General features: G+C 50.6%; 3 protein-coding genes and 1 long non-coding RNA gene across 8 annotated transcripts in view; 2 read left to right on the plus strand and 2 right to left on the minus strand.

Moving 5' to 3' along the window:
- Positions 1 to 5,382: 5,382 nt before the first annotated feature.
- Positions 5,383 to 19,329, plus strand: ITM2C (integral membrane protein 2C). Of its 4 annotated transcripts, none has more exons than XM_081585592.1 (6): positions 5,383 to 5,602; positions 13,623 to 13,763; positions 15,589 to 15,777; positions 16,461 to 16,571; positions 17,405 to 17,555; positions 18,063 to 19,329. In XM_081585592.1, the coding sequence occupies exons 1-6, from the start codon at positions 5,477 to 5,479 to the stop codon at positions 18,152 to 18,154; spliced, it is 810 nt and encodes a 269-aa protein (XP_081441718.1). In that variant the 5' UTR covers positions 5,383 to 5,476; the 3' UTR covers positions 18,155 to 19,329. The 4 variants fall into 4 exon arrangements, with proteins under 4 accessions (XP_081441718.1, XP_081441719.1, XP_081441721.1 ...); XM_081585593.1 differs by having other exon boundaries at positions 5,383 to 5,542; XM_081585595.1 differs by lacking the exon at positions 16,461 to 16,571.
- LOC145540503 (uncharacterized) lies at positions 18,273 to 19,329 on the plus strand (the record flags this gene model as incomplete). Its single annotated transcript, XM_081574993.1, is given in 3 exon segments — positions 18,273 to 18,520; positions 18,658 to 18,718; positions 18,720 to 19,329. Coding segments are annotated over 3 exon segments (537 nt in total), but the record flags the coding sequence as incomplete, so codon positions are not given.
- Positions 19,330 to 43,635: 24,306 nt separating this feature from the next.
- LOC145543581 (uncharacterized) overlaps positions 43,636 to 56,771 on the minus strand; it is a 22,964-nt gene continuing 9,828 nt past the window's right edge. Inside the window, exons 2-3 of the long non-coding RNA XR_014080880.1 lie at positions 45,649 to 45,878; positions 43,636 to 45,016 (exon numbers count right to left, since the gene is read on the minus strand). This is a non-coding gene — a long non-coding RNA (uncharacterized LOC145543581). The remainder of the gene's footprint in view (positions 45,017 to 45,648; positions 45,879 to 56,771) is intronic.
- GPR55 (G protein-coupled receptor 55) overlaps positions 47,386 to 56,771 on the minus strand; it is a 63,527-nt gene continuing 54,141 nt past the window's right edge. For both annotated transcript variants that reach the window (XM_081585597.1, XM_081585598.1), the window contains exon 2: positions 47,386 to 52,299. In XM_081585597.1, the coding sequence (XP_081441723.1) occupies positions 51,245 to 52,291 (1,047 nt within the window). In that variant the 5' untranslated portion in view covers positions 52,292 to 52,299 and the 3' untranslated portion in view covers positions 47,386 to 51,244. The remainder of the gene's footprint in view (positions 52,300 to 56,771) is intronic.

The raw sequence follows: 56,771 nt of genomic DNA on the forward strand, positions 1-56,771 counted from the left end.
AGGATTTGAAATAGCTCAAATGAAATTCCATCACCTCCACTAGCTTTGTTCATAGTGATACTTCCTAAGGCCCACTTGACTTCACATTCCAGTTAAGCCTAATATTATTACTTAACCATTATTAACTATGAGATGGGTAATAATTACCCCAGTTGGGAGACAGAAACAGAGTAAACATGAGAATAAATGCTTTATCTTCACAATTAAAAATAAAAGGAAAAGAAAAACAGAACAAATCTGAAGAAAAAAGATATTACTTTTTTAAAAGGCAGAAATAATGTAACTAGAAAACAGAATTAATAAATCTAAGAGGAAGTTCTTTTAAAAATACATAATTGGCAAATATCTGGCACTTTAAATTTCTTGAATAAAAAGTTGAAAAATATCATAATAGTGATTAGAGCTACTACATGATCCAGCAACCCCATTCCTGAATGTATATCCAGGAAAGAAAAACCTCTAATTCAGAAAGATACATGTATCCCAATGTTCACAGAAGCATCGTTTATAATAGTCAAAACATGGAAACAACCCAAGTGCCCGTCAACTGATGACTGGCGTAAGAAGATGTGGTGTATATACAATGGGGTATTATAATAGTCAGCCATTAAAAAGAATGATATATTGCATTTACAGCAACAAGGATGGACCTAGAGAATATGTTTAGTGAAGTAAGTCAGATAGAGAAAGACAAATGTTATATGATATCACTTACAGGCATGGAATCTAAAAAATAATACATATGAATCTATATGCAAAACTGAAACAGACTCATAGACATAGAAAACACACTTATGGTTACCAGAGTTGTGGGGGGGGGACAAATTAGGAGTATGGAATTAACAAACTACTAGATATAAAATAAACAACAAAGATTTACTTACTGTATAGCACAGGAAAATATATTCACTATCTTATAATAACCTATAATGGAATATAGTCACAAAAAATAACTGAATCACAATTACTTCGATTACTCTGCTATACACCTAAAATTAACACAATACTGCAAAACAACTATGATTCAATTTTTAAAATTATGTTATTGAGGTATATGTTTTTTCTTATCAAATTAAAGGACACATTGTAAATGACTTCACCAAAGGTGGTATAGCCATTTCTCACAAGCATGACTGAGGATCAACTGAATAAAAATTTCTGGAGAGGACCATGGCAATGTTTGAAAAACAGCCTGAAGATTTACAAATGAGAAAAACAAATATCACATAGTAACTGATGAACTATACGTTGAACGTATCTGATGGACGTATTTGATACGTTCAGTATCAGATACTGATGAACGTATCTGCAGGGCAGGAACTGAGACACAGACATAAAGAACAGACTTGTGGACAAGGGGAGGGGAAGGAGAGGGTAGGATGAATTGAGAGAGTAGCATTGAAACACATATATTACCATATGTGAAGTTAGACAGCCAGTGGAAATTTGTTGTATGATGCAGTGCTCCATGACAACCTAGAGGGGTGGGATGAGGTGGGAGGGAGGTTCGATACGGAGGGGACCTACATGTACCTATGGCTGATTCATGTTGGTACCTGGCGGAAACCCACAGAATATTGTAAAGCAATTATCTTCGATTAAAAATAAATAAATTTAAATAAAAAGACACATTTAAAAAGAAGATTTACACACCAAGAGATTCATGAATATGAGACAGTTTTTAATCAAGTCAGACGTATTTGTTTTATATGGCTGCTTTGGTGCTATACAGCCTGCTCAGCTCAGAGTTCTGTAGGTCAACAGTAGAGATGGCTCCACTGTTTTCTCTGCATTTGGTCTCACAAGGTCAAAAGCAAGGCGCCAGCCAGCTTGGGCTCCTTATCTGAGGCTTTGGACAGGGATGTCCTTCCAGGCTCACTCAGGTTGTGGGAAGAATCTGTGTGGATGTAGGACAGAGGTCTCCATCTTCTTGCTCTCAGCTGGAAGCCCCCTCCTCTATTTAAGGGCACCTGCTTACCTGACAACAACCTCTCTCTTCCCCCCATCCCCCAACCCGCCCCACCCACCTCATCTTCAAACTAGCAACACCACATCCAGTCAGAGTTCAAATCTCTCTCCATTCTCCTTCTGCTACATCCTTCTCACTCTAGCCAGAGAAAGCTCTCTGCTTTTAAGAACCTGTGTGATTAGCTTGGGCTCACACAGATAATCCATGATCATCTCCCTATTTTAAGGCTTATAACCTTAATTGGGTGGGGGTGGGGGACTTGTGGTAAAGAACCTGCCTGCAAATGCAGGAGACATAAGAGACACAGGTTCCATCCTTGAGTCGGGAAGATCCCCTGGAGAAGGGCATGGCAACCCACTCCAGTATTCTTGCCTGGAGAATCACATGGACAAAGGAGACTGGCAGGCTATAGTCCACGGGGTCGCAGAGAGTCAGACACAACTGAAGTGACTTAACACATACGCAACCTTAATTACGTCTGCAAAGTCACCATGCAAGGTAACAAATTCACAGGGTCCAGAAACTAGGACATAGGCAGCAGGGACAAGGGAGGGGGAGATTTCTGCCTATCACGTGAGAAAGCATGGAAGTTATCTTAAGAAAAAAGACAGGATAGTAATCAGAGTTTCTCATAGGCAGCAGGGACAAGGGAGGGGGAGATTTCTGCCTGTCACGTGAGAAAGCATGGAAGTTATCTTAAGAAAAAAGACAGGATAGTAATCAGGGTTTCTCAACCTTGGCACTATTGATATTTTACACAGAATAATTCTTTGTCTTGTGCATTAAAACATGTTCAGCTGCATCTCTGGTCTCTATACCCACTAGAGGCCAGTATCACCTACACTGCCCCCCTCCCCTTCTGCATTGTGACAACCGAAAATGTCACCAAACATTACTAAGTGTTCCCTGAGTGTCAAAATTACCCTCGGTTGAGAACACAAACACAGACACAATATGTGGTTCCAGTTTTGTAACACACACACACAGAGTAAAAAATATTGGAGAGAAAATAACAGCACATTAACAGTGGTTATTGTGGGTTTTGTCATAATACTTGCTTTGTTTTCTTTATGCTTTTCTCTGCTTTTCAAGTTTGAATAACTATTACTCTTAAGCATTATTTACAAAGCCATGTCTCCCCAAATAGATTTTCAAACACAAAATCTGTGTCTTTATTCTTAGGAGTCTACTTGAGGGCACTTCACTTTTCTTATAATTACTGTTGAATTTTTGTATCTCTATTCATAACTAAAATTGTTTTTCTCTTTTATTTGTCAAATTTTTCTATCAGAATATATCATCTGTGCCTAAAACTCATCAGAGCATCAGTGGAATTAACTGTTACTTTAGCTGGAAAGAATTATTGTCCAGTTAATTGGTCTGGCTGCTCAGAACCATTTTTTGAGATAATTGTTTGAGAACTTTTTCCAGTAGTTCCCTTGATTATAGGGCATTAGGATTTTCTACTACTTCTTGACTCCATTTTGGCCAAAAAATACTTTTCTATAAAATCATCTCTTCAGGATATTTATATTTATTAGATATGATTATATATAAAATACATTATAATTTGTAATATCCACCTTATCTATAGTTATGTCTTCTTTCTATAGGATATAGAAATGTATTGATATTTTCGCTTTTATTTATTAATTAGATTTCCCAGAGATTTGTATCCTTCTACTGATTTTTTTCAGCAGAACTCTCTCCTCAATATACTTAATATACTTGGCAGGTATAGCCATTATGGAAAACTGTATGGAGGTGCCTCAAAAAATTTAAAATAGAACTGCCATGTGATCTGGCAATTCCACTACTGGGTATACAGCCAAAGGAAATGAAATCAGTATCTTGAAAAGATATCTGCACTCTCACGTTCACTGCGGCATTAGTCACAATAGCCAAGACATGGATACAACCTAAATGTCCACTGATGGATGAATGGATAAAAAGAAATGTGATGTATCTATAAAATGGAATATTATTCAGCCATAAAAATCAAGAAAATCCTGCCACTTGTGACAACATGGATGACCCTGGAGGATGTTATGCATAAGTGAAATAAACCAGACAGAGAAAGACAAACACTACCTGTGATCTTATTTATATATGGAACCTGAAATAGTTTAGCTCATGGAACCAGAGACAGCATGGTGGTTACCACAGGCTGGGGATGGGAGAAATAGGGAGAGGGTGGTCAAAAGGTACAAACTTTCAGTGATAAAATGGATAAGCTCTGGGGAGCTGATAGAGAACTCTGAGGGTGGTGGTAGACACTTTTCTGAGACCAGTGCATTTCAGCAGTGATCCACTGAACTACTAGGGCTTAATTATGATGGTAAGCCATAAATGGCCAGTGCTTTACATTGTAATAAACCAGATGTCTTTTAAGAACAGCACACAACGATTCAATTTGGAGAAAGAAGTAAAACACAGGTAAAAATTCACATTTGGGATTTTAGTTGCTAAATGAACTGTTGCAGGGGGTGATTCCAGGACACCTTTCCCTGGGGCCAATCCTGGCCGCCCCACACAAGAGAGTGGGAGGAGTCACGGGGGAGGGCGTGGCGAGCATCCCAAAGCCATCCCAAGATGAGGAATGAGCCTCTAGATACCCTGTCCTGCGGATCTTTCCATCACACTTGCCAGAATCCCCCTGGGTGGTTAAGAAATGGCCCACAGGACCCTTACTGCAGGTAACCAAGAGAGTCAAAGAACAGGGGCTGTCTTCATTTCTCTACTCGCTTGGTGCTCCACATTCACCCCCAGAGGCCGTCAGGAAGGTTCTGCAGGGACTAAGGATGAGGGGGAAAGGCTGATGGAGAATGAAGGAGGTGTAGATGCGTGCAACAGGCAGGACGAAGGCAGTTAGGCACCTGGCCCTGAAGCCTCCTCGCAGGGCCCAGGACACGTCGGAAGAGGAAGCGGGAGGAGGGAGCGGTGGGACCAGGTACACCGGGGACTCCAGCATTTCCGAAGGGGATAGGAAGTGGGGTAAAGGGAATGGAGAATTTGTCTAGAAGATGCCTTTTGCCCGGCAAACACGGTTTCAACAAAGACTGTGTATTCTGAGGATGCTGGTCTTGGAGAAGCAGCTGGAAGGGATAAGGCGGCGGCGGAGGGGGACAGAGTTCGTGCCTGATTGGACGTACGGATGGATGCATGCATGGATGGATGGATGGATGGACGGACTGAGTGAGTGAGTGAGCGGTTGCGGGAACCTCAGATGTTCCCAGGTTGGAGCAGCGCGCCCGGCAGGGGTCACTGCGAGCCCCGACCGCGGGAAGGGGGCGCAGGCGCGGCTGGCGCCAAGGCCCTCCCTTGGGGTGGAGGGGAGCGGGCGGGGGGCGGAGAGGGCTGGGGGTGGGGTTAGAGAAAAGGACCCGAAAGAGATCCAAACTTCCGGTGCCTGCGGAGAGCCGAGCGGCGGTGCTACCGAGAGAGGCTGCACCGAGTGGCTTTTGCTAGGGCGGAGGCTGCAGGGCGGACGCTCGGGCCGGCGCAGCCATGGTAAAGATCAGCTTCCAGCCGGCGGTGGCCGGCATCAAGGGCGACAAGGCCGACAAGGCTTCGGCCTCGGCCTCGGCCCCAGCGCCCGCCCCGGCCGCTGAGATCCTGCTGACGCCGGCTCGGGTGAGAAGGGCCGGGGATCTCGGGCGGCGGGAGGTGCAGGGGACCGAAGCTCGCCCGGCCGCCTCCGGCGACTGCCCGAGGCGCATCGGGACACCGGCGTCTGGAGCCGAGGGGCGGGGGCTGGGAGTCCGGGATGGGTCTTCCCATCCCGAAGTGGGGAGGGGGCTTGGGTCTCGGCATTCAGCGGCAGCCGAAAGCATTAAGTCTGAAGAATGGGAGGGGGTCCGGTAGCTGTCCCAGGTGGGGAAGAGCTCCAGATCTCTTCCAAAAGTGGAGGGGGTCCCTAGGCGCCTGGTCCCCAAAGCGGGGAGGGGGCTGGTCCGAAGAAGTTCGAGGAATGTTGGTGGGGGGTATAGGCTTCTGGTTCCAATCAGGGAGGAGGGGCCGCGGGTCGAGTCCCCAGGTGGGGGATGGGAGGAGAGTTGGACATTGTTTTCCCCAAAGTAGGGTGGTGGGTTGTGATTGGTGGGGAATAAAGGAGATGGGGGTGTCTGGTGCCAACGAAGGGGGAGGGACTGTGGATTTCGTCCCAAACGGGAGACTGCTGGGGTGAGGGGTGGGGGAGGCGAGGGATGTGCTGTTAGTCCGCACCTGAATTAGTGGACCAGAAAGTGTTGAGACATGAAATGAAAATAAACCAGAACTCGCCTGGCCGCACGTCCGGGATTCGAGATTCGGGGTTTCGAGGTTGGGTGCCCTGATCCCACCCCACCGCGGGCCGCCTGGGCCTCCCTGCGCTCCTCTTCCTTCCTCTCCCGGCTCCCTGGAGCTCTGGGCTACCCCGTCCAGCCTGCGGTGCCCGGTGCCCTCCATCCCGGAGGCTGCGCTTTGTGGGGGCGGACCTCGGTGCACCCCGCCCCCGCCAGCTCCCCTCCTCCTCTTTCCCTCGGGCCTGGGGTAGAGGAGGCATTTCCGCCCGTGGAAAACTGTCTGAGCTGCGAGGAGTCCGACCCGGGGAGGGCCCAGGGGGGGCCGGACGCGTGGCGGGCTAGGAGGGGAGGGAGAGTTTGGTTCAGTCTGGCTCTGGAGTGGCCCCGGCAAAGGTGTCTACGCCGCCTGTCCCGTTGCTGGCTACTGGGATGTCTTCCTCAGCGCCAAGGCCCCTCCCCAAATTGATGGCTCCAACTAAACCTTGCTGGGGTATGGCAGGCCGGGTGCTGCAGAATAACCTGTGCCCTGGAAGAAGGGGACACAGGAGAGGGTGATCAGAGGTGGGTCACACACCAGAGCAAAGATTCCCTGAGTGCCGAATTCCAGGAAGAGCCCTGGCGAGCTCCCCTGCCCTGGCGTGGTCACTGCGACATCAGTAACCACCCGGGCTGGGTTGGGGGGTTTGCTCTGCAGCCTGGATCAGAGCAGCTCCATCTTCTTCTGATGCTTGGATGGGAAGGGGACATTTCCTATTTGAAGGTCTGGCCTGCAGCTTTTAAAGTTTGCAAGAGGCTCTTTAAACCTCCTTCCTCCCTCTCTGCCCTCAGAGAGTGCAGGACGCTCACCCCTTTCTTCTCCCAGCTGCTTCTCCCAGGGCCAGGCACCCATTTGAGCCCTGAAAAACTGGACCCTGACGCCCAGAGCTACAGGATTCAGGCAAGAGGGAGGACCAGCCAGACAGTGGGAGGATGCAATTCAAACTCCATCAGAAGGTCTGCCGGATTTCGCAGGAGCCGCACATTCTCCAGTGCAGCCTGCTCGTGGTGTTGGGCGGGATGGCGGATGCCAGCATCACCTTGGCAGTATCTGACATCCAGCTTCTGGCTCCCAAGTCCAGCGTTCTCTCTTCCCCCTCACCCAGCATGAAATGGAAATATCAACATCTTCTTCCCTGGGGGTTGTTTGCAGTGGCCTTGAGCCTGCTGAGTGTGCTTCCCGCCCCCCTCCCTCCCCCCAGCAAACCTTGTTAGTTAGGCAGGGTCCCCTCACTGTTAACTGGCAAGGAGGAGCCATGGGGCCCCAGGAGGAGGATTAATACTCCAACACCTTTACATCAGATCTGTTTATTAATAAACTTTCACAGCTCCCCAGCCCTGCGGGATCAGGGGAGGTTTTCGGGGGTTGGCTCTGCCAGTCCCCTGATGGAATTGGGCCTTGGGAAGAGAGTTCACTTCTTTTAACTTCTTGTGGCCTTGACCGGCCAGTGGGCACATTGCCCCCACATCCAGTGCCTGATATAGAGCAAGCTACCCCCACCATGGCGACCTGCCTCACCAGTAATTATGTTCAGGAGGTGCCTAGAATTTACAGTAGCCCAGGACAGCATGAGCAGGGGCTGCTTCACCAAGACAGGGCGTTTGGGTTGGTCCCGTGCTGATGGGTTGTCAGAATGTGGAAGTGTTAGTTGCTCAGTCTATTAGAGCGAGTGTTCTTCGTTCAGTCTGACTCTTTGCAACCCTGTGGGCTCTAGCCCGCCAGGCTCCTCTGTCCATGGGATTTCCCAGGCAAGAATACTGGAGTTGGTTGCCATTCCCTTCTCCATGGGATCTTCCTGACCCAGGGATCGAACCCAGGTGTCCCGCATTGCAGGCAGATCCTTTACCGTCTGAACTAGATGGGCTGTCAGAGGAAAGCTTATTAGAAAGTCTCTTCCAGCTGGGGGTGACCCTGGAACCATCCCTGAGCACTGAACTGAATCAAAAATAAGACTTAAAGCCTTGGAAGGACCAACTGATGAACAGAGGCGTTCCTGAGTGCCTCTCCCCCATAAAGCCACCCTCTAAGCTATCACAGTAAAATGTCAACCTGAGTGCAGGCTCCCGGGACCAGGCTAGGGGTAGTAGCATCCTCGCTGTGGGCCTCCCTCTGCTTCTCTGCAGAAAAGTGAAACAAGGAGGATTTTGTCCCCAGACCTGCTGCTGGAAGGAAGTGCCTTGGTGGGGGCCGGGAAGGGATGGGGGTGGAGGCCCATCTGGGCCTCCAGCTACTCACCCTCCCCACATGGTGCTTGCCTCTGAGATAATGAGTTGCCTGCACTGATGGGCAGCTGGCCGGAAGCCAGCTCGGAAAGTGGGCTGGACGGGAAGCGCCCCTCTTAGCACCCTCTGGCCAGCCCTAGGCCTCTCAGCCCAGTTCCCCTCTCCCCACCATCTGCCTGTGTCTTTGCTCACCCGTGTGTTACACACACACACGCATGCATTCACAGAGCCAGGTGTGGGCATGTACAGACTCGAACGATTGGGCTGGGGGCCCACAAGAGGAGAGAAGCGAGGTCAATACAGCCATCTTCCCAGTGCTGTAATTTTCTCCTTGGCTTTGGCCTTTGATTAATGTCACCCCCTCCCCCAGCCCACATACCTGGGGATCAGATTTCACTTTCCACCTCCCAGCCTCAGGTCCTTGGCAGGAGGGAGCTGGGTCTCCCGGAGTGGTTGAGGGGGTCCCCTAACCAGCCCAGAGGGTGGAGCAGGGCTGTGTCCTTGGTCCCGGGGCCCCCTCCCCTCCCCTCCCACCGGCCCCGCGGGCTGGGCTAAGAGGACCTCCGTGGCTGGGTGCTCCTGCTCCTCCTGCCCGCCCGCCCTGGGCCTTCCCTGAGGGGCTCTGGCATCTGGACTTGGGCCATGGTGACTTTTTTCTGCTTTCTCTCTTCTTTCCCTCTCTGCTTCGTGCTCCCCTCAGCCCTTCCAGGCTGTCAGCAGATTGCCGCGGACGATGAGTTTCTCTTACCAGAAAAAAAATGTTTCTGGTGAGACCAGGGGAGCACAGCCAGCGCCTGGTGAACCGTGTCCCCCAGGAGCGCCCTGTGGCTCTGCGTCTGTCTTCCCCAGCCTTTGTTCTCTGGGGTCTCCCCTTGACTGTCAGGAGCAGAGCAGAGGGTTGTGGGGGGAGCTGTTCTCCAGCCCCTTCCTGGGGCAGCAGTGGGTCCCTGGGCCACCCTGGGTTTCACTGATGGAGGGTTCACGACTCAGCATTCACCCCGCTGATGTCTGCACTTCCCAGCACTTCCGAGCACAGCTCTGTGAGGAGGCCCAGCCCCCTTACCCCTGCGAGGCTTCTGTTTCTCTCTCTCTCTCTCACCCACACACACAGCGTCTCTCTCACTGGTGGCCTCATCTCTGTGGTCTGCAGCCTGGGAAAGAAAGATGCTCAGGAAGAAGGAATGGTGCTAGGGAGATGAGGGTGGGGACCCCGGCCATGGCCGTTGGTCTGGGCCCACAGTGGGTGCATTTCTGGCTCCCCTGCCACCCTCCTCCGAGCAGCCTGCAACTGGAGTTTCCGCTTGCAGCTATTCTGGACATTATTACTAAGGGAAAGTCGCTGGGAGCTCTCTCCACGAGCCCTGGGGCAGGGGGTTGGGGGGAGGGGTCTTCTGAGTTAATGCTTCAGTTGGCTGACTGTTGAGGCCCTGGCTTTGCCAAAGCATTTAGTGAACACCACCGCGAGCTCTGTGAGACAGGCCATCCGAGGCCTGGGCCCCTCCCGGGTCCCAGACACGTGGCCCACATCCTCCACACAAGCACACAGCGAGGCCTGTTGCCCGGGACGCCCAGCTGCTGTGGAAACTGTCTTTTCCTGCTTTCTGGAAGCCCCCAAAAGCCTGGCTGGGGGGTAACTGCTCCATATGAGGGCAGGTATTCTCCTGGGGCTCCAGCAAGACAGGTGAAGCAGCTGGGGGGGCGACTTCGGGAAGGAGCCCCCTCGGCCGACATCCTGGGTGCGCTGAGCAGTTAGGATCCTAAGGGTGAGGCCCTGGTTCCGGCCCAGGTTCCCCAGAGGCCTCGGAGGGCAGCCCACCCCTGTGGGGCTTTACCTCCCGGTACCTCTGTCTGGAAGCTGGGACACCAGCGGCCTGTGGGTCTGCTTTCCCCAATCGCCACTGCTCAGCCATGATGCTCCTGGGGAGTTGGCCCGCGGAATGCCAGGGCGGAGGGGTGTCGGGTAGGGAGGGGAGCAGGGTGTGAGCCATGGGTGTGCACTCAGGACCGTTAGTAGGGGCAGGATGTGTATGTGTGCTCAGCTGTGTCCAGTTCTTTGCTACCCCATGGACTTCAGCCCGCCAGGCTCCTCTGTCCATGGGATCCTCCAGCCAAGAATGCTAGAGTGGGTTGCCATTGCCTGCTCCAGGGAATCTTCCCGACACAGGGATCCAACCCGCATCACTTGTATCTCCTACATTGGCAGGCAGGTTCTTTACCACTGTACCACGTGGGAAGCAGGATCGGAAACCACTGTCCACTTCACGTCTAGGAAAGGTTGTGGGGGTGTCCCAAGCCTTCACAGGGACCCCCACAGAGACATATGAGGACATGGGGGTAGGGCATCAAGGGGTTCTGGCTGGAGACTGTCCTTCTTGGCCACACTAGCCTGGCTTCACTTTCCTCTGGGGCCCCTCCTCCCTTGCCATCCTTAATGACCTCTCTCCCCACCTCGGTGCCCTGCCCAGCCCCTCCTCCTGGCACCTGCCCCAGCCAGGAGCTGAAAGGCAGCTGTAAAACTGGTAGGCCTCACCTTGTCCCTGAACTTCAATTGTGGACAGGCCCCTGGGCTCTTGCTTTATAACCACTGACTCTTTTTTTGTTGGGTTGTTTTCTGTTTGTTTTTTTTTTTAAGAGCAATTCTCACAGGCTTGCTTTTGCTTCTCTGGAGCAAAGCATGGCCACAGTACAGCCTTGACAGCTGGCTGCGGTGGTGGCCCTAAAAAGGAAGGGTTTAGCTGATAAAGACCTGCTATTTTTATCTAACACTTGATCCTTTACGAAGGGCTTTCAGGGCCTGTGTCTACTTTAATCCCGACAAAACGCTGTCAGAAAGAGTCTGTTCACGTTTCACAGGAGGACCATTGGAGGGTCAGAGGCTCCCTACACGTGCCCTGCTGGGGGCACCTCTGGCTTCTGCAGCCCCACCCGTCTCACTGAATACAAACGTTGTATCCCCAGGGCAGGATTCGCAGGGGGTGTGGCGCCTGGCCTATCTTTTGGGTCACCCACCTTTCCTGGGGACCTGCTTAGGATGGCTGGAGCCCCTTGGGTGGCTTGTTCCTTTGAGTCACTGGCCATGCTCAGCTGTCGGTCACCCTATCCCGGGCTGATCCTGGGAGCCCATTGGAGAGTCAAAGCCCTTGCAGCCCCCCACCCACTGCTGGCAGCTGTCCTGTGGGCAGTGGCCACATGCACTAGTGACCTTGGTCAGCGCTGCCAGGGAGCCCCGGGGTGCTGGGGAGATGCCAGCTAGGCGGGTGGTCTCACCAGGTGCTTCTTCAGATCACAGGGGCCCCGCAGCAGGGCCAGGGTGGGGAGAGGCCCCAGGCTGCAGATAGCCCAGCCTGTGAGGGGGGACGGGATGGACAGGGGTACCTCTCCATCCTCTGTCTCCATCCCAGGGTACTGAAGGCAGAGGGGGTAGGGTGGGGTCACTGGCCTGGTGATACGTGTGCCTAGAGATGGGGGCACGTCTTTCAGGCATTTGGTATGCCTGCAGTGCAGGAGACCTGGGTTCAGTCCCTGGGTCAGGAAGATCCCCTGGAAAAGGAAATGGCAGCCCACTCCAGAACTCTTGCCTGGAAAATTCCATGGACTGAGGAGCCTGGTAGGCTACAGTCCATGGGGTCGCAAAGAGTTGGACACGACTGAGCGACTTCACTTTCACTTTCCTGCAGGAAGAGTGTGGGGAGAGGAGAGAGCCCCAGGCAGGAGGCTTCACCCGGCCCCACAGGGGACGCCCTTCTGCTCCCTGAGGCCCCGGTCCCACCCTCCCATGTGCCCGAAGCACAGCAGGCCTGCACCCCACCCCTTCCAGGCTGGGCCCCCTCTGTGCACTGAAGTAAGGGCCTGTCCTGGGCAACTTGGACCTGAACTGTGTCTACACTCCCGGCCACCCGGCTGCAGGGTGAAGAGTGGAAACACACAGAGAGCTAAGCAGACAGTTCGTGAGGAGGTCCAGGCTCTGGCCTCCCCTCTGCACCCCCCAACTCTGCCTCAGCTCCCTGAGGTTGGGGGTAGAGCGGGGTACTGGCCCCTATCCTCACCCAGCTGCATCCAGACACCATAGAGGCGGGGTTGAATGGTAGACTCTGGAGGCAGAGCCAGGCCTGGGCCTTCGCAAGGTCTCCAGGGTGAATGAGGCCTGGGGTAGGACAGGGGTGACAGGCATAAAGATGAGCGATGGCCAAGGCCACACAGCTGGGTAAGAGCCCCAAGTCCCTAGACTCTCAGTCCAGTGCTCTGGGGAGAGCAGGGTTGTTGAGTTACACACCCACCTCCGGCCGCTGGCCCAGACGGGTGTGGACCAGAGTTGGGTCGGGATGGTTTACCTCTCCTTGGCAACCCTATAACTACTTGTCCTGAACCGGGGCCTGGCTCCCCAGAGAGGGTGTTTCCAGGAACCTCCTGCCCTGGCCGCCACAGCGACGTTTCTGTCCCGGCAGAGGGGCCCTGGCTTCCAGAAGCCTCTAGACTCTACCCCCCGGGCTCTGCTCCTGACAGCCTGCTCCACACCAGTGCCCGGTGATTCCATCGCTGCCCAGCAGACTGCTCTCTGCCCAAGGTGGCCGAAGGGGACAAGCACGCGTGCCCAGACCCTGTGGGCCTCCCAGAGCCCTGTTCCCACCAGTGAGCTGCTGGGAACCTCCTTGGTCTGACGCAGCAGCTCCCAACCTGCCCGGTGCACCCTGGTTCCTACAGGTTCCGAGGCCTGGCGTGGTCATCAAGGTCACATCTGTGCTTTCCCACCATCACCATCCCCAGTTTGAGAGAATCTACTGTGGTCACAGCTGGTATAATGAAGGGGACTAATGGCATAGGGTCTTCAGAATACTCTTGCTGAGTCCCTGTGGGTCATTTTATGTGGCTTCCAGGTGGGGCTCAGTTTCTCTTTAGAGGGAAGAGCTGGGGGCCTGGAGATGCTTCCTCTCTTTTCAGATGATGCTCTGTGTGTCCCGAGCATTGCCCTCCCCTGCCTCTGCCCCCCAGGCTCCTTGCCAGCCAGCAGGATGAGGCCTCACTTTGGGAAAGGGGGGGCAGGAGGGATCCCCAGCGGACACAGGACCGCTGACCTCAGGGTCATGAGGCTGACCCCGCACTGCTGTCCGCAGGAGGAGCGGCCCCCCTACCACCGCTACAAGAAGGGAAGCTCCGTGGGTGGCGTGTGCTACCTGTCGATGGGCATGGTCGTGCTGCTCATGGGCCTGGTGTTCGCCTCCGTCTACATCTACAGATACTTCTTCCTGGCTCAGGTGAGGTGGGTAGAGGGAGGTGGGGAGAAACAGTGGCCTTTAGAGAAGGAAGTGAACACCCCACCCCTCAGGTGGGAGGCATGCCCCACAAGCCTAGAAGATGCACAGCCTCCTCCTCCTCCCTGGTCTTGGTCCAGGAGACAGGACTTGGGTCCCATCCTCTGACTGCCGTGGAGTCTGGAGGAGTGGCCTTACCTGTCTCTTTGGACACATCTGAAGCTGACAGCTCTCCCGGGAGTACAGTCCGTGATGGGGGAGCCGGGAGTAGCATCTGGGCTGTGAAGCCGGCAGCCCCTCCCCACCGTGACCCCAGAGCATCAGCACCAGAAACTCGGGGTGCAGCAGAAACTAAAACTCTGCAGGTCCTTCAGAGCCCGGCCCCCTGTGCCCTGCAGGTTGTGCTTCAAGGAATTCCCGTTCTGGGCTACAACCCATGAAAGGCGGAGGGTGGCTTACAGTCACCTCCACCTCCCGTAAGGGTGGCCCCCACCCACAATCACACCCGGTCATCTGCTCGCCCAGGCCATCTGGGCACAAAGCTGGGCCGGAGACCTGGCCGTGGTCACAGCAGCCTTGTCATCTGCCCAGGCCTGAGAAGGGAGGCAGGGCCCCCAAGTTCTCAGAAGAGAAGGTAGTTCAATGAAAGTTTGCTTAATGACCATAAACATAACAACGTGGGGAATCTCAGTGACCAAAAGGCTGGGAATTGCCAGCCCTGGGCCTTGACTTCCTCATCACCCAGTTTCTCTAGGGTGGAATTCACTGAAGAGCTTGCAGTCCGGGTGACTTTCCCCTTGAAACCTCAGCTCCCTCACACCCACCCACTTCCCCTTTTGTTTGGCATCCTCCCCTCCCCCATGACTTGCTTTCCCCCTGGTTCCTGGTTTTCGCTTTCTGGGGCCTTTTCCAGTTGCAGCTGTGCCCCTGTCCTGGACTTCCCCTCTGATCGCAGCCCCAACTCATGCCTGGTTCTCAGGGCATGGGAACCTCAGAGCAGCCTCACGCCTGCGCCCTGGGATCCCTGGGACAGTATGATTCACGGGTGATGATTCACCCTCCCGGGAGAGCGCAGCTGAAACAGAAAGGAGCATCTGCCTGTCACAACCTGGAGGAGCCAGAGGGGGGCCCCCCCGCGGCCACCAGTCAGTCACGTGGCCTTGGTTGCGCCCGGCCACTTCCCTTCCCTTGTTGATGGAGTGATAAGTGGGCCCCTCAAATGGGGGACACTGTGTTTGTCAAGGTTTCTCAGGAGGCCCAGGTCCGGGGAGGTGGTGGGGCTTGTGTGAGGTTGAACACAGCTTGGGGAGGGGGGGAGGGGGGCGGGGTTTGCCACCAGCATCTGATAACAAGGCTGCCTCTCTGTCCCTCCCCCTTCCTCCTGGCCCTCCAAGGTCTCCAGGGCCCCCTGCAGAGGCAGCAGGAAGGGTGGGCGGGCATCCCCTGGTGGCAGTGGAGGGTGGCACCCCACTCCCACCCCAGGCTCTTTCTCAGGTATCTGTCCTCCCACTGGTCCATCCCCTTTCACCACCATAGACTCATGGACTCGAGGGGCAGAAGGGGTCTAAGGGGTCACTTTGTTTTACAGATGAGGAAACTGAGCCTCAGCGAAATCAGCCTCCTAGGAACTGGCACACCCGGCTCACCCTCCCTGACTCCCGTGTTCCTCAGTTTCTCCATCTGTGAAATGGGCATCCCAGCCCCACCCTCCCCTCTTCCTCAGGCCTTCGGAGCCAGGAGTGGTTGGGCAGGCAGCAGGGGCCTCGCGGAGGGCACTGTGTGACCAGGTTGTCTCTCTCTCTCTCGCCCCACTCCCTGCCTTGCTCAGCTGGCCCAAGACAACTTCTTCCACTGCGGCGTCCTCTACGAGGACTCCCTGTCCTCCCAGGTCCACAGTCGCATGGAGCTGGAGGAGGACGTGAAGATCTACCTCGAGGAGAACTACGAGCGCATCAATGTGCCCGTGCCCCAGTTTGGGGGCGGCGACCCTGCAGACATCATCCACGACTTTCAGCGGGTGAGGCTGGCCAGGGCCCGGGGCGGGGGTGGCAAGCGGGCACCAGGAGGAGCAACAGACGTGAACGGAGAATGCCCACACCCTTTGTACAAACTTGGAGTATATACCGTGTAGTACAAACCGTGGCGCAGACGTCTATGGTTTAACTCCATCAGGGGTTTAGAGACCCCACTTTTATCATGTAGTTCTTGCAGTTTTCACTGACTGAACTCATCATGGTTGATTTTCTCCTGGGCCGCCTGACACCTGCAGACGCTGGCTCTCACGGGCGAGGCCAGTGTTCCTTTTAATAAGCTCTTTCCACGTTGACATCTTATCAAGATGCAGCACTCGGGGGTGGAGAGGAGCATCTCACTGAGGGTCCCAGCGGCCCACAGGGGTGGCCAGACCTCCCAGGTTTGATAAGATACATAGTCGGGACGTTACCCTGATTCTCAGACCTCAGCTGTGTAACCTCCCGAGAAGAATCCTTCTCATAACTGAAGCATTTGATAGTGTTTTCATCTAGTGAGTGGAATCTACTACAGACACAGCCTAGGAAAGGAGAGCGGGAGAAGGGAGCCCCACCCAGATATTGAGGAATCCGGGGTACATCACTGGGAGCACTGTGGATTCATACCTCGTACAGCCCGCCAAGGCCAAGCCCTCACCTGCAGACACTGATGTGGCCCCTTTCTGCTCAGGGTCTCACCGCTTATCATGACATCTCCCTGGACAAGTGCTACGTCATCGAGCTCAACACCACCATCGTACTGCCCCCCCGCAACTTCTGGGAGCTCCTCATGAATGTGAAGGTGAGCGGGACCCCGGCAGCGTCTCGTCCCTCCCTTGTCCCCCCACCACCATGAGACAAGGGAGATTTCTAGGGCCAGCAGGGATGGGGGGGTGCCTGGGCATTGCTGTCAGCTGGTCCCAGCACCCTTAGTCGGTCCCTCTGCCTCCAGCTCCCTTCTCCCTCACGCAGAGTCAATGCCTCTCCTTTCTGCCCCCCAGCCCCCCACTTCTGCCTCCCTCACTTAAGAACCCCGAGACCAGCTTCCTTAGCATTCATGGCTGTGCCCCATGTTGCCCTATTGTCAGCAGTGCAGGGAGGAGACCGGGGCCCCGCCTCAGAGGAGCACTTCCCCTAGGGTGGGGAGGCAGACTCATGCGTGTGCGAGCACGCACACACACACTCACACACACACGTCCACACACACACGCCCACACACGTGCCCACACACACAGGCCCACACATGTCCACACGCACACATGCCCACACACACACATGTCCACACACACACGTCCACACACACACGCCCACACACACGTCCACACACACACAGGCCCACACACACAGGCCCACACACACACGTCCACGCCCACACACGCACACGCCCACACACGCACACGCCCACACACACATGACACTGGCAGTGCAGGTGCAGGAAGTACCCGGGGAAGTCAGAAGGGTGAGCCATGTGGTCTCTGGATAAAGGGGTGGGCATGTTGGACGGGCATTTCAGGTGCTGAGGGGACTCGATGAGTGAGCAGAAGGATGTCGGTGTGGGGAAGTCTGTGGGCAGTTGGGGACCCCGAGGGTTGGGCCCAGGTACTGACCTGGTGCTGGGCCACTCTCCCTTTGCAGAGGGGGACCTACCTCCCACAGACGTACATCATCCAGGAGGAGATGGTGGTCACGGAGCATGTCAGCGACAAGGAGGCCCTGGGCTCCTTCATCTACCACCTGTGCAGCGGGAAGGACACCTACCGCCTGCGGCGCCGGGCCACCCGGAGGCGTGAGTGGCCATCTCCACCCACCTTGGCCCCTGCCCTGTGCTCCAAACCACGGCCCAGCTGAGCCTGGCCCCAGAGCTGGAGACCAGCTGTCAGAGAGCTGGGACTGCAGCAGCAGTAATGACAGCTAATGTTAACTGAGCACTTACTACATTCCAGGCACTGCTTTACACTCTCTGTGTCTTCCTAAGGTAGTGTGAGTCATCATCACCATCATCATCCTTGTCATCTTTTATTCTTGCTGCCCCTTTTAGAGATGAGGAAAGGGGGGCACAGAGACGTCAACAAACAGCCCTGAGGTCACACAGCAGGAAAGTGGCAGAGCTAGGAGGTCTGACTCCGGCTATTGTGCTCATGCCATTTTACTATGCTGCCTCTGGGTCATTTCCTGGGCCTCCCTACCCCTGGTCCTGAGACCCTGCTCAGGCTCCGAGTCTGGTGGCCTTCGTGGCCCAGCCAGTTCTAGGCCAGGACACAGGTCTCACTAGGCTTTCTCTGTTCTCTCCCAGGGATCAACAAACGAGAGGCCAAGAACTGCAACGCCATCCGCCACTTTGAGAACACCTTCGTGGTGGAGACGCTCATCTGCGGGGTGGTGTGAAGCCCCGCCCCCACCCTCCAGGCTCCGCCCCACCCTCTTTCGTTTTCTCTTCTGGCCACTCTCTGGCCTCCTTCCCCTCGCTTAGCTTGTACTTTGGACGCCTTCCCCGTAGATGTGACGTGTCTCTCTCCATTTCTCTCCAGCCCTGCCCACCTCCTTGTACCAGAGCTGTGACCTCTCAAGGCCTCCCCCTCTGCTGACCTCTCGGGTGTGGGGGAGGGAGGGGACGCCCCAGGATGGTTTCTGTGACCCGCATCTTGAGGTCAGGTCCCTGGGGCCCTGGCCCACAGCGGCACTGGTGGCCCAAGGGGAAGGACAGGACCGAAGGAACCGGGCATATGGGGGTTCTGGCGAAGGGATGGGGTGAGGGGGTGTGGAGTGGGGTTCAGGAATGTCTGCACAGCTGGGAAGGGCCTAAAAGGCCTTTTGCATGCTCTGCATGCATCCCCTACTTCCCAGCTCTCAGACCTGAACTGAGGATGGAGGGAATGTGCCCAAGGAAGGATGGACCGCCCCCGCAGAGCACAAGAGAAGGTGGCTGTCCTGGGGCTGTCCCCAGGACTCCAGTTAGTGCCTTCAGCCCACCTGTGGGAGCCTGGAGTTTGGGGTGGGGGGGGTTCAGATGAGTCCGTCAAGCACAATCAATCTCTGGATGGAACCAAAGAATGAAGGAGCCAGGGCTCGGGGCGCTGGCCCCCCAGGAGAACATGCGGGATCCCCACTGGCCACAGCCACAGAGCAACAGAGTGGGGGTGTCTTCTGTCCAGGGGCGGCCCTGCCAGCTGAGCACTGAGCAGGGATGCACTGTGGGTCCTTCGGAGGGAGGGGGGCTCCCTGCTGTCTCTGGGGTAGAGCTCTTGTAGGAAACCAACGGGGGGAGGGGAGGGAGAGCCAGCTGGTACTTGTAAACCCTGCCTCCTCTCTGGAATTCCGGCCCCCTCTGCTTGGGGGAATGCAGCGTTTACTTTGCTTTTCCTTCTCACTTTTGCATGTTTTTACTGATGTTCGATATGCTAACCGTTCTCAGCCCCGAGCCCTGAAGAGGAGGGCTCTGACACCTCCAGTCAGACTTTGGTGCTCTCTGGAGATGAAACTCTTGAAGTGCTTTGTATATTTTCTCAATTAGATCTCTTTTCAGAAGTGTCCATAGAACAATAAACATCTTTGACTTCTGATTCTGGCTTGGGAGAGGTGGGTGGTGGTGGTGGGTGAGGGGTGCGCCTCCACCCTGTAGGCTGGGCAGGTGTCCCTGGGAATGGGGGGGGGAGGTGCAGGGGGCAGGCAGGAGAAGCTCTTGGGCCTTGACATCTGGCCCTGCTCCATGGTTCAGCCAAGGAATGTAGGTGTCCCCTTCTTCCCTCCCTCAAGTCCTCACATCACCCCGAACCAGGTGGATTCACCTGTTACAGGCAAGGGAGGAGGAAAAGGCCTGGAGATTATGCAGCTTGCCCAAGGTCAGGCTGCTTTTTAAGTGCGTATAAACCACCCATTCAATTCCACATGGATGACATCATTATTGCTTATCCTTAAGCACAAGAACGGTGTCGTTCTCCACAATTTCTGGGCAATTAGTAACCATCTTGGGTCTGAACTGAGGTTTGGCGTGAGTCACAGGCTCACATTCTGCAGAGAAGGAGGGGATGGGAGCTGTGGCAAGTGGAGCCCAGGGGTGTGACCCAGGTCCTGCCCTGCGGACAGAATGGGTGCCCACAACCTTGGCTCACAGGCTCTGTCATCCTGCGAAGGACATAAAAGATTCAAATTAATGCAGACACACGTTCTCAATTCCAAAGTCAATCTTGCAAAGAAGTCATGTCCTGTTACAGTCCCCAATGTAAATGCAATGCAATCACGATTAAAACACCGACATTTAACTGACAGATTCAGTTCTTTTGGGGAAAGTAAACATAGAGAGTGGACAGGTAAAACCTGAAAAGAGAACAGTTTACAGATGTAAAACATAATTTAAGAGTTTGGTGTAGCAAAGCAAAAGATCAGTGAGACACCATGGAGGGTCCAGAAGTTGACTTAAAATACAAGAATTGGGTTGTTAAATTTAGGTTAGTGGAGGATGTCTGGGTTCTTTTTACTGGAACAACTGACTAGTCATCTTGACAAAAAATTAACCTGGGTCCTACTTCCCTGTACAAAATTAATTCAAACTTTTTAGGCGTGAAATGAAGCCATAAAAGTACTTGTGATGATTTAAAAGATCATCTTAGAGGAGTGTCATCTTTTTAAGCATGATACACACGAATATAAGTTGGACTAATGAAAAGTTAAAAATGATTTGCATGGCATGGAAGCATGTAAATTATCACATGTGAAACGAATTGCCAGTCTAGGTTCAATGCATGATACAGGGTGCTCAGGGCTGGTGCACCGGGATGACCTGGAGGGATGGGATGGGGAGGGAGGTGGAAGGGGGGTTCTGGAAAGGGAAAAGATGTACACCCATGGTGGATTCATGTCAATGTATGGCAAAACAAATACAATATTGTAAAGTTAAAAAATAGAAAATAAATTTTAAAAAAAATTATATGCAACAGGACATACTACAAAGTCAAGTTTTATAAGTGGCAAACTGGGGGAGATAATTAATTAATAGGAACATTGGACATAAGAGGGCTATTTTCCTTAATATGCTAAGTTCTTATAAATTGATATGAAAAATGAACAACCCAATAGATAAAGTAGCAAAGAATATGAGTAGGCAACTCACAGAGAAATACAAATGGATCATTGCTCAAACAGGGACAGATGTTTAATCACAGTTACATAGAAAATACAAATCAAAACTAGGGTGATACAATCTTCAATAAGTCGGGTTTTTTATTAATAATTTTTATTCTGAAGCATTTCATACGTTCAGATTACTATCTGTGAATTGCCAGCATGTAAGTTTTGAAGCAGGCTTCCCAGGTGGCACAGTGGTAAGGAATCCACCTGCCAGTGCAGGAGACTCAAGATGTGTGGGTTTGATCCCTGGGTTGGGAAGATCTCCTGGAGTAGGAAATGGCAACCTGTTCTGTATTCTTGCCTGGAAAATTGCAAGGACAGAGGATCCTGGTGGGCTGCACGTGATCACAGAGTCGGACATGACTGAGCGGCTGAGCACACACATTATGACGCACAATGACCCCACAGTCAACTCATGAACCAGAAGCCTGCCAGTATCACTGGATTCTTTGTATGTACTGCTCCCCTTGCTGCTGAGTAACAAACCACCCCAGGACTGAATTCTGCAGGACAGCTGAGATCCATGCTGACTGATCTAAGTCCTTGTGGGCTACCTGCTCCTTTTCTCTTTGCATTCAGCTGGAGGCTAAGCTGGGCTGGACCATTGAAAATGACCCTTGCTCTCCAGGATGTGGCTTTGAACGGCTGCCAGTCAATACCCTGGCCTTCCTTACAGCTTGGCAACTGAGCACCAAATGAGAGAAAGTGTAAGCTGCCGGGCGTTTTAAGCCTAGAATCCAAAGTTCCAGAGCATTACTTCAACTCTTTATTGATCAAAGCAAGTCACCAAACTAGCCCCGATTTGAGTGTAGAAGTAGACCACCTCCAGATATGGGGCAAGACACACATGCTCAGGTGGGCAACATATTGTTGGCTCCCATATTCTGAGGCTTTTATGTCATTCCAGCCTCTACTCTTCCCCCCCCACCCCTATATCCTGTTAGAGCTATTAAAAATATCAATACATCTATTCTTAGATTCAAGGACAGTCACAAAAGCATATCAATTTTCCATCTCTTAGCCAATCTCCTTATATTAGTTAACCAATCCAGATTAACTCTTATCCTGAGTTTCTCTGCTTTCCTTTATAAGTCTTTATAACCACACATCTATGAAGCCCTTAATGTAATTTTGTTTAGATCTGACTGTTATAAAAGCAGTAATAAATTGCTTGTATTGTTCTCTGATTTGTTTTCCTCCCTTCAGCCTTGTATATCTAAGATTCATCCATATTGACACCCATAGTAGCGTTTAATTCATTTGTACTGCTGTGTATCAATCCATTATGTGAATGTATAATTTAATTGCCTACTCTAACAATGACTATTTGGCTTCTTTCTGCTTTTTTTTTTTTTACTATTACAACAAAACGTTAATGAATATTTCTTTAATAAGGCTTCTGTCCACCTCTGCAGGAGTTTCCCTATTACATATACCTAGACAGGCAATCTTTGGGTCATGCAGTATGCAAATGTTCAACTCACAAAAATTCTACCAGATTGTTTCTTATAAGGAGTTGAACTGACCTACGTGCCCACCTGTACCTCATAGGCATCCTTCTCATTCTAGGTTCTTGCTGTTTGTTGTTTTTAGTTGCTCAGTCATCTCCAACTCTTCTGCAACCCCATGGACTGTATGCAGCCCGCCAGGCTTCTCTGTCCATGAGATTCTCCAGGGAAGAATACTGGATTGGGTTGCCATGCCCTCCTTCAGGGGATATTCCCGACCCAGGGATTGAACCTCAGTCTCCAGCGTTGTCAACAGATTCTTTACCTACTATCTGAGCCACCAGAGACACTCCAAAGTTCTTGCCAACGCTTCATGTCAACAACCCTTGAGATTTTTTGTTAATGGATTGAGAGTAAGATGATATTCATTATGGCTTTAATTTTAATTTCCCTGATTACTAGGAAAGTTTCCCTGATCACTGGGTCAAGTTTCACATGTGTATCAGACCTTTCTTATAAAATGTCTGTGTTCTTGGCCTTTTTCTATTGGATGCTTCATTTTCTTCTTATCAACTTGTAGAGGTTCTTTATATATTTTATACAATCTTTATATGCTTTATCACTGATGTATGGAAAATACCCAAATTTGTGACTTGTCTGCTCACTTTCTTTGTGGCCTCTTCAATGAGCAGAAATCAATTTTTTTTTTTTTGGCCATGCTACAAGGCATGTGGGATCTTAGTTCCCTGACCAGGGATGAGCCCAAGCCCTCTGCATTGGAAGAGTGGAGTCTTAATCACAGGACTGCCAGAAAAGTCCCTATTGATTTTAATGTAGTCAGATATATCCATCTCTTTCTTCCTTTTTGGCTGCACCATGCTGCTTGCAGGATCTTAGTTACATGACCAGGGATTGAACCTGTGCCCCTGGTGAGGGAAGCTCAGAGTCCTAACCCCTGGACCAACAGGGAATTCCCTCCATTCTTTTCTTTATGGTTAGGGTTTATTGCACCTTGTTTTAGAAAGCCTTCCTATCTGAAGAATGAAGAGAGATTATCCTAAATTTTCTTCTATTCCTCTTAAAGTTTTGTATATTACATTTTAAAATCCCCTGGAATTTATTCATTGGTGTGGTGTGAGGTAGGGATATTCATTCATTTGTTCTGTTTGTGGTGGGTTTTTTTCTTTTCCTCCTTGAGCTACAGTGTGTGTCTGCATTGATCTGGTTTCCACATGCATGAGGTCTATTTCTAGCTTCTCCAGTCTGTCTTGTTGGTTTATTCTTTGAACTATAAACACACTTAAAGTAAGGTGTGCACATCTGACAAGTGCAAGTCTTTCACCTTGGTTTTCTCCAGCAGTGCCATGACTATGCTTAGCTTTTTATTTTCATATGCATTTTAGGAATAATTTATCAAGTTATATGAAACATTCTGTTGAAGTTTTTGTTGGACTTGTATTAAACCTATAGATCCTCTTGGGGAGAATTGAAATTGTCATGGTACTGACTGTCCTGATCCATGAACACGGTATTTTTAAAACTTATTTGGATTTTTAATATTTTCCTATATAATTTAATACTTTCCCAGGTAGAGGTCTTGCACAGCTTTCATTAGGTTATTCCTAAATCTCTTATGCAGTTGATACCATAATTAATAATTACAATATCAATTTGTTGCTAGTGTACAGAAATGTAATTTATTTTTGACTATTGATCCAGCAAATTTGCCAAGCCATCTTTCTTATTCTAAGAGGTTGCCCAAGTATTCTTTTGTGTTTTCTGTATGAGCAACTGTATTGATTATAAGTAGATTGTGTTTCTTCCATTCAAATAATTAAAACTTTTATTATTTCTTTTTCTTTTTTTTCCTTCTTTTTTTTTGTAATAAATTTATTTATTTTAGTTGGGGGCTAATTACTTTACAATATTGTAGTGGTTTTTGCCATACATTGACGTATTATTTCTTTTTCTTATCCTACCTCACTGACTAGAAACTCTGCTACCATGGAGGTAGTTACAAATCTTATTTTGTTCTTGAAGGGAATTCACTTTGAGTGTAGGTCCACCCCTGCAAAAGGGAATGGCTACCCACCCCAGTCTTCTTGCCTGGAGAATTGCATGGACAGAGGAGCCTGTCAGGTTACAGTCCATGGGGTGGCAAACAGTCAGACATGATTTGAGCATGCATGTAAATCAGTTATTAATGCTACTCATCTTATTAAATTAAAGCAGAGAAAACATGTAGTCATATGAATAAATGCAGAAAAAAACATTTGATAAAAGAATTCAACATATATCCTTGATTGAAAATAAAAATTAGAACTAGAAGGCAACTTCTTTAATTAACCTCAAAAAAGTATTTTTTCAATGTTTATGCTAGAAAGGACAAAAGTGAAAGTGTTGGTTACTAGTCATGTCTGATTCTTTGCAACTCCATAGACTGTAGCCAGCCAGGCTCCTCTCTCTATGGGATTTCCCAGACAAAAATACTGGAGTGGGTTGCCATTTCCTCCTCTAGGACGTCTTTCCAACCCAGGGATTGAACCTGCATCTCTTGCATCTCCTGCATTGGCAGGTGGATTGTTTACCACTGCACCACCTGGGAATCCCAATAACTGATTTAGTCAGGATGTATTATCTTGTTTCTATGCCAGCAGATTCTATTTGCAAATATTTTGTTTAGAAGTTTTAGATATGTTTATTATTAAAACTGACTTGTAATTTTCCTTTTTCATACTGTCCTTGTCAGGCTTTTATGTTAAAGTTTTTTTGGTCTAATATCATGGTTAGGAGAGATTGGTTTTCTGGTTTTGTTTTAAGTTTAATAATACCCACTCTTCCTAAGTATGTATAAGCCTTCTTGCATCAATAGTGGCAGTAAATTGGCTTGACAAGAATCACATTTTAAAATTTCAAATTTTAAAATGTGATGTGTTTGACCCAGCCATTTCACCCCAGGGAATTTATCCTATGGGTATACTCAAACAAGTATACAGAAATATATGTATGAGGATATTTATGGTTGTAATAGTAAGAAACTGAAGACCAAACCAAAGATCTCCAATTGAAGAATTAGCTTTGAAAAGAAAAGTGCAGTATTTTGTCATCATTGCAAAGAATTAGGTAGATCTATTTGTGCTGATATGTGAAGTTCTCCAAGATCTGTAATTAGGATAAAGCAGGTGGCAGAGCAAGGAAAAAAAAACCAATATATATATATATATATGCCATTTGTGAACTTTCTAAAAACTAGCTCTGTGGAGGTGCATATACTACTTCTGGAAAGATTCGCTTTTTTTTTTTTTCTTTGCTGCACCATGCAGCATGTTGGATCTTAGTTCCCTGACCAGGTATCAAATGTGCACCCATTGTGGTGAAAGCATGAATTCTTAACCACTGGACCGCCAGGGAAGCCCCTGAACAGATTCTCAAAGCCTTGTAACACAGTTACCTCAGGAGAAGAGAGGTGGCTGGGAGCTGTAAGACTTTAATCCTTCCACATCACGAAGATGTGCTCTTTTTATATTTTAAGTGTGTGCATGACTCGGCATGTACATACCCTGCAGCTGGGTTGGAGGAGGGCCTGCTAGCTGAGGGGAGGCCTCACTGTCAGCTAACTGCACAGAGTTTCATCTGTTTCCCCTCTAGCCCTTGAGATCTGTCCCCCATCCTGGAAAGGAAGCCCTGTGTTAGTCCCAGGTTGGCTGGTAGAGCGGTTGGAAATGTTAAGCTGACATAAGTAGGAAGCTCTAACCTCTTGCAAGCGTTGCTATGGAAACCAGAGCCTGGGTGGTCTCCATGGAAACCATTCTCAGCCTTCTGCCTGAAGGAGTTACCACCCACTGGTGCTAGAGTCTTACTTATGAGAGACTTCAGAGCATCAATAAATGCTTAGGGAGGGAATGCTAGACAGGCTTCTGCCCACCCTGGAGATGCCTGGTGTGCTCTGGGCACCACCTGCTGCCCACCTGAGAAGCAGAAAGAGCCCATCCCCACAGGATGTGCCCTTGGCAGTGCGTGCAGTACTCCCAGAGGAAGAAGGCGGGGTGGGGTTTCGGGTCTGGGGGTCTGGACTCTGCCACTGACCACCAGTGTGGTTGTACAGCTGTGGTGGGTTAACAGTTCCGCGTGCCACGCAGTGTAGCCAAAAGGTAAATCAAGTGGAGAGTTTGGACTAAGTTATTCTGAAAAGACTAAGTCTCTTCTAGCTTTACAAACACTGGTTTGCATGTGACCTGGCAGCATGGGACTCAGAGGAGAGAGAGACCTCACAGTGACCAGAGTAGGCGTCCCAGGAATTCATCAGGGCTTGGAAGGATGGTGAGGAGGAGTGGTTGGGGCTGGGAGTGGGCAGAAATGCAAGAGGTCCGCCCTCCTTGGGCCAGAGTATATGGCACCTATGGCCCTCTGGGGCTGAATCCTTTGAGAGAGGGTTGGGGGCTGGAAGGGATGTTGGAGTCCAGGGCTTGGGGGGCTCCAGAGATGGGTGATGCCAGCCCAGGAGGGTGGGTCCAGAGCATCAGCAAGGTCCTGATCTTGATGCCCCACCCCCACCCCCGCTGCATCTCCTAGCATTGCGGTCTGCTGCACAGGCTCCAGTAGCCCAGAACACAGAGTGACCCTCCCACCTGTGAGACCAAGCACTCACATGCCCTGCTTGGCCCCTCAGGGGTGAAGGCTCTGCCCCTAGCTGGGCAGCAGCAAGATAATTGAGGGGGGAGGCGAGGGGGAGAGAAGGAAGACCATGACTTTAACCAGCATCCTTATCCAATGCTTACTGAGCGGGTGACCCACTGTGTTCAAGCACAAGCCAGGGGCTTTCACTCATTCATTTTGTTCATTTCTTGCATCGTCTCTGGGGTGAGTAGGAATCTCATAGCTGCAAACTCAGGCATGCAAGAAAGCATCTTTATTTTTCTCAACTACTCTATCTTGTAGAGCAATCTAGTTTTCAAATTCACATTGAGCCTGGTGGCAGAAAATGTCATCTTGATAATTGGGGGATGGGGGTGGGGTGGGGTAAATGCAGCTGTTACTTCCATTTTAAGAGTGATCAATAGACTCACCCTTTTCATACATTTTTGTCAGTTCCCCTTCCTCCAGGGCCCAGCACCCGAATCATGGGCCTGGATTCAATGTCTTCCCCACCAATGTGGCTTTGATGGGGGAGATGGTGGCTGCCCCCTGTTATAATTTCTAGAAACATGTGAAGACTGCATCTCCATGTCCTGTGGGCAGAGGGAGGTAATGGCATCCTCTTCAGTGTTCCCTTTGTCACCACCCAGTCACCAGAGCTGCCTTTCCAGCCCAGTGATTCTCCGAGCCACCCAGTAGCCTATCAATAAATCCCTTGCTGGCTTAATTCGCCAGAATTCTTCCTTGTTTGTGCAACAGTCTTACTGAGCAAGGTGGGTAGAGTCAGAAAACCACTTCATCCTCTCTTCCCATGTCCTCTTCAAATCCGTTCTGTGGAGTTGATTGTCCCCCAACCCTGGATGAAATCTAAGGTCACTTTCTTGGTTTTTCAGGTCAATCCAAGATAATAAAAATTCCTCGGGTCAATTTTAGCCACAAAAATCCGATTTCAGTAATTACAGCCCGGAGTTATGTACAGCAGTGGAGACTTCAAAGTTCATGGACGTTGTAGCTGCCCTCTCCACCATGTCCTGTCCATGGGGAAGCCCCTCTGGTCCAGGCAGGAAGCCCCTCCAGCCACTCCCCACTGTCTGCCTCGTGTCTCCAGCCCTCCTCTCTGCCCCCTCCCCACTCCATCAGGCTACCGGGTGATGGGGGAGAGGGGCTAGTGCAGGCCTGGGAGGAGACAAGGACAGGAGAGGCCACTGAATGGAGTTTCTGGCACCTCTGGGAGCCTCTGATCCACCCCCCTCCCTATCCCCACCTCCTGCTGCATCTCAGCGCCGTTGAACGCTCCACCAGTTCCAGTTTTCCCTGGATGGATCCAATTAACCCAGAACAGCTTCTGAGACATTCATGTATCTTTCGATGCACAGGCTTTCCTGCACAGCCACCTCTGCTTGCTCTGTGCTCCACGCGGGCAGCTCCAGCCACAGCCAGTCACTCTTCAGGTGCTGGTCTCTCACCAGGTCCTCAGGATCACCCATCTCAGCAGCAGAAAGCAAGTCCCCTGGCAGTCTCAAGGAAGCCCTTCTCACTTAGCAAAAGGCCGAGTGATGTAGGATGCTATTCGTTGTCTCCTTCGAGATGCTCTGTCCAGGTAGCATCCTGGAGTAGGGGAGAGGTGAGAGCTGCAGGATTGGTTTGGGGCCACCTCCTTTCCAAGCCCTTTATTTTGGAATATCTGACTCCAATACTTTGGCCCCCTGATGCAAAGAGCCAATTCGTTGGAAAAGAGCCTGATGCTGGACAAGATTGAGGGCAGGAGAAGGGGGCGACAGAGGATGAGATGGTTGGATGGCATCACTGACTCAATGGATGTGAGTTTGAGCAAACTCGGGGAAATAGTGAAGGACAGGAGAGCCTGGCATGCTGCAGTCCATGGGGTTGCAAACAGTCGGACATGACTGAGGGACTGAACAACAACAATCTGATTAGGGCACACTATCTTCCTCTTTTCTCAGATCCCCAAAGGGTGTGGCAAGTCTCCTCCTGGGAGCTGACCTCAGTGATGAGGGGCAGGAAGATACAGGATACCCTCTGCGACCTCACTTGCCTCTGACTTCTTTTTCTTTCAGCTGGTGGACTCTTCATCTACACCTGGAGGGGGATGTGGGGAGAAGTGGCTCCCGTGGGCATGGCAGACAGCTGGTTCAGTGGCTGAGAAGAGGCTGGAGCAGTGAGTCTGACCCCCAGGCCAGCACTTTGCATCCTCCGGGCAGGGCTGGGAGTTACAGCAGCTGTGAGAGGAGGAAGGTTCAGACACTCTAGGGTTCCTGGAGACCGAGGGTGTCCAGCCTGCATCCTGGACATGAAATGAAGCTTGCACAGCCTCATCTCGGGGAGATGGATCAGATGATGCACTGCATGTCAGGGTGGCAGGTCAGCCCTGGGAGACAGTGGTCAGAGAGTGAACCTCAGACTACCCAATCAGATTTGAATCCCATTGTTGCCGCTTACGAGCTGTGCAGTTGTTTTGATGACCTATTGCTGTGTAACAAACACTGCAAAACCTGTGGCTTAGGGTAGCAGGTATTTACTCAAGATTTTACAGTTTGGGCAGGGCTCAGTGGGGATGGCTGGACTTTACCCTATGTATCAAGCTGAGTTGTCTTAATGGGGGAAAGAAGATACATTTCTAAGATAGCTTCACATCACTTCAGGGTTCAGCTGGGCCCGTCAGCCAAGAGCCTTGATGTTGTTCCCAGTGGGCCTTACTTCCAGACGGCCTGGGTTCCCCACACTTTAGAGGTTGGGTTCCGAAAGGGAGGAAGTCACAGCCCCTAAGCCTTCTTAATGCCTGGGTTTGACAGTCCCAGCGCTTCATCTCCTCTCCGTTCTATTGGTCAAGAAGTTCTGGGCCCAACCCAGATTCAAGAAGCAATATAAGCTCTCTCTCTCTCTCTTTTTTTAAAACTCATTTATTTATTTGGGTGTGTCAGGTCTTAGCTGTGGCACATGGGATCTTTGCTGCGTCATTGGTGATCTTTTTGTTGAGAAGCGTGGGCTTCTCTCTAGCTGTGGCGCATGGATCCCAGACCCGGTGGGCTCAGTCGTCACGGCACGCAGGCTCAGTTGCCCCACAGAATGTGGGATCTTAGTTCCCTGATCAGGGAACGAACCCGAGTTCCCTTCATTGGGAGGTGGATTCTTAGCCACTGGACCACCAAGGAAGTCCCCATAAGTTCCATCTCTTAAGCGGAGAAAGTAGCACCCGTGTACAGGAGAGAATGAAGTTATTTGAGGCTGTCTTTGGCTACAGTGAGCTGGAGCAAGTTATTTAATCTCCCCAAGTCTCAGTTTCCTCCTCTGTAAACGGGAGATAATAATTTTTATCTTACTTGGTTATGGATAGGATTAAATAAGCTCTCGACTGAGCTCACAATAGTTGTAAGAGTGTATAAGCGCAGCCCGGAGCTCAAAAGAATTCAATATGAGTATCAGACAATTCTGAGCACACAGCATCCAAAAGACAGTGGAAAACTTTCCCCACCATTAGGCCTTTTGGTGTCTGCCTTTGCCGTATCCTCTCTCTGGTCTCTGGCCTCTAGGGTCCTCACCCGAGATCTCCCAGCCTTCCTCCCCTTCTCCTGGGCATGCAGCAAGATGCCTGAGGGTCTAGGTTTCACTTCTGGAAGATCTTCTCCAGGCACCACTGGGGAAGGGGGCAGTGTTGTTCTTCCATCAATTTCTCCAGATTGGGACACATCCCTCCCCTCCTGTGTAAGGATGCTAACCTTGCCCACCCCTCCCAACATGAAGCCCCACCCGACATGAAGTCCCTCCCCCATGGGCTCCTACTATTTGGGAATAATTGATGGTTGTAAAACTATAACTGAACTCCTGGGGCCTCCACAAGTCTTCTCTTGGTAAAGTTAGTGGGGACGGAAAGAGTGAAGCTGGAGAAGAGAAAGAAGTGGTGAGTCCAGGCTTGGAAGAGGACAGACCCCCCGACCCTCACCCCTGCAACCCCTGCCCCAGCCTCTGCCTGGGCAGCCCTGGCAGGTCATTAGTGAACTGAGAGCCCCATTCTGCAGGGCCCAGGCTGTGTCATTCCTGGAGGGAAGCAGGAGTGCAGCTGGCTGGGCTGGGACATCCCCAGGCCTCTCTGGATCTGGGCGGTTGGAAGCAGTTGGCAGCAATCTGATGGAACACTGAGTGATATGGGAAATGAGGCAGCTCTAACCGATCTGAGAAGCCAAAGGCCTTTCTTCCCGTTTCAAAAGAGAGGGGAAAACCTGATTCTCTGAGTGTTCAGAGACACCCTATTCGTGGGCCAGGATTGGGGGCAGGGGCAGGCCTGGGCTGTGCTGACTGGGGGCTTGGAGGGGAGAGATGCCCTCTGTCTCAGGAGACGCCCCAACTCCCAGGTGTCGTGGAGGACATTCCAGCCTCTGGCCTCCCGGGCTGCACCCACCTCCTTGGCCTGCAGTGTGACCCACCCAGGTCGTTTCTCCTCTCAAGGAACCCGTCAGAGCAGAGCTGCCTGACACAGGCTGCCCTGCTGGCTCCAGAGACCACTCCCCCCAGCAGGGCCTGAAGGCCTCATTCTGGCCATCGTTCCCCTGGAGGCTGTGGTCACCAGGGCTCCAGGGCTCCAGTCTTTGCTGAGCAGAGATGGTGCCTGAGACCAGAAGCGATTCCAGTTGGATCCCCTCCAACTGGCGTTGTGCTCCTGCCTGTTGTTGTTGCTAACGCAACTCGCATTTCCCAGAACTGGGACAAGTCCTGGGAAGAAGAGTATTTCGGTGATGTGCACCAAGTCCCAGACTTTAGCAGTCCCAAGCAAAGCACTGGTTCAGGAGGGCCGTCTCCTTCCAGTTTTGTGGGGCAGTCATGTGGCAGCCCCTCCTTGGGGCAAGTAGGCATCCACAGGTGAGAACACCGCACACCGGTGTCCTCAGGGGGTGGAGAGGAAACCCCACCATGTCCACTCCTGCCTCTGCACAGAGAGGGTGTCATCCCGGTTTTCCAATCTGTTAAGAGAAGGCCTTTTGCACATCATTTGGCTCACCTGGGCCAAAAGATGAGAGGGAGCCAGAAAGGCACTGAGTGAGGAGCTGATGTCAGTCATTTGCTCAACAAAGGGCTCTGAGCTCCCCGACGTGCTGGGTCTTGTCCAGGGAATGGGGACAGAGATGAGCAGGACATGGCCTTGCCCTCTGGGAGCTCACAGACCACATAGCCAGCCTCCCCAGCCTGGGTAGACCTGCCATCTAGACCAAGATACAAAGCATAGGCATTCAGAGTATGGCTGAGAGCCTGCAGCGTGGCCAGCCTTGGGCGTGGGATGGTGAACAAGAAACGGACCTTGCTCTCCCAGGGCCCCAGGTCTGGTGGGAGAGAGTAAACTGGAAGTTGTCAGGTGGTGTGCTAAGTGTTGTGATGGGGAAGTCCAGGGTACTGTGGAGACGGGGACCAAACATGCAAAGCAGGGAACCTATGTGTTGGGTTCACATTAAATGGCAAACTCTGTCATCAAGACCACGTGTTTTCACAGTTTCGTGATGTCACTTGTTTCACTTGCCATTTTGACCTTGGCCAGGTCCCCATCAGACAGAAGCCTTGACCTTTCTTGCACAGGAAGACGTGCTCAGACCCCACAAACAGCCACCAAAGACCACCCTCACACACACCCTCCCTCAAGGCCAAGGGATAGAGCACAGCTCCTGGGGTTCTGTGGCACCTGCAGAGAGAGGAGGGCGGGGGCTTGATGCAGACACGGTGAGATGAGCAGAGTCCTGCCCCGTGGGGACTGGAGACCAGATCCTTCCCCTTCCTTTGCCCACAGCAGGTGCTGGGTGGACCCTGGTTCTTCTGAGATGTTCAGCTTCCCATGTGCTTGCAGCTCCTCCTTTGGCAGGTCCTTTGGCAACATTTCAAACCTTGCTGTTTAACTCTGGAGTCCCACATTGCCCCACCCAGACCCCACTACATGCAAGAAGACAGGGCTTCTGGAGTTTATGACTTCTTCAAGCTTGTGTGTGTGTGCTTAGTTGCTCAGTCGTGTCTGACTCTTTGCAACCCCATGGACTATAGCTGGCCAGACACCTCTGTTCCATGGGGATTCTTCAGGCAAGGATACTGGAGTGGGTTGCCATGCCCACCTCCAGGGAAATCTTCCCAGCTCAAACCCTGGTCTCCCGCATTACAAGCGGATTCTTTACCATCTGAGCCACCAGGGAAGCCCTCTTCAAGCTTAATTATTAAGAAATAACTGCTGAGCAAACTTTTCGGATCTCTCTGGGTTCCACTGAGAGGAGCTCATCCTGCTTTTCCTCTGGGGGTGGGGCACAAAGGCCTGTCCCTTGGTTCTCACTAGAGACAGCTGATCTTTCCCGGACCCAGTGACTGCTCCAGCCCCGCTTGTCTCTCTGTACAAACGCCAGCCAGCCGTGGTCTCAGCGTTAGCGGAGGCAAGAGACCAGAGGGTGTGGAGGAGGACAGTGGTTTCACTCTTATCTCACTGAACGCTATCCAGGCCCCTCTGGATCCGACACCTCTCAGTGCCACTTTGGACCCTCTCACTTATCTTTGGGTCACTGAGCCACTGCTGAGGCCACCATCTCTGTGTGGACTCAGACCAGGCTCCATCCAGTGGCCTCCAGTCTCGTGTCCACAGTATATACTTCCTGCCTGGGGCTTCCCTGACCATGAGGGTGTGAGACCCCTGCATCTGCCCCTGAGCAGCTGGGAAGCCTGGCAAGTAACAACCTGCAGGTAAACCAACGAGAGATGTGAGCCTGTGGACAGATGGTCTCCCTTCTCCTCTGTAGGACCAAGCTGAGAATTGGACGGCTTTTCGGAGGATGGTCCTGGGGGACTGAGCAACCAGTGACCTGTGTTACCAAGCTGTGGTCAGTTCCATAACTCACTCCGGAACGGGTTCTCCTCCATCCCAGCCATAGTCCGTCTCCCTCTCCTGCTCCCTAATAAACAGGGTGGCACTGAGGCTTTTTACATTTTCATACTGTTCATGAACTGATGCTTTCGAATTGTGCTAGAGAAGACTCTTGAGAGTCCCTTGGAATGCCAGGAGATCAAACCAGCCAATCCTAAAGGAAATTGGTACTGAGTATTCATTGAAAGGACTGATGCTGAAGCTGCAATACTTTGGCCACATGATGCAAAGATCCGACTCCTGTTTCTAGGAAAGACTGAAGGCAGGAGGAGAAGGGGATGACAGAGGATGAGATGGCTGAATGGCATCACCGACTCGATGGACATGAGTTTGAGCAAGCTCCGGGAGTTGGTGATGGACAGGGAAACCTGGTGTGCTGCAGTCCATGGGGTCACAAAGAGTCGGACATGATTGAGCGATTGAAAAACAACAACAGAGCCTTTGGCTTCCTGCTCTGCTTTCCAAGGAACTCAAACCTAAGCCACATTTATTTCCTTTCCAGAGCTCCTCTTCCACTCTGCGGGATGGTTTTGGTGGACAGTCAGCACCCTACTGCTGAGACGGGCATGAGACCATCTAGCTGATCATCTAGCTGACCTCATCCTCTGGTCACAGAAACTGGCTCAGGAACAGCCAGGGGAGCCACCTGAGTTTCCCCCAGAAACTGACATATAGGCACTGGGAGCCTCATACATCAGTAAAGGCACTGCCTTCATTTTTCTCCACCAGCAATGGATTCCCCTTCACTCAATCAAGACTTGGCTGGACTCCAGTTCCCTGGGAGACTTTCTTCATCATTCTGGCCCAAAGAGATCTCAGCTGCTTCACTCACTAACATCCAGGGTCCCCAGCACCATTGCCTCTCCAGCCTCCTTGCTACCATCCTCAGGCCTTGCTCTTACAACCAGTTGTTTGAATCTGTTGCTGTTATGTAGCCACTTACTCACGTACCTGTCTCTGTTGAGCATGCAGCTTTACCAGCAACCCATGTGGGTTCATAGGCCAAAATGCAGCAGGCAGGTGCCCCAGATAGGAAGAGGCCAGGCTGATGAATAAGGTGACCAAAGTGTCTGGGTGTGCCCAAGACTTTGCCAGCTTTCCCACTAAATGTCGCACGTCCTGGGAAATCCACAGTGCTGACAGGCTGACACTTTTGGTCATCCTGTCCAATGGGCAGGAGGGTGCTGTCTAGCTGAAGCCTCATTGTTTAAACATCTCAGAGAGTAGTTCATGTGTGCATTTTTAAAGATATATTTTAATTCCATAAAAGGTGACTAGTACATTAATTTGAAAATAATACTCCTTTTCACTTTCACATTTTATGGAACATTTTCATCTCAATATTTCAATAGCTTCCTGGGTGTCTGTGTCTTCACCATCCCTTGGGCTAGGTTGAGCCACCAGGGCTTCCAAACCCCGTGACCTCACCTCAAGTCTCAGTTACTCAGATTCTGCACTTTTTGAATCCCTGTGTGACACTGTCACTGGAGATTTTATTTTAAGCCACAAGTACCTCTTGCTATAATGTTGGAGGCCTATGAGTTTTTATTTGAACGTTAAGAGAGATGTGATCTTTTTTGCAGTTGGTGATGTGGGACACCCCAGTCTCCCCAGTATAGTCATCGCTCCTACCAGGTGGGCTGAAGCTCCCTGTACCTGGTTGGGGATGAGGGATGTGGTGAGGGGACCCTGACTCTCTGTTACCTCCAGCAGGTGCTATGGGGCCCAGGATCCAGATGGAGTCAAGTCTCCCATTGCCTCCTGACTTGAAGTGCAGGCTGGAACATTGGTATTGGCTGAAGCTGTCAGTCAGCAGGCATTTATCGACTCCACTGTGCACCCAGCCTGTGCCAGACCCTCGAGGCAGAGAGGGGGATGAGAGTGCTCACTGGGAAAGACAATTAAGCAGGACTGTTTCTATTTAGAGCTCCATGGCTGGTGCCCCGAGTAATGGAGGAACAAATGAGGCAGAACAGAGGAGGAGAGAAATCGGCTCTCTACAAGGTGCTGACTTGGGGAGGCTGGAAGGCAGGCTGCCTTCATCTTGGGGGCAGACCGGTCACGCTGCGACAGCTCAGGGTGTCTGAAGAGCCCTGAGAGGATCTCAGGGAGGGGAGGGGGGCCAATAAGAGGCACAAAGCAGTGTCATGGAAAGAGCCCTCCCCTGGGAATTAGAGAGCTGTTGTCTTTCATACGTCCATTCACATCTCTTTCCACATCTGTGAAATGGTTCCGTTCCAAGGCAAAGTCCTTTTCATTCCTATTTCTAGCCCCAAGTCCTCAGTTTTATAGGGTCACAATTACTTCAATCTCCAAACAGAAGGACCTGTGATTTCATCCCACATTCAGTGGGAACACTGGTGTCCCTTTCACCAACTCCAAGCTCACTCTGCTCACCATATGACAGGCCAATAAATCCAAGAGATGAGGCGCTGAGGCAGGGAACATGGCTTTATTCAGAAAACTGGATGACCGAGAACATGGCAGACTGGGGTCTGGATGCCAGGTTCTCTTACAGAAGAGAGATGGGAGGAAGTGAGGAAGCAAAGTATAAAGCTCAGTAGTCTTGCAAATATGTCCTAGAATGTCAAACCTTCCTTCCTGTAGCCTTCCACAGGTGGACAGCATCCTGAACAAAGGTACTTTGGTCTAATATTCAGGCAGAGGGGCAGGGTTCCCCAGGGTGGGCCATTATGTATAAGCAGTATGCTTTTAGTGAACAAAAGCAACAGGAAGCAAAGGTTAAAGTAACAGATCCAACATGGAGTCAGAATTGACGCTTCCATTTAATGTCCCCACAATAGTCTTAGGAGTCTTCTGGGAGACCGCAGTATCCTCCATCTTAGCCCTGGGTCCTACAAGTCTGTGTGTCTGACTCACATGGAACACCTCTCTGATGCCCTTCTCCTATAAAGGATGACTGACATGGGCTATTGAGTGTGGGATGCTCTATGGAAGCACAGGGCTAGTAGAGATAGATTATAATGTACAACAACTTAACACGCACTCAAGCCCCATTCTCTGCTCAGGGATCCCCATTCGCCTCTGCGGCCCCCTCCCCAGGTGCACTGGTGCTGGATGCTCCACAGCCCTGGGAAGTCTGCAGCACCTTATTCGTGCAGGCTGTTTGTGTAATTTCAGAAGCATGGAATGTTTCTAAAAGTGTTTCCCCTTTGCCCTCTTGTGGCTTCCCTGGTGACTGATGATAGAGAATCTGCCTGCAATGCAGGAGACCAAGGTTCCATCCCTGGATTGGGAAGATCCCTTGGAGAAGGGAATGGCAATCCACTCCAGAATTCTTGCCTGCAGAATTCCATGGACAGAGAAGCCTGGAAGGCTACAGTCCACAGGGACGCAAAGAGTCAGACACAACTGAGCGACTAATGCTTTTGCTCTCTTGATTCCTTCTTTCAGTTACAGCTTTGTCTGGTTTCATTGTAAATATCCCCCCCCCAAAAGAACCACATAGCCAAGCAGCTATACCAGGAATAATGACTCCTAAGAGCAGAGGCTGAAGACAGGGAAGAAAGCAGATGGTGGTGGGGTGGGGAGCACTATTGGGGAGGGGGTGCTGGAAAATCCTGGGAAGCAGGATTCTCAACTGCACCAAAGGCTGGATCTGCTGGTGTGATTGGAGATGCTTTATGGAGTGATGATAAGGTTATGTAAGTTCATCCTCTGAAAGCGGAACTTATTACAGCAACACATGGGAGGAACAGTAATGATAATAAATTACCGTATATTATGATATGATGATAATGGAACTGGTATGACCTGCTTCTTCAACTTAGATTACAAATATGTTCACATTTCTTTTATTGCCTCAACTCACGGCTTTGGTCCCTGTGTGTCTTTTGGGCAAGAAGAGAGTTTCCCAAAATTATTAAAAAGTCTAAGCGTCCAAGGGGAGGTCAGCTTCATTTCCTTACACCAGGAGAACCAGGGTCCCAAGAGCCCACTGTTACCATTGCTCCTTGCTGTCACAAGGTGTCACTGTTGAAGCTTGCTCTCACAGGCCATCTGCGGCCCCAGAGGATGGGTGCCCTTCATGCAGTAGGTGCAGAGTCTTGAGATTTTACAGCTTCACTTAAATTTACAGCTCTTCTTAGTCTAGTTCCCCACACTCAGTCATCACTTCCTAACTCATGGACCCTGGGGCGGGGCAGCCGAGCGGGCAGCATCAGCCTCCTTCCATGCTAGCCTCAGCCTTCCTCCTTTGAAATGAGAACAGCATATCAGCCAAATTCCCCCTCCACTCAAGGTGATTTACTTGGAGGGCTTCTCTACTCTTCCTTGTCCCTGCTCCTTGGATCACCCTAGCTCACCAGGACAGGTGTGCCGGACTTTGCATCTCAGAGATCAGGACTGAGATGTGGGTGTCTTTGTTTTCAGAGAGCCCCAGGCAGCCTCACTGACACCAGCAGGGGTGAGTCCTTTTCTGTTAAGCCTGACAGCTCATAGTCCAAGAGGAAGAGGCAGGTGCCTGTGGTGGCCCACATTTGTATAACCCAGTGGCTATGCAGAACTGGGTAGAGGTTCCCAGAGAGGAAGGGGTGTGTATTGTGTAAAGGGGATGGTGATGTATGGTGATGAATGAAGACTGTATTTGTTGTGATGAGCACACCACAGGGTATACAGAAGTAGAATATGATGTACACACGACACTTACATAATGCTATAAGCCAATGTCATTTCAATAAAAAATACATCTAAAGTTAAAATAAAGAGGGCACACAAATGATCTTTCTCCAGAGGAAGAAAATCTGTTCCAGGTACCCCTTGTCTCTGCCTAAACCAGTAGTTCTTAACCTGGGGATCAGGAGTGGAATCCAAGGGCAAGGTATGAATTGGTGCAGGAAAAGCATTATGTACTTATGTTCACTAATCACTCACTGAAACTAGCATCTCCTTCCTTGGTGCTTATAGGCATCACGCCACAGTAGTATAGACGGTGCCTGGAACTTTGTCACCAACAGAAATCACAGCTATTATTTTCACATCACACCACGGTTGCTGCAGATATTTTTAAATACGATTTCAGCTCAGCTCATCACTAATTCAAGATCATGATAAGTTATTGAACCTGTCACTAGATGTTATCCAAGTTCTCAGTAAAGAAGTGCTTGTATTGTTATGTAACAACTCTTAAATTCTGATTAAGGTATTTCAGTATATTTAGTTTCCTTTGACATCCTCTGCATTTTGCTTCATGCATTTAAAACTATGATCCTGGGGAAAGTCCATGGGCTTCCCTTGACTGCAGGAGAAATCTGTGCCACAAAACTGATTAAGATACATGGCCATTCAGAGAGCAACTGGCCACTTTTTTGTTTCAAAAAGAAGAACCTCACCACAATCCGAAGAGTTAATTTTTATGGAGCCCTTACCACATGCCAGACATTTGCTATGTGTTGCTGCATTGTAGCTAGAGCTGTGACTTCCATTTAAAGCCAAGGCACGGTGCACTGAATGGGATAATGTGGCCATGAGCACACAGCAGTCACGGTAGGAGCCAGGAGTCAGCTTTGACCTTTTAAACCCAGTACTGAGCTTTCACCATTTTCAGGCAGACTGCCTGCAAGGTCTGGGGAAGCTCGAATTGAGTGTAGCTCATCCTCGAGGGCTGAGGGCCGGGCCACAACCAGCTCAGTCCACAGGAGGGAGGTGGTCTCAGGGGGTCTAGCGTTCAGCTCACCTCGGGTGACCATGGCCAGGTCTGATCCCACAGGCACTAGGAAATCTTCAGTCCCCTAGGTTCACCCTGGTTCCCCTGTCCCTTGCAGGCCTGGATAAACCAGACTGGAACCCCAATGTCTTAAGGGGTTTAGGGGGCAGAGCTCTCCCCAGGACAGACACTCACTCCAGGGCTCACATCCTTCTGCATCTTTCTTCCCGTGCTGCTTCCGGCCACCAGCCGCCAAGCCTTCCTTCCCCGGTTTTACAATGTTTGCTCCCACCAGGCACTGCAAGATGTCCACCGTGAACTAGAGGGGGTCCAGGTCACACACGCCCTCTGCCATCCTTCTGGTTCTTCCCTGCTTCCTAACAGCCCCCCACCCTGTCTCCTTCCCTCCTTCCTCCCTTTCTGAGGCAACAGACCACAGCCCCCTTGTCTCTTGGATCAGTTCCACCATTTTCACTTACAAGAATTTTCCCAAATAGTTTCTTTTCTGAAGGGGAATTTTTGTAAATAACAGTTTTCTCAAGTAGTAGTATGTGCTCAGTGATGTCTGACTCTTTGTGACCCCATGGACTGTAGCCCAGCAGGCTCCTCTGTTCATGGGATTTTCCAGGCAAGAATATTGGAGTGGGTTGCCATTTCCTCCTCCAGGGGATCTTCCCAATCTAGGCATCAAACCCAGGTCTCTTGTACCTCCTGCATTGGCAGGCGGATTCTTTACCACTAGTGCCACCTGGGAACACCAGCATTTTCTCAGTCTCACTAATCACGAAACTGGGTCCTGTCTTATTTCAAACTGCTATAACATAATGCCATGGATTGGGCAGCTAAAACAACCGAGGTATTTCTCAGTTCTGGAGGCTGGAAGTCTGGGCTCAGAGCACCAGCATGGCTGGGATCTGGTAAAAGTCCTCTTCCTAGTCCTGGACTGCTAACTTCTCACGGTATCCTCCAAAGGAGCGAGGGAGCTCTCTGGGGTCTCTTTGATAAGGGCACTAATCCCGTTCATGAGGGCACCACTCTCATGACCTAACCACCTCCCAAAGGCCCCACATCCTAACACCATCACACTGGGGAGTGGGGGGCGGATTTCAACATATGAATTGAGAGGGGAACACAAATATTCAGTCCCTAACAGCCCCCAAGTGTCCCAATCAAGGGAGGAGGGAGCCCTAAGTAGGTGACATGTTTGAACTTGGTCCTTGGGATTGGACATCACTGTTTCACATCACGGTTACCGGGGCTTTTTCAGCTCATCCTCTGTGCCGTCCAGCTATCAGGAAATAAGAGGCATTAGCTGCATTCTGAGAAACGCCACCACTCAACCCCAGCCCCATCGGCCTGCCCACTCAGGATGTGGGGGTCTGCCTTGAACACACTCCGTGCCCTCACAGAGTCCCAAAGACACTTCAAGGCAGAGACCCTGGGTCTGGTCTCTCTGAAGACCCCACATCTGTGCACCGAGGTCTCTCACCACCTCTGCTCCCGAGGACTTTCTCTGTCCAGCTGCCCATTTTGCTTTCCTTTCTGAAACAAGGTGACTCACTCTGCCCTCTGTGGTTTCCCACCACTCTCAGACCTGGCTACTTACTTCCTGGGGCCAGCCACACATGTTCCTTCAATCACGCCTCCCAGACCCAGCTGGACATCCAGCCGAGTGGCTTGAGCATTAGGCCTGCTCACTTCTGGGTGGAGGTGAGCAGCCCGGGCCTCCCTGCAGTGACCTACTGCCCAGCAGCTCTCAGGCCCTCAGTGCAGGGAGCCTCCTACGCTAGGTCATGAATTCCCAGGCTGACATCTGAGACTGGGTCACTTGGGGTCTGCAGGCCTGGGTCCCATTCCAACTTGGGACAACTCGGGACAGACCTCAGGGCTGAAGGGGTCTTGTGGGCATTGGCTGAGGCATCGTCAGGCCTGCAACCCAGCTCAGCTTCCCCACCCACTCCCACTGCTTAGGAGGCTCCTTAAAAAACCACCCACATGCTAAGCTCCATCTCAGAGGCAGCTAGCTTTTCAGGAATCCCAACCTGAAAGGCGCCCTTAGGCTCCAGTCTGAGGAGGAAGCCAGGCCTTCCAGAGGAGAGAGTGGGGCTGGAAGGAGGTGTAGGTGGCAGCGGGGGGACCTGTGGGCACCACCAGAGCCCCACGGTCTTGGCCACAGGCTTCAGGACTCCTTCCGTGCGCCCATAGCTAAGCCAGCTTGCATTGGGGTGCTTCTGTAGAGACACTTGGGGGACCCCCCCCCCATGGCCGCTCCTCTTTTATCATTTTACATGTCGGACCACCATGACCTGTCATTTAAATGGCCACTGTGGTTTTTTTTTTAAGTTTAGAAACCACATGCCACATACAAGATATACAGGTGGTATGGGTTCAGGACTCGCCCTGTTCTCCGATCCCCATGTATTCAACATCTCTCAGAGGGGATCTGAGCCCCCAGTTCTGTCCTTTTTGTCTCACACAAGAGTGGACACACAGTGGCTGTTCAGGAAATATGAGGTCAGTTGAATTGAGTTGGAGCTGAAAGTGGTTCCATCGCAGAACCAAACGGTACTTGCCCATCAGGACCACAGGACCAAGGAGCACTGGTGAGAAGTCTCTTCTGTTTCCTCTACCTGAAAAGGAAGCCAGGTTTTGTGTCCAAAGGTCAGGTTAAAAAAAAAGCCTTGCAGGATGAGGGGCTAGGGGGTACAGAGGAGTGTGGCTGGGCTAAGATTAGAGCACCGGCCCCCAAACCTGGGAGGGTGCAGGGCTGGACTGGTTCCTTGGAACAGCCAGGACAAGACTCTGCCACCCCCTAGAGTGTCAGGATGGCCAAAGAGAGCCTCGGGCTTGAAGGAGAAAGACCACTTAACACTGAGTTCTCAGGGGCTGCAGCGAGGAGCTTCTTGCCCAAGTGTTTGAAGAGCCTGTTACATGGACTCCATGGCTGTGACCGTAGGACCAGAGACTCAGTTCAGTTCAGTTCAGTTCAGTCACTCAGTCGTGTCCGACTCTTTGCGACCCCATGAATGCAGCACGCCAGGCCTCTCTGTCCATCACCACCTCCCGGAGTCTACCCAAACCCATGTACATCGGGTCGGTGAGGGCAGCCATCAAGGGACCCCATTCCTAGGGCTTGTGCATGTCCTGGGAGAGGGAGCAAGCCCCAGATGATGGAGCTGGAATATATTGTATACTGTAATATACAGTACTGTAATACTGAATATACTATAATACTGTAGCTGGAGCTACAGTAAGGCTTGCTGAGCCCAGAGCAGGTTATATATGCATTGAAGAAACAAAAGAAGCACAGTGATTCTTTTGCTCTCAGGTCACAGAGTAAATCTGTATGCAAGGGACTGAACTGTCCCTCCCCACACCCCCTCCCCCACAAAGAAAACTTATATGTTGAAGCCCTAACCCCCAATATGATTGCATTTGGAAACAGGGCTTTTAGGAGGCGATTAAGGTAAATTGAGGTCATAAAGTTGAGACTCTGATCTGACAGGATTGGTGTCTTTATAAGAAGAGACACCAGAGCTCATGTGCTTGTCTCTCTTGCCTTCTCTCCCTGCCTTGTGAAAGTGAAAGTTGCTCAGTCGTGTCTGACTCTTTGTGACCCCATGGACTACATAGTCCATGGAATTCTCCAGGCCAGAATACTGGAGAGGGTAGCTGTTCCCTTCTCCAGGGGACCTTCCCAAACCAGGGATCGAACCAGGGTCTCCTGCATAGCAGGCAGATTCTTTACCAGCTGAGCTGCCTTGTGAGGACACAATGAAAAGGCGCCTGAGGGCTCTCACCAGAAATCACAAGCTGCGGGACCTTGAACTTAGACTGCAAGAACTGTGATAAATTTCTGTTGTTTAAGCCCCTCAGTCGGAGGTGTTTCGTTATGGCAGCCCCACAGGTTAGGCACCAGTCCCTTTCTAGAAATGGGTTTGCAGCATGAGATCCCAGGGAGGAAATCTTCCCTGGTGGTCCAGTGGTTAAGACTTCACCTTCCAGTGCAGGGGATGTGGGTTAGACCCCTGGCCCAGGAGCTGAGATCCCACATGCCTCGTAGCCAAAAAGCCAAAACATAAAACAGAAGCAATACTGTCACAAATTTAATGAAGACTTTAAAAATTTAGGTTCACATCCAAAAAAATCTTAAAAAAAAAAAAAAGAAATATCAAGAGTTTCCAGCTCCATGACATTAATTTTCATCCCCAATTTATCCATGTGACTTCAATGTCCCAGCTTTTGAAGTCAAATTTTCTTAATACTCCAAGAATGATCAGCTTGCTCCCATGTTTTATTAGTTTGCAGGAGTGCATTTTCCTGCCAGTTTTCCCTCCCCAAGTACTTCTGGGTCTCCTGCCCCTGGATGTGCTGACGAGTCCCCCATATGCCTCCTGGTTTTGCATTTACACCTGCTCCACTCTGCTGCATGTGTGTGATTCCAATCAGTGAGAGCTGAACCCAGCTACCACTTGAAGTCTGTGCTGAGGACTCATAAAAATGGGAAGGAAAGCACAGCCAAGAGGCTTGTATCTGCCGTTGAAGGTGGCCCCTCTCAGAACCCAGGGCCAACAACATCCGGCACATCTTGGGGGCGGCCTACCCACCTGTCTGGTGCCAGGTCTTTTGGAAGCTTCCTTGACCATCCCACACCCTTGGTCACGAGGCCTCTCTGTCCTTCAGGGAAGGACGAAACCCCACCGTCCACCCCTAGAGCTGTGGTTGGATCCTGGACCTCACACGATGGTCCCTGGGTCATTGGATGCCTGTATGTTTCCCAAGTCAGGGTCATTCAGGCACCACCAGCCATGACCATCAGCTTCTTGGATCCTCTGCATTTGGCCAGGTCAAGGCTGTAACTGCACATCTTCCCTAACTTCTCTGCGGCTTCCACTGGCCCTCACTCCTTGAATGAGAGGCCACGCACACACGTGTTTGTGCACCACCACCCACAATGTGCCACCCGCAGAGAGGGCTCTCTGGCCGGGAACACACTTCACAGAGACGTTCATTACACAGACGCACCCTGAGGTCCCTCTTGCGTGACTGTAAGTGCCCCTCGGATCCCTAGATCTTAACAGCCTCCCTCGCAGGGTTGCACTTGTTCAAGTGAGGGCCACAGGACAAAGGCTTCTCTGAGGCTTCAGGGTGAACTCAGGGCCCCTCCCCCCAGCGGAAGTGATGTCAGCCTTTGAAGTGACAGGGCTTCGAAGACCTCAAAGCCCTGAGGGGCACGTTTAGCTCCCCATCAAGCGCCCTGTAGGCCCTCCTGCAGTGCCTTTGTGTGGAGGACACATCTCGCAGGCTTGTGGTGGTGGTGGGGGATGGGATGCTCAGGCCAGTGTTAGGGCAGAAAGACATCTGTTGGTCCTTCCACCCCCAGCTCCTGCGCCCACCTTGACCTGCCTGCCATATGCTCTCAATCAAATGTCCATTCACGGCTCTGTGTCCTGCGAGCACTGGAGAAGCTGCCTCTAGGTGAAAAAAAACGAGAGGTGGCTGTAATGGAGGTTTCAGGGATTATTCCTAACCCTCCTTCCCCGGATCTTCTGTGGCATTTTTCTGCAGACCTCTGAGTCCTCTGTCCCCCTCAGCCGTGGGGTCTAATAGTGGCCCTGGAAGGTCACAGCCCACAGCACAGCCTACGCTCTTGGGTTGATGGAGGGGGGTCTTGTGTGGGTATGACCACCATCCCCACATGGTTCCCATGTGGGGACGCCTCTGTCACTACCTCTTGACTGTTCTGCACACCAGACTCTCCTCACACCCACACAATTGAAGCTCTCAACTGTTCTCTTCACTTATCTTTCAACAGAATGCTTTTTAACCTCTGTTAGTCTCTATAGTCGCCCACCAGGTCTCAACCATTTCAAGCCTCTGTGCACTCTCTGTTTATTTGTGGTAACACGGCTGTCATCTCACTGCAAATATCATTTGTATCCTGTGGCAGCTACATAGCATTCATACAATGACTCTTGGCTTCACAGGGTCTCCAGAGAGAGAGAGACTCTACAGGAATACAGTGGCCAAGTGCAGTTTGTGGACTAGCGTTCTCCATGTAAAAGCTCCTTGCGAGCCGATATTCCAAGGGAGGGTCCATCCTTACCCCTGAAGGGACATCGTGGTCCAGATGTGGGGTGGCTTCTGGGTCAGCCGAAGATGGCTGTTGTCTTAGCCTTCTTGTGCTTCCAGAGCAGAATACCACAGACCTGGTGGCTTTAACAACAGTTCTGGCGGCTGGAAGTCCAAGATCAAGGTGGCAGCAGGGTTGATATATGCTGAAGGCTCTCTCCTTGTGTTGCAGAAGGCCATCTTCTTGCTGTGTCCTCAAAGACCCTTTTGAAAGGAGGGGGAGGAAGCAAGCATTCTGGTGTCTCTTCCCATAAGGGCACTAATCCCATCACAAGCACTCCACCCTTAGGACCTCATCTATACCTAAGTATCTCCCAAAGGTCCCATCCCCAAATACCATCATATTGGGGGTTAGGGCTTCAACAAACAGATAGCGGTTGCTGTTGTTGAGTTGCTAAGTTGCATCCGACTCTTTGAGACTCTTTGCAACCCCATGGACTGCAGCACCCCAGACTTCCCTGTCCTTTACTATCTCCCAGAGTTTGCTCAAGTTCATGTCCATTGAGTCAGTGATGCTATCTAACCATCTCATTCTCTGCCACCACCTTCTTTTTTGCCTTCAGGCCTTCCCAGCATCAGGTGAGTTGGTTCTTTGCATCAGGGCCAAAGTATTGGAGCTTCAGCATCAGTCCTTTCAATGAATATTCAGGGTTGATTTCCTTTAGGATTGACTGGTTTGATCTCCTTGCACCCTAAGGGACTCTCAAGAGTCTTCTCCAGCACCACAATTCAAAAGTATCAATTCTTGAACTCAGCCTTCTTCATGGTCTAACTTTCACATCTGAACATGACTACAGAAAAGCCAAAGCTTAGACTCTATGGACCTTTGTAGGCAAAGTGATGTCTCTGCTTTTGAATACTCTGTCTAGGTTTGTCATAGCTTTCCTTCCAAGGAACAAGCATCTTTAATTTTGCAGCTGTAGTCACCATTCACAGTGATTTTGGAGACCAAGAAAATAATACCTGATTTGGTGGGGAGGGTGGGTAACATAATTCAGTCCACAACAGCCGTCAAGGAGCAAAGGTGTCCCCAGTCATCCCTTGGCACCCCGGCCGCAGCTGGGCTAGGCTCAGGATTTTGGGAGGCTCAGGAGAACTGCCAGCACCTGGCTGTTCACATTCTCTAGGAGCACTGGATAGGTCAGCAGGACTCACGTGGGATGAGCTATGAAGGAAAAATCAGATCTAACCTGGGCGAGACGGACTCACTCCATGGGCAGTCAGAGCAGGGAGGGGTCATTGGTGGAAGGCTCCCGGAGAACTGGCCCTGTGTCTTCAGCCTGTTCACGGTCAGCAGGTATGCTGTGCTGGGCTGCATAATGTGTGCAGAGGAGCCAGAGCCTTCGGAGGTGGCTCCAGCGTCATGGTGGTGGTGGGACAAGATGGCGGTAGCAGGGTGAGGTGGACGCAGCACCACAGCCTGTGGGGTCTGTGTGGCCCAGCTGCCACCAGAGAGAACCAGGTATACCCAAGTGACTGTGAGGAGCTGCATTGTGACCCTGCAGGGTCTGGCTCCTGGCCACTTGGGACAGGTCCCAGCTATGCTCGTGAGGCCAGAGTGTAGTTCTCTGTGGTCCCAGACTCAGTGTCTAGGTGGCTTCTTTGACCTGGCCCCTTAGTAGTTCCTTTGACGAAGATTACTGGGTCACCTGATGAGGGCCATCAGTGGCCAGCTCTTTTCTGGAGCCAATAAGTGTAGCCTAACACAAGGTTACTCAGCATCATAGAAATCTATTTATTACTCAGCATCACAGGAATCTATTTATTTGGAAAATCAGATCAATCAAATTATTGTTTCCAATTAACTGTCTTAGTTTCACACATGTCCGTATACCAAGTGTATCTCAGAGTTTTTCAGATTAGGAGTACAAATAAGGTGACACATATGACCAGACCACGTCCCTAAGCCTCCACTGATTTTAGTGGTGACAATTTCGGCTTTTCCACAGCTAGGTTCAGCTGTCCCCAATTCACTGACTGCTGCTTGCTGCAGGTGGATTCATCAGCACCCTGACCCTAATCCTGCCCCTCTGCCCCTCCTGTGCCAGCTGGGCCTGACTGCTGATTATGGGCCAGACTGAGCCCCGAGGGTGGACCCTCCTACAGAGCAGTCCAGCCTGCAGCACTGGATCTGTGCCCAGCCCCACCCCACAGGCCAGGATGGGTCCCCCTGGGGAGAGAGAGCAGATCCATGCCCTCCCCTGAGAGTACTGGGATCAGTCACGAGGTCCCCAAGGCTCACCCACAGGTCCACAGTTGTCACATCCACTCCATACCATCACATCCCCACAAGGACCTACAGCTAATAGTTAATTACACAGTTCCTGAGTCTAGACTCCCCTCCTGCCCTCTGTCACCCGGCTCAGGCAGAGTCATGCTGCCCATAAGACAAGACTGTATGCTTACAGACATCACTGGGAATGATGGGTTGTCAGGGTCCCTTCATCCTTTTCTTCTTTAGAACCTTGTCTGGCCCTGAATACAATGGTGGCATGAACTGTCCACTCAGCTTCACCAGGCAGGCTCCCAGCTCCTGGCGCAAAGAGAGCAACTGGGGGAGGGGCGACTCATAGCTCCACCCATCCCGGGCTCTGACCACACCCAGCCGAGTGTCCTGCTGATGCATGTCTGGCTTTCTGAGAGTAGCACAGGTATGCCTCAGTCCAGGATGGCCGTGGGACTGTGCAGCCCTAGGCAGGAGGAGCAGTGTCCAGGGCTTGGGGCAGCCGGGCAGTACTCATCTCGGGGTCCACAGAGCCCTGACTCTGTCTGGCACCCCGTACAGGCCCCGTCTGAGGGGCGGAGTCTCTGGTCCTGGGCATGATCACTGCTCCATTTCGACCTTTCTTCCTCACCCTTCCCTCCAGCCCCACGGAGTGCGACCTGACCACTGACCACAGGGGAGGCAGGAGAAGGCGAGGCTCCTGCTTGTCAACGGCTCTCGGTCAAATTGAGGGTTCTCAGGCAGGAAGCCACCCTGCCCTCCATCCTTCCTGCCGCTCCCACCCCCTACCCCACCCCTCGAAGAACCCCAGCACTTCAAGACTTGGGCGATTACCCAACCTCGCCTCCTCCCACTCAGGGTTTTATCTAAATCACCCTCTTCTCCCCACTGCACATCCCCCACCCCCTCCCCTCTTATGCTGCAGGTAGAAGGTGGCTGCTTTTCCTCCTAAAGACTTCCCCTCTGTGCACATCATCTCATTCGTCACTTTTCATCCCACTCACTCCGTCTTGCAAACCATCCTATAATTTATCCTGATAATCATTTCACTCCCTGGCACAGCTGAGTCATCGGCAGGCTTTCAGCTGTCACCGCCACACCTTGTCTAGAGCATCAGAGAAGCCCAGTCCAAACCCTGAGTGAATCATTTACAGTTTCCAGCCAGGAACTGCCAGGAGCCCTGTTTCGTTGTGATGGGTCCTCCATCCCTGTCTCTGGCTCTCTCATCTTCTCCCTCCCAGCCACAGAACAGGGACAGCTCTGTGAACAGTGCCACCGTGGCCAGCTGCCTAGCCAGGACTCTGATGGGCAAGTCAAACATCTTGCTCTTCTCTGGCTGAACCAAATCAAGCCAGGTTCCTTCTCATCATTCTCAAGGAAACTAAATCCAACTAAATCTAAAACTAAAACTAAACCAACAACGTCCCAGCCTGTTCAACACAGCAAGCTGGTCATGTCCAGGAATTTTCCTCTCCCAGGCTTGTCTCTACTGCCTCTCCTCACCCTGGCCAGTGCTCAAAATCCACGCAGTGGATGCTCAGATAGCACCAAGGAATGGGCTGTCCACTTCCAGCCTTTGGCCTGTCTCCTACCTTTCCCAGGTATATCCTGTCCCTTCTAGGCTCTCAGGTGTCACCAATAGCTTTTCACTCTGTCCCCGCTGCTTCCACAAAGTGTCCACAGCTTCACACAGCCTGGTCCACACCAGTGCCCCTCAGTCCCTCTGCAGCTTTCTCTTGGGGACAGGAAGGTTTGGGTGACCTCTCAGGCCTTTCCAAGGCCCATAGAAAACTTGAGGTTCTCTGTGCATACTTGCTCTCCCCAGTCACCCCCTCTGCTGGCATCTCTGTGTGGTCATTGGTCAACAGAGCTCCAGAAGGGACCAGAAAGTCCAACCACTCTACCCCAGGATCCCCAAACTAAAAAGGAGCTTCAGCAGTCCCTCCCACTCCATCTCTCCTCCATGCCCAACCCTCTCGATTCTCTCTCCTAACCCCTCTCTTCCTTTCCAGAATCTTCTAGCTTAATAGAAGGACAGAGGAGAGTTGGAAAACAGCCTTATTCAGATGGTCTCTTTCTCTCAGTTCTTCTGCCTCGTGCTTTTGTCATTGTTGTTCAGTTGCTGAGTCGTGTCTGACAGTTTGTGACACTGTGGACTGCAGCACGCTAGGCTTCCCTGTCCTTCAGTATCCCCTCGGAGTTTGCTCAAACTCATGTCCATTGAGCCAGTGATAGCATCCAACCATCTCATCCTCTGTCGCCCTCTTCTCCTTCTGCCCTCAATTTTTCCCAGCATCAGGGTCTTTTCCAGTGAGGCGGCTCTTCACATCAAGTGGCCAAAGTGTTGGAACTTCAGCATCAGTCCTTCCAATGAATATTCAGGGTTGATTTCCTTTAGAATGGAGTGGTTTGATCTCCTTGCAGTCCAAGGGACTCTCAAGAGCTTCTCCAGTAGCACAATTCAAAAGCATTAATTCTTCAGCACTCAGCCTACTTCATGGTCCAACTCTCACATCCACGCATGACTACTGGAAAAACCACAGCTTTGACTCTACTGACCTTTGTTGGCAAAGTGATGTCTCTGCTTTTGAATATGCTGTCTAGGTTTGTCATAGCTTTCCTTCCAAGGAGCAAGCATCTTTTAATTTTGTGACTATCGTCACATCTACAGTGATTTTGGAGCCCAAGAAGATAAAATCTGTCACTGTTTCCACTTTTTCCCCACCTATTTGCCATGAAGCGATGGGACCAGATGCCATGATCTTTGTTTTTTGAATGTTGTGTTTTAGGCCAGGTTTTTCATTCTTCTCTTTCACCCTCATCAAGAGGCTCTTTAGTTCCTTTTTGCTTTCTGCCATTAGGTGGTATCATCTGTATATCTGAGGTTGTAGATATTTCTTCTAGCAATCTTTATTTCAGTTTGAGCTTCATCCAGTCTGGCATTTCGCATGATGTACTCGGCATATAAGTTAAACAAGCAGGGTGACAATATACAGCCTTGATGTACTCCTTTCCCAATTTGGAACCAGTTGTTTCATGTCCAGTTCTAACTGTTGCTTCTTGACCTGCACACAGGTTTCTCAGGAGGCGAGTAAGGTGGTCTGGTATTCCCAACTCTTTTAGAATTTACCACAGTTTGTTGTGATCCACATAGTCAAAGGCCTCCTGCTTTGGAGAGTGAGAAATTGAGAATTCACCTGGGTTCTTCAGAGCTCCCCAGATATTGACACTGAGTGGCTTATGTCAAGTTGTTTGGGTTCTGGGGAAAGGTTTTGGGGCCACATTGAGCAAAGATGGCATTCAAGTGAGCATCAGAGGGAGGGCACACCAGCAAATGTGCCACTTGTCAGCCCACCACATCAGAGCCCTGGAAAGGGATATCCACTATGGAATTCAGGTTGAGGTTTCCTTCCTCCAGGCATGACTTTTTCCCCTTAGCCATGGTGGTCATGGTGTCCTGGTGGACTAGCTGGGCCCTGGAAGGCCGGTGGGCCATGATGTCCATGCGGAATTCTTTGATGACAAAGTAGTAGCAGAAAACATCCAGGCAGCAATTGAAATTGGAGAAACACATGGACAACTGCAGGAACAAGATAATATTCTGCTTGGCTCTGCACTCCACGATGAAGCCATTCCTCACCAGGAACTGCAAGAAGAAACTCAGGTGTACGGGAAGAAAGGACACCACAAAGACAGCCAGGCTGACTGCAATAGTCCAGATGCAGGCCTTCTGCTGGACCCAGTCCCTGGTGTGGTCCCGACGGGCAACCAGAATGTGAATACTTCTGGAGGAGCAGAAACCAATGATGCTCATGGGAAGAAGGAAGCCGAAGACCTCAAAAGGGAAGAAGACCTTGGCACTCCAGGTGCCATCAGACATGTTACGGAAGCACGTGTAATTTTCCACTTTTCCATGGAAGCTATAGATAGGAGTGCTCCCAGCCCACACCAGCACCCAGATGATACAGCAGATCCCGAAGATCTTCCTGGGGGACCGGAGGTGGCTGACCAGGATTGGGTACCGGATGGCCAAGAATCTGTCCATGCTGATGAAGCAGATGGTGAAGATGCTCCCGTACATGCTGATGAAGTAGAGGCACTCCACCAGCGTACAGAAGGGAAGGAAGGGGCCCTTCACTTGGGACAGGACCATCTTGAACGGGAGGGAGAGCACCAGCAGCAGGTCAAAGACCGCCAGGTTGATCATGTAGATGGAGGTGGCAGCGTAGCAAGGCCACCTCTTCTTCAGGAAGGAGCTAAAGCCTCGGATGGCGAGCACATTGAGGAGCAGACCGAGGAGGAAGGTAGGGATGTGGACAGCCATCTCCACAGTTTTCATCAGCTCTTCCACATCTTTGAAGGAGCAGTTCTTGCTCTGGTTCTGCTGGCTCATATTCCTTCCTACAATGTCAACATAGATGAGATGAAGCTCCTCTTACTCTCTGAGAACTAATGGAGTCAAACAACTTTGTCAAGACTCATGAACACATCCCCTTTATCACACAGCAATCTATGTTCTCCGAATAACAATTAGAAAACACAGGAAGGAAAATAACCTTCTAATTCTGTTGCCCAGATGTAATCACTGTGATATATATATATATATATAATTCCAGACTCTTTCTGCACACACACACATGTATGTGTGTCTTTATCTTTTACAAAAACAGAATATGCATGACTATCTGTTCCCTTTTCTCCAACCAGAAGTCTTTCTGTTGAAAGTAGCAGCAAGACCATAAGCCCTGACCCAAACTGGTTTCATCAAAGAGAGAATTTCACAGAACTGGAAACAAGAAAACTAGGGCACTGCTGACTTGAGCTGCAGATTGTACAGCTTCAAATGCTGTTTCCAGAACCCAGTTCCTCTTTGTATGTTGCCCCTATGCTCCGCCTCACCCTCATCCTGAAGGTGGGACAGAGCTACCCCAACCCCTATCTGTAGGGCTGGTGGCAATCAGTGCATCACATTCCCCAGGACACTGTCATTGGTTCATTTATAGGTCCGGGGTGAATATTTGACCCAGAGCAGATGAAAAGTAATGAACCTCTTGCTCGGGTTTTTAGGAAGGGTGTTGGGGCTTTTCCTTTGGGATTTGAAGTTGGGAGGATAAAGTCTGAAGCTGCTCCAAGAAGAAAACCATACAAAGACTGGAAAAACGTGGAAGAAAAAACATTCCCAAAGGGAGTGAAGTGAGGGCTTGTGCATGCATGTGTGCTCAGTCGCTAAATGATGTCCAACTCTTTGTGACCCCATGGACTGTAGCCCACTGGGCTCTTCTGTCCCTGGGATTTTCCAGGCAAGAATACTGGAGTGGGTTGCCATGCCCTCCTCCAGGGATCTTCCCCACCCAGGGATCGAACCTCCATCTCCTGCATTTCAGGCGGATTCTTCCCCACTGAGTCACCGGGAAGTGAAGTGAAGGCTTGAGATCTCCGTAAGGCAAAGAAAGGCCTTTGAACAGACAGAAAATTAGAGCTGGCTTCAGGAACAAGAGGATCGAGGTTGCAGGTGTGGCTGCAGATGGTCGCTGGATACCAGCAGACAGATGGAGATCACAAGCCCTTGGGAAGGCAGGAGTTGAGTATTTTTAAGACCCTGTACAGAATGTCATTCCCAAACCCTCTCTAACTGCTGGCAAAAACAGAAATATACATGCATCTCTCATCCGTTGAGCACCATATATAATATACATTATTTGGTGCCTTTCCAGAAATTCAACATTTTCCTATGTGCTAACTTTTCTTATAGGTTTATGTCATGGAAGATCTAAGAAAATGTACTGACGTGTATTAAAAGCTTCAGACTCCTGTGGTCTATGTGAATGGTGCCTCCTGGAGTTGTGCAGTGTTAAGTCCCAGGTGTAACTTAACTGCCCCAACCTTAGGATGCCTGGAATAAATTAACTGTAAGCTGGCAGGTTGCCCCCTCCCGACTGAATATCCCAAACTATCCAACAACCTTATCTCAGAAAAATAGCTAGAATAGTTTGGAACCAACAAGATAAGTTTCAAAAATGACAAAAAGAACAGACAAGAACCCAATTTGGATCTAACTGAAAGTGTTGCAACACCAAAGAGGAAGGCTCATTTGGCTAAGAGAAGTCACCTTCAACATCAGAAACAACAGAAAACCAAGAACCACAAAGATAAGAGCAAATACAAGCTTGTGCTTAAAGAAATTCAACAAAACTGCAAAAGAAGGAACTTGGCGCATCCGTTTGGGGCTGGGTCATGCTCAAGCAGACTCCATGGGTGAACCCAGCTCATTGCTTCTGATTCAAAGATTAGAACTAAAGTGGCCAAGAAAAAAAAAATTAGTGATGTTTAAAGATAAATCCAAATTCAAGCCCAAAACATGGCTGAATTGAACAAACTGATGAAAAACTAACAGAGGGAAAAAAATGGTTCTAAGATGCCAGGGCTTGTCTGAATTGACTGTACCAATTATTCGTGTACAAGTATTCGTGTGGAAAAGATACAAGTCAGCTAACAGTGTCCACCAGCAGGTAAATCCTAAAGGTCACATTTGAATTGCTGAAGAACTTCAAATGTGAGCTTTTCAAATGTTAATTTTTGAGGCTAGAAAAGCACACCATGGATTGGCAAAAAGAAATTAGGTTGAAAAAAAATACTTCCAGCTAATGGTAGAGTGAGCAGAGAATCTGAAAAATTAATCCCCTGAATTCCCTCTGAAAGTTCAAGGAAACCATCTTTTTAACAATCTTTTTTCTAAAAAGATCAGGAACTTCACTGGAATAAGGTAAGAAACCTCCAGGCTGCAGCAAGACATAAAAGTCATTTTTTTTCCCCGAAGATGGGCTGCAAATAAAAAGCAATCCACTTGTAGTGGGAGCTAGCAACCTCTCACTCTAGACCTGTTGTCTGGGGGTGTTGATGGCACCTGTTCTGGCCATCTCTGGGATCCACTGAAATCAACTGAATCAACTGATTGCACTTTAAGATGGTGCGGGGAGGAGGCTGAGAAGCAAATGCTGAGACAGTATTAAACATTTGACAGATGTATTAGGGGAAAGGCTGGTGAAAGATAAAGGGTGAGATAAGAGTGTACGGGCTTCCCTGGTGTCTCACTGGTAAAGAACACATCTGCCAATGCAGGAGATGTGGGTTTGATCCCTGGGTCGGGAAGATCCCCTAGAGGAGAAAATGGTAACCCACTCCAGTATTCTTGCCTAGAGAATCCCATGGACAGAGGAGCCTGGCAGGCTACAGTCCACAGGGTCACAAAAGAGTCGGAGAGGACTTAGTGACTAAACAACAACAAAAATAGGAGTGGACAGGAAGAGCCCTCAGACCGCAAAGCAGTCTGACACCTGTGTAAGGAGAGAGGGAAGAAAGAGTTGGGCAGGAAGAGCTTCAGACCGTAGTGCAGCTCTGAGAATGATGGGCCAGGTCATCCAAGAGACCAGAAGCACAAATTGCCTGTTCAAGTTCCACGTCCAGCAGGAATCTCCCAGGACCAGCGCCTCCTCAGAGTCCTGCCATTGGCTAGAAGCAGCCCGACGTGGGCATGACCCCAGTTGGATTGTCAGTCACCAGGGCCCTGGTCCCAGCTTCATACCAGGAAGGAAATAAAATGAATGTGGAAAAGTCATGGATCAAGCAAATTGGGTCTATGAACAGACATGAAGGGCCTGAGAGGAACTTTGTTAATCATAAGCAGCTGGTGCCCCAGAGGTAGACTGAATTATACCACAGAGAAGATGAGAGCTTGGATTAGAGGAACCGTGTTTTATGCAGTTTTTGGAAAGAAAGCCACTCTCAGATGTCCTACTTACATCTTTGTGCTTAGTCGCTCAGTTGTGTCTGACTCTTTGTGACCCCACGGACTGTAGCCTGCCAGGCCACTCTGTCCATGGGGATTCTCCAGGCAAGAATACTGGAGTGGGTTGCCATGTGCTCCTCTAGGACTTAACATCTTTAAATGTCATTAATATAAAACCTTACAAACATTTGTGAATAAATAAACCAAGTTTCCTGGAAACCTCTCTGAAAAAATTAACACCAGAAAAGTTTCAAGGGGTTAAATTTGAGCACAAGAACTTCATGCCCAATTGGGTGGCTGTTGAGGTGTGAAGATCATAGAAAGCCAACTAGGTATGTATGGCGTCCAGGAAAAAAAAAAAAAAACAACTGCCTCCAAGAGGCAGAACTTTAGATCTCCAAGAGATGCCAACAATAAAAGATGCAAACATCAAGATGGGCAAGTTCAGAGAATCAGAAGCAGGAAACTGGAAAGAGACCAAAGCTATGACGAATATAGTTACAGATTTAGAAGAAAAAAAAAAGTGAAAGAGATCTTGTGTGCATGCTAAGTTGCTTCAGTCGTGTCCAACTCAGAGCCACCCCGTGGACATAGCATGCCAGGCTCCTCTGTCCATGGGATTCTCCAGGCAAGGGTACTGGAGTGGGTTGCCATGTTCTCCTCCAGGGGATCTTCCTGACCCAGGGATCGAACCAGCATCTCTTGCATCTCCTTCATTGGCAGGTGGGTTCTTTACCATTAGTGTCACCCGGGAAGCCTCAAAGAGATCTTCCATGTCTTTAAAAAAAGACAAGCTGTAATACCTCAGATAAAGTAACGAAGAAGGAAGATGTTCTTGGGTTGCAGAGGGCAGGCATGACAGAGAGCACTAGGACACAGGCAAAGAAAACATTTCATAAAAGGGAAATTAGAAGTCATTGTTCTGTCTTCTTTTTTTAACTTTGATAGTTACAGAAAGCATAAGATTTTTTAAACCTTGACCTAACAACTGACTGTTAAAAACAAGATGCTTATCCTCAAAATCACTAAAGCTGATAAAGAGAAACAAATCAGACAAAACAGTCAAGGAGTAAATAGAATGGGAAAA

Source organism: Giraffa tippelskirchi, chromosome 3, assembly GCF_054371585.1.
Source record: "Giraffa tippelskirchi isolate mGirTip1 chromosome 3, T2T-mGirTip1v1.2.pri, whole genome shotgun sequence".
NCBI lineage: Eukaryota > Metazoa > Chordata > Mammalia > Artiodactyla > Giraffidae > Giraffa > Giraffa tippelskirchi.

Bases quoted from the DNA above. Each gene is read 5' to 3' on its own strand.
- ITM2C (XM_081585592.1), top strand. From the start codon at position 5,477: ATGGTAAAGATCAGCTTCCAGCCGGCGGTGGCCGGCATCAAGGGCGAC. The intron at 5,603-13,622 runs GTGAGAAGGGCC...TGCTGTCCGCAG, and splicing joins TCCTGCTGACGCCGGCTCGG to GAGGAGCGGCCCCCCTACCA. The intron at 13,764-15,588 runs GTGAGGTGGGTA...TGCCTTGCTCAG, and splicing joins GATACTTCTTCCTGGCTCAG to CTGGCCCAAGACAACTTCTT.